Below are 71058 nucleotides of genomic sequence, written 5' to 3'. Positions count from 1 at the left end.
CACATTATTTCTAGGAGTCACAAAAAGTTTAAGATCAAAAGGAGTTGTCTAACCAATTTTAGAAATTGGAAATGCCAATTTTAAATGTTGCTGGATCACTAAATAAATTTCCAGGGGCACCTGGGAATCCAAAAGAGGTTGGTTCTAACATGACAGATAACCAGAGATTATTTGCCACACTTTGAACATTTTAGATTTGACATTTGAAAACTTTAATTGTTTGACTTTATTTTGAATTTGAATTCGGACCGGATTCGAACCAATGCGAGTTTAACAACAGTAATCATGATGATGTGGCATCATTAGCAGGGAATTACTGTAGCTTAATTATCCGGGCGTTACACCCATGTGATAATTAGTCACCTTAATTTACTTATCTTCTGAACCAATTCCACTCTAATTTATTTATCAAATTCCTCATCGAATCTCGACTACTTAAAAAGAACGTATATCTCACTTTTCTTCCATCATCCTTTTGTCCAACCTTTCCTATATGATAATCAATCACCTTAAATTACTTACCATCTGAACCAATTCTACTTTAATTTAGTTACCAAACTTCTCATCAAAATATAAGATAAATAGTAGGCTAGATTTGATAAATATTTAATATGGGAAGATAAATCACAAGCTAATATAGTAGAATATTTATATCCAGTTGGAACACATGGGCATTGTTCTTGTATTAAAAAAAGTTTGTTGTGCATTTTTAAACAAAAAAAATGTTCCCCTTATATTAAAAAGAGATAATTGCACATTAAAGAAATCGCTTTGTATATAGATAATGTGCAGCATAAATTAAATATTTCATTCTACATAAAAAAGTTCAATTTGTATTAATAATATTCAGCGCATATAAAATATGTTCATTGTATTATACTGAAGAAATATTTATAGTATAGAAGCATATAAAATGGTAAAACAGCAAAAGAATCCGTAAGAAAAACCAAACCAGAAGAAAAAAATCCAAAAAAGAAAAAAAAACAAGATGCAGAAGGAAAAGAAAACCAAAAAATCTGAACACAAAACCCACAGCAGATAAAACGAAAAGAAAATATGTGAATGACAGACGCAAGACACGCGCGTGAAGCCCACGAACTGGGCCGGCCTACTGTGCCTCGCTGCGGGGGTCGCGGAGTCTATTTGCCGCCTGGCGGCGGCGAATAGGATCCACCGGATAAAACAGTGAACAAGCCAACAAGGGCATTTCCGATATGCATCTCTATGACGTTCTCTTTTTCATTTTATTTCTTGAAGGGAGTGGGTGCCTCTATGATGCCGACGCGGTTTATTACCCAACTCACTTCGCAACCTCCAATAAGTGTGTTGAGTTCACTGATCAAATTGCAAACTCGAGCTCAGCGAGTTCATCGATCACACAACGTACCTTTTTATTTGTTTGGACCTTCACTTCTTTTATTCAAGAGTGTATTTTCGGGCCATTTGGCCGCTTGTTTGAACATAAAATCGCATGCATCACTGCACCCTCTCTATGATTCTATTGCATCTCCACCGATCTACAAAAGAATCAAAAAGTGTGCTACCCATTCTTTTCCCCTCCCTTAATCAAAGGGTGAACACTCGCAACTAAATTAAGAGCTGACAACAGATCGTGTCCGTCCGGTGCAATGACTCGACCGGCGATCAAGAAGAAACCAGCTGCTTGAAGTTGATGGGCGCGGCGAAGCCGAGCTTCACGGGGGCGGCGAAGATGGCCTTGGCGCCCTTGCTGGAGGTGGCCTGGGTGCCGTGCACCTCGTCCCAGTAGACATTGTCGTTGCGGTCGGCGCAGTAGGTGGCGTTGGGCGCCCCGCACCATGTCTGCGCGCCGAGCCTCCCGCCGCCGCAGCACGCGCTGGCCACGTCCTTGAACCCGGCGGCCTGCGGGTGCACCGTGATGAACGTTATCAGGTTGTAGGAGCTCCCCACGGAGTACCTCATCCCGGGCAGCGCGGCGGCGAGCCTGGCCATCGCCTTCCCCAGCGCGTCGTTGAACCCCCTGGCGAGGGCGTTGGCGGCCTCGACGCACGCGGTCTCGCCGTCCGGGGAGGTGACCCGCACCGCCGGCACGCAGCCGATGGGCGGCACGTCGACGATCCCAAACCGCCGCGCTCCCAGCTGGTACAGCGTCTGCACGTGCTTCGTGTAGTTGGTCAGCATGTCCGCGTAGAAGGACGGCGCGTCGCTGGCCGTCAGGTTCTGCCGGAGGAAGGCGAAAAAGTCGTTGCCGCCGTCGCTGATGAGGAAGAGCGACTTGGACAGCAGCGCGTCGATGCCACGGCTCTTCTCCGTCATCTTTGACTTGGTGGCCGCGAAGTACTCCACCTGCTTAGTCAACGTGAGGGTGTTCCCCTGATCGATCGTTCGATGCCGACATGAAACAAAATTAGTACTAGAAATTACACAGAAAAGATGAACAAATGGGGATAGTTTATTTTTCAGAAAAAGACGGATGAATATGTTGTTTTATGCCGGGTAAAAGACAGATGAATGTGAATATAAAACTCATATGAAAGTAACTCCAACGGATTAAGAATTTAAGATGTCTTTGGAACAAAAAAGAGGCGCACAATCCGAGGCAGCGGCACTCACGGTGGTGTCGAGAATGCCGGATCCACCGGAGGCGTAGTTGACGCCACGGTAGCCTCTGACGATCTGGCGGCTCGTCTCCGGCGTCAGCGACAGGTACGCCGGCGGGCTCCTCTTGAAGCCCAACAGCCTCGCTGCATTTCCAGTTTGCACCATTGCGTACTTGCGTTAGCTTCATCTGACAAATGAAACGGAAACCAAGTGCAAGCCGGCGGGGCGGGCGGACTACGTACAGATGGAGTCGGCGACGTTGAACCCGTTGCTGAACCTCCCGGTGGGCCGCGACTGCGGGAAGTCGATGCCGTAGGGGAGCTGCAGCGCGGCGTTCCCCGGCAGGTACTGGTTGTTGCCCACGTCCACCGTGGAGTCGCCGAACACGTAGACCGCCGGCACCAGGTGGGCCTCCTCGCGCCCGCTCGCCGCCGCCGGCGAGACCACCCCGGCGCAGACGACAAACACCGCAGCCAGCGCCGCCACAGCCTTCCCATTGCACACCATCCTCACCCCCACCATGGCGCCTGCAGCTAGCTAGCTGTATCCGGCTACGCCCGTATCCGTATCTGTATAACAGGATTCCGATCGGGGCTGCTCCACTATTTTGGGTTTGCTGAATGGGGGATGAATTGCGGTGCAAGGTAGGCGGTTAGGTGGCGGGATGCCCGCGGGAATATGTGCTTGGAATGGTAGCGGGGCAAGCGTCTACCTGTGAGTCCAAGCAAGGCCCCGGCCCTCCTGCGTATTTATACGCGGTAGATACGATGCACTGCTGATTGCATCAGCACGCACGCACGCACGAGATGTCAAACGGTTAGGGGCCGGCCTCTCTGTGAGTCTTGACCGTGAAGCGATCGGTCTGTTGAATGAGTAAATGACAGCGAGAAGATCTCACGAAGCTCCTTTTTTTTGGTTCCCAACAATGGAGTGGATGGATGTGTTGGTCACTTGCAATTTCGTGGCGTGCTGTGACCAATACTACCACTTCCTGGGTGGCGCAACACATTGCATGAATCGTGATCCATATGCAAGACCATGACTGTGACTCGTCTCCTTTTCAACAGTTTATCCAACGACCCAACAGCTGGTTTGCAGTTCTTATGAAAACGGCCTGCTTGCAGTTCTTATAGCATCTCCAGCCGCGTCCTCAATAGACCTCCTCATACCATTTTTTCGGCATTGGCGTTAAAAAAACGCCTCAGTCACGTCCCCAGGACGACGGAAAGCGCCGGTTCGGCCCTTTTTTTCGCCCGACGCTCGCAGGCCGAATCCGGCGCACTGAGGGGCGATCGGGGGCTCCGGCGCAAGGAAAAAGCGCGGCTCGCCCTCAACGTCAGGTGAAAAGTCAAGATTTTCTTCCCCGACTCGCCTCCCACCCCCCGCGCCCTCGGCCGCCACTAGCGATATCCCGGCGCCGCCCGCCGTCCTTCACCGCTAGATAGCCATTCCCCGCCGGAAAAATAGCAGAGGTTCGCCGCGGCAGCCCCTCCAACAGCAGCTGGGCGTTTTCGGCCGCGGAGGGGCAGTTTAGCGGCGGGTGCACGCCCATCGGACGCAAGGTGTTCGACGATTTGCCTGCCTTGGCGATGGACTCGTATGACGAGGAAGCGCTCGCCGCACTGCTGGAGGAGGAAGCCGAGGCCGACGTCCAGAAAGAAGAGCATCTCATGGTGCTCGCCGCCCTCGCCCAGCTGCTGGCGAGCAATGAAAAGCCGCGGCGAGGTGGCTCGGCGTCGGGGCGGGTGAAAGCAAAGAACCGGCATCATTTCGGCGCCGATGCTCTACTCCGACTACTTCGCCGATGCTCCACTTCACGACGACAAAACATTTCGGCGCCGTTATCGGATGAGCCGAAAACTCTTCCTCAGGATTATGAATTTCATCCGGAAGTTCGACAACTACTTCAAGTGCAAGATGGATTGCACCGGCAAACTTGGATTCACCTCGATCCAGAAGTGCACGACAGCGATGAGGATGCTTGCATATGGAGCTCCCGGTGATTCACTCGACGACTATGGGCGCATGGCCGAGTCCACCAGCATAAAGTGTTTCTACAAGTTCTGTCGGGCAGTGGTGGCAATGTTTGGACCGCAATACTTGAGAACACCCAATGCGGAAGACACTGCTCGGATCCTAGCATAGAATGCAGCAAGAGGATTTCCTGGGATGCTTGGAAGTATCAATTGCATGCATTGGAAATGAAAGAATTGCACATTTGCTTGGCAGGGGATGTACAAGGGCGCCAAAGGTGGTTGGAGTGTGGTACTTGAGGCGGTGGCCACACAGGACCTCTGGATTTGGCACTCCTTCTTTGGTATGCCAGAAACTCACAATGACATCAACGTGTTGCAGTGCTCTCCTGTCTTTACCAAGCTTGTTGAAGGTCATTCTCCTCCGGTGAACTTCAAGATCAATGGGCGGCACTACAACAAGGGATACTATCTAGCTGATGGCATCTATCCGAGATGGTCGACATTTGTGAAGATCATCTCAAACCCTGTGCCAGGAGGCAAGAACGCCTGGTTTGCGAAGATTCAGGAGGCTTGCAGGAAGGATGTCGAGCGGGCATTTGGTGTGCCCCAATCTCGATTTGCTGTTGTCCGGTACCCCGCTCAGACCTGGTCGAAAGATCAAATGTGGGAGACCATAACTTGCTGTGTCATCTTGCACAACATGATCATCGAGAGCGAGCAAGAAGACCCAGTGTTTGACACTAAACCATACTACGGGCAGGGTCATCTAGCCGAAGTTGATCACCAGCTACCGGCAACCTGGATTGCCTACCTCAATATGCGTCAGGAGATCCGAGACCCACTGCATCATGAGCTACAGCATGATCTGATGGAGCACCTATGAAGGCTCAAGGGCGACGCCGGACGCGACGTGTGATGAAATATGAGTTTTTATTTGTTTAACTATATAATTTGTATTGAACTATTTTGTTGAACTATTTGATTTTTCTGTGATTAAATATGTGATAAAAAATATTTATGTTCATAATTCAACGACGAGCCACGGCGAACCACGCCGAATATGGGTCTATTCTCGTCCATATGGGTCTTTTATTCGCCGAAAGGGGGCTGAAAAGTGGGTCAATATCGGCGCCTGGGGGCGACCTGAAGGCGATGACTAGGCGTAAAACCGCCCCCAACGCCAGTTGTGTCGTCAGCTTGCCCTCAGGGGCCGGTTTTTATGCGTTCTGGGGGGCCAACGGCTGGAGATGCTCTTATAAAAATAGCTGCTCGCACATCAAAATAGTCAAGTCTTGCAAAATAAAAGAAGAAGAAAAATGTAGTTCCTTCATACAGATGTCATGATTGAAAAAGCACGGAAATGTTAGAATAATCTTGAAGGAAATTTACAGACAATAGTGCAACTTTCACGGGATTCCTAAACATATGTGCTTCAAAGGGAGGGACGACCCAACTATCCTCAAAAAAATAAAGGGAGACCCAAAAGTACCGCTTGATCCTTTCTCGGCTTTTTTTTTACTTCACTACTTTTTCCATTCTCGTAAACGTGTGTGTCATAGTTCGGCGTAGTGCACCAATAAAGTGGCCTCTATTTTCTTGAAAAAAGTTGGATGCATCACCTGTTCAGCTGTTCTACTCTCGTATAGCGCGAACCTGAATTGGTCCTTGGTCCAGGGCTCCAGGCATGCGTTATACCTAAGAGCATCTTCAGTCATTGGCATCCCAGAAACATCACCTGAATCAAAAAAGTTGGTGTCCTGGGGGTCATCCGGCAAAATAAAAAAGGCGTCTTCCCAGTCACACCTCATCCGAAGCAAAAGTTTGTGAGGAGAATGATTAAGTGGGCCAAGAAAAAGGACATGTGGTGAGACACGCTTCGCCAAAACTTGTGCCGGCGTCCCCAAGAGACCCCAGCACGCCGGGTTTCGACTGGGTTTACCGGCGCTATTTTGACGTTCTATGGGGCGTTGGGGGCGTGGCTGGGCCGTTTTTCGGCGAAAAGTGCCGCCCGAGTCTAAAACCGAGCCTAAAAAGGTGTTCTGGGAAGGCTAGTGGAGATGCTCTAACCCCATATACCATTGACTCTAATGTAATACATATAGTCTCAGTTTGCTTGGTGTACAAATTCAACCTTACTTAAGAAGATTTGTCTCTACTCTTTAATTATTTAATTATTCAGTGTCAACTCAATCATGGCCTTATAGTATTGGAGTGCACTGTATGCGTACTATGAAAGTCTCAATGGAGTACGTATGTAGAGCCAAACGAATAGAACCGGGTATGCATGCCTAGATAACACCGGAGCAGTGGTCTATTATTGGCTGATTCTGTATGAAAAAAAGCCCAACATATTTATTTAGAGAGGCATCGCCCTGGGGAATGATCTCTCGGGGAGGGACTATATCACGTGTTCTCGTTATCCAACCGGAGAATGATGCGCCTTGTCGGCGCCAGAAAGGTTTTTTTCATCTCCGTTGCCCCTTACTACGACCTCCGTCCGGATTTACTAGTCCTTTTCTTATTTTGTGTCCAACTTTGACCGTAGATCTGATTATCAAATTATATGTTTATGTTACAAATTTTTTGTTGGATTCATATTTGAACGAGGTTTTCGATGATATCATTTTTAGGGTGTATAACTTATTTTCTACTCCAAAGGTACACCGGACTACAATAAAAACTAATAAATCAAAGGTTAAAGTTTGACCCAAAATACAATAAAAACTAATAAACTAGAACAGAGGTAGCATTAGCCATGTGAGAGGGCAGAACTCCGTTTCAGAAAATTCTCACAACAAAGACGAGGCGACATTCATCTAAGATTGCCGAGTTCCCATCAAAGTTAAAGATTTTGAGGGTGTTTGGATACGTTTTAGTCCCATGACTAAAAGTAGTGGGACTAAAACTTGCTAGCCTCACCCATGCTTGGATCCAAATACTAAAAAGACTAAAATCAAGTTATTGAGCATTTATTATCCTCCAAACTCTCCAATCCAGAACTCGCATGTGCTAAGGAGAGGAATTAAATGAGAAGAGAGATGGCTAATACATATTTTAGTAGGTTTTCTATGACTAAAATTTTTTACCCTTAAACTAGTCTTAGCCTCTCTTTAGTCAGGGGTGCTTAGAACTTTAGCCTCTAAAAAAAACTATTTTTAGTCAAACTAAAAATAGTTCCTTGGATCCAAGCACCCTATCACTTGGCTTTGCTTGTGCCCATCGAGGGTTCGCTCCAAAAGGCAGTCCGAGGACGATTTCGCTTCACCCAATTTGGTTCTGCCCGTGAGAAGGAAGAAGGACGGTACATGGGCAGCTGACGTACATATGCAAAAAAAAAAACTCTGCGGTGATCCAACAAACAGTGAGAAGTTAACCTATCCAATATGACGTAACCTTATGTGCATCGCCCATCCTTCATGCATGTAACCAACCAACCGACTAGATCAATGGAGAAAACCCAAAAAGGGTAGGAGCTTTACGCCAAGTGATGGCATGACTCGTCTCGCTCGTAGATGCATGACCAGTCGAGATACCACGGTAGGTTAGTTGGCGATGTAACGCGCCCACAACGAAGGCTAGGGGCCCGGCCGGTGCGCCTGGCGGCAGCGAGCACTAGCGGTCGCACGCATCAAGACAGGAAGGGGGAGGGAATATCTCGTGTATACCACTCCAATAATCCATTGATCGCGTCTAACCTTTTTTTTTTGAATTTTCAACGGGGGGGAGGGGGGGAGGGGGGAGGATTGGGGCACAAGGAGAATAGAGATAAAGCAACAACAACACACACCGACATCACATATGACAGAGAGAAACAAAGAGGGAAAACACAACACAACAAAACCAAAAGCACAACCAGTGTAATCGAACGGCATTGGCCAGCCGAAACCATGCCATGACACTGCACCGTTGACGTAATCAAAAGCTCCACGCATCCGAGACCGCACAGCGCCGCGACACCACCTGTGTCGTGGGGTACAATCGAAAGGTCGCACGAGGCCGAGACAGCGCCATGATGCCTATGTGCCACCGGCGGAGTCGAAGGGCATCGCCAAGCAAACCAAACCAGGACACTGCACCGTCGACGCAATCGAAAGGCGCCGCGCATCCGAGACTGCACACCGCCGCGACACCACCTGTGCCATGGGGTACATTCGAAAGGTCATGCGAGGCCAGACAGCGCCACGGCACCTGTGCGCCACCGGCGAGGACGCTGGGCACCGCCAAGCAGAGACACACGAGGGGGCACTCCAAGAACGAACAACAAGAACACCGACGACGAAGAAGTCCCGCCTGAAAGAGAGAGACAGCCACCCCCACAAGCCACGGCCCTCCCGGGTGGGAGGAAGCCGCATCCATGACCGCCACTGCAAAGCCATGGAGCTCGCCACCCCGACAGACAAGCGCCCACCGAAGCTGAGAGCAGGACAAGGGGATCTCCTCACCACCCACGGCCGCACCCCGCATGGGGAGCAAGCCACATCCATGGATGCCATCTGCACGCCAAAGACCTGCCGACCTGCGCAACCGCAACAGGTCGATAGACGGGAGAAGTAGTGACCAACAGCATCGCCCGGCACCACGCCGGCCAACACCAGAACGGGAAGCTCCAGGGCACCCACGCCGTACACACGCAAGCGAGAGGGGGAGCCGAGCTACAACAGGTGCAGGAAAGGGACGCCCCCAGCGGATCTGAGACGGAACCGCCCAGAACCAGCCGCGCATGCCGCAGCACACCCAGGCGGAGACAGATCGGGGCAAGCCCGGGGGAGCAACACCGCCTGGGACCACCGCCCGCGCCGCACAGAGGCCCCGACGCCGGACCATCCCCGCAGCCGAGGGACGCAGGACGTCCGTGACGCCTCCGACCGCGCCGACGGGGAGCCACCAAAACCTCCGTGCACGCACCACCGAGACGTCCAGGCTGCAGCAGGTCCCGCACGAGGCCAGCACCGCGCCACCGGGGCACAGTCGCTGAGCGGGAAGCACACAGCCCAGCGACTGCCAGATCCGCGCTGGAACGGGCAAGAGAGGCCAGATCCCGCCGCCGCCAGCCGCCGGAGGGCTTTGCCCGGCGGCGAGGAGGGGGTTTGGCGGCGGCAGCTGGGGTTGCCCGCCCGAGTCGCCTCCCTGATACGACGCGGGGGAGGAGGAGCAAGATCTATTGTTTGTTTTCATGATCGCATCTAAGGTGGTGTTTGGTTTTCTAATGACTTTTTCTAGTCCCAACTAAAAAGTCTCTAGTCCCTAAAAAGTCTCTCCATGTTTGTTTTCAGAGACTGAAAAGTCCCTAGTCCCTTCCTAGAGGTTATTAAATGACATGTTGCCCCTAGTATATAGAAAAATAACAATGAAACAAAACCATGGGGTGGCGGGCCAATGGATGCATGAAGGGGCATTGTTGGAAAAGTCCAAAAAAATCACAAAAAGACTCTCCTTGAGAGTCTTCTTCATTTAGTCTCAAATGCCTAGTTCAGTCCCTAAAAAATCCATCCCGTTTGATAAAAAAATCTCTAAGGTCCCTATACAAAAAAGTTCCTAAAACAAACACCCCCTAACCTCGCGCGGCACTAGTACAATGTCACGCAGCGAATGATGGCCCGGGAGCTTTGTGCCTGCCTTTCTTGCTTGGCACGGGGAGAAACGACTTCCCTTCGCCCATTCCTTAGTCTGGATCCATCGATTCCATCCCGTCGTCCATGATACGGGAATGCTGGCTGGCCGGCCGGAACGAGCAGCCGAACGCCGCGATGAGTGTTGGTGCGCCGGAGAAGCGGCCACCGCAGAGCTTCGGTCCCACGCAACCACGTTGCGTGTAGCCAAAATGTCAAGCAACGTGCTGGTGTGCCGGAGAAGCGGCCACCACAGAGCCTGTTGTTTATTGGAGGTACCGGGTCTTACGTAGTACACCGTACCTGCTAAACATGGAGGAGAGATTATCTTGTGACCGAGGAACCTTCCTTCGCATGAAGCCACCATCATGCACAGTTGACAATGGAGTTGTGCATATGGAGCTGCATACATAGTCGTCTGCATGTGCACAAATTTACGTTACCTTCTACCCACGTCGATCTTCTTTATTCTAACGAGGTCTTTCGAGAACTCCCCATGATACGGAAACCAAGAGTCGATTTAATCATGGAGCTCCTTGTCGTGCGGAAGCGAAACATTAGGTTGGTTGTAATGGGAAGTATCATGCATATGATACTAGTGTATTATACTGTATCCTTAATGAGGAGTATATTGGTATCATATAGTATTTTATTTATTGTCATGCATGACACATATAAGCATAACATTTATTATGATATGGTATCATGATATGATACTCAACCCTTTTTTTCTTCATTTAATTTTATGACACCTCATCAAACTTGCCTAGTTGGCATACATGATACTATCTATGATATTAGCATTACAACCAGCCTTAAGCTCCAAACGAATCACCGGCACGTCTTCTAATTCTTCCTCGGACAGGATCGGAACAGTGCATGTCAGATTTATTAAGAAAAGTTCATTTTCTTTTCACTCAACTTATCGAAAACAATCAACAACTGAAAAAAGAAGAAGAAATAGTGTTGTTTTGGTAACTCAACTTTAAAATGAGGTAAGTTGCACCTAAATTTCACAACTGGCTGTATTTAGTCCCTATCTTGACTCGAAGTGGTTTCGTTGACAATGTGGCATGGTTTCCAAGCAGGATTGGCATGTGGCTACCAGAGATTAGACCTGAAGAGCCTTATCCAGTGTCGAGACTATTTTGTTTACTCACTCCATAGGTGAGATAGCTGATATGTCCAATATTGACATAAAAATGTCTAAGGGGATAGATTGGAGTAGCATTTTTGCTCTGCCTCGGCTTAGCCGTCTTTCGCAAAATGATAAATTGAGATGAAAGAGATAAGTTTTCATCAAGTCTAGGAAGGGACTCTCATGCAGGAGTATGATGGAAGGGAATGGATAAGAGGCTTGTGGGAGTGATATGATAGGCTAGGGTTGGCCACGCAAGGAACTTAACAATAAACTTGGTTGTGCAATATTACTAGTGAGTTGAGGGAGCTTTTTGTAAAGCAATAAATATATGTCTCTTTCCCAACCCGAGAACTAGTGTGGGAGTTGAGTTTTTTTTATGTACGCATGATAGTTCTAGGGTAGGGATAGAAGTGAGGCCATTTGATCTATTAATCCATTCAAATTCGAGTGTTAAAATTGGAGATTTGGAGTCTCACCTACTTCTTGGGTTTTACCTTGTACCTGATTCATCTTAGTGAAATATCGCTCACCCTGCTAGTGGTTTTTCTCTGCAAGGGGTTTACACGTGAATTATTGTGCCCCTTAGATTTGGTGTTCTTCTCATCATATTGTTTGCTGATCAAATCCTTGCTTGTCATTGATACATATTGCTCAAGTTTGGCATTGTTTTGATTGTTTTGACATTGGAGACATGACATACATCTATTCTTTGATATGTTGATAATTATAATAGGTCATTCATCTTATAGCAAGTTGTTCTTGCAAGTATCTTGTGATAGTGAATGTCGGATAGCTTGCAAGTATCATATGCTTCAGTTTTCCTACATCACACAGGTGTTTGCTGAAATGCTTGTAAAAACTAGCTCACTGATGGGTCGCTTTGGCTGCCCTTTGTGCTCGAACATGGATAGTTCAATCTTGCCTCGGTATAAACGCCGACGGTATGCTTAACACATGAACACCATTCATGCATATACAAGGTCATAACTATGTGCACTCGATGTCCTTTTCAAGAATTTAGCTATCTATCTAACGACTACTAGCATGTTAAAATACTCGACTCTTTCGTCTGCGAAAAATAGAAAGACCCCTGCAAATAAAACTGATGGATATTTTTTTAGCTCCTCATAAAATACCACAATTGAACAAGCACATAAATTTCACATTACAGGCATTCTGCAGAAATAGTTCAACTTTCACAGGATTCCTAAACACCCCTCAAGTGGAGACCAGAGGGCCATGGACCTTTTCTCTATTTTAGTTCATGCATTTATTCATTTTCGCAGACATGTCACATGTGTAATAGTTCCCTGAAGTATCTAATGCTACACTTTGTTACTTTAATTAAGTCATATCTGTTTTCCTTGGTAAAAATTTTTTTTGCGGTGGACTTGGAGAAAAAAATTGGATGCGTCACTTGAACATGAATTGGTCGTTAGTCCTGGCATGCATCAGCCGCGACGATATACCACATGCAACGCGCTATGTGCTATTCCAAGCCATACCATTGGCTGTAACAATCCATATTTAAGCGGATTTTGTCTTGATTCTCGTAGCCTTTCACAATTATATAGTGGCTTAAATGCTCTCTTGTTTTACGGAAAATGACTTATCTACTCGATCATGACCTCATGCATAAACTATAGTGCTGCTACATATGCGTACTCTGAAAGTCTTAATCGAGTACGTACGTGGAGCCAAACGAATATACCCAAGCTAGAGCAATATATAGGGATATTATTAGATGCCTAGATATCACCGGAGCGATGATGTATGTATATATACTTGGCGGAATCTGTATGGAAGAATCGCAGCTGAATGATTTTTGCAAGCCAAAGCCCCAGGGACAGGGAAGGAATGATCTCTCGCACGCGGAGGGTTTACATTCATCACTTCTCGTCAAATTGACCACTGCAGAATGATGGCGCCCTTTGATTAATTAGCCTTGCGAGAGGACATAGCCTCGTACTCATGCTGTCTGTTCCAGGAAACAATTGACTTGGCCCTTCAAAACGCACGACAAAGACGATGGCGACATATATTCATCCGAACTCCTCGAGTTCCTATCAAAGTTTGGGTATATTTTCTTCTTTCTTTTGGCTTTGCTTGTGCTGGGAGCAGGTGATCTCCAAAGGAGATCCCTTGAAGGAAACGATCGACTTGGCTCCCTGCGCGCCCAATTTGCATGGTTTCGCCGGTGACAAGGACGGCACATGGGCAGGCGAGACGGACAAAACCCGATCGATCATCGTCCGCACCCACTCTGCAGTGAACATGATAGACGCGGTTTACGAATGGATCGGCGTGTTAAACCTTCATTTTTGTCCGTATCGATCCAAACAAACGACGGCAGACGAAATGGATACCTGTTTTAGAGTTGCTTTTACCGAGCGAGTGACCGACCGAGGGTACACCCACAAATGATGAGGGCCAAGTTACTGGTGAGACGTAGGCACATCCTACCTGTAGGCTATAGCTAAACCATATCGTCGCATTGCCCATGCATCCTTTCTGTGACCAATTATCCGTTAGAAAAATACACACCGAGAATGGGCGAAAGCTTTTCGGCAAGTGATCGGGTGATGAGTCGTCGCTCGCGGACGTATGGCCGGTGGAGATACCACGACGATAAGGTGGTTCGCGATGTAACGCGCCGCACCGCGAAAGTTAGGGACCGGCCGGCCGGCCCGGCCGTTGCACCTGGCGAGCACTAGCTTAGCTAGGAGAAGGAATTAATAGCGTGCGTGCGTGCGCCACTGTGCCTGCCGTGAGCTCGGTCTTGGTTAGTTCGGCCATCGGCCGTTTTCCCAGCTAGGGCTAGTGGCCTCGGTTCAATCACGAAGCAAAGTTCAGTTTCGCTATCTGCGGGTAGCAGACGTGTAGTAGGTCGATCCACCCCGGCCGTGTAGGCGAGGCGGGAGTAACCGGCAGCCGAATGCCGCCCGCGCGTCGGTACGTACAACACGTGTAGCGATGTGTGGTTCGTGGAGCCAGCGGCGGTGCACGCGCACCACGGTGGGCAGATTAGCTGTGCGCTCAAGTCCCACGAAAGAAAACACGTTCTATCTATGTACGCCCACGAGGTAAAAGGGCTTCTCCAACGCCCACCCCTAAATCACCCGCATAATCGTCGAGAGACAAACAACGTTTGGATTGCTGCCACGTCTGTATCTAACCGTCTAGGCCCACCAAAAATCCTCTGCCTTCACTGTGCAAGGCGACAGCTACCCGCATTCATGCGCTCCGCATTTTTTTTACGAGAAACTGTCGATCTATCTATAAAGGATGCTAGACGCCAGGCAAAATTGCACCATACTACGCTCCCATCTCGTCCTTGCACACCGTTTTCTTTATAATATTCATGACATCCGGCGAGCAGGAAGACGAGTTCTCCGGTATAAAAACCGGTTGGGTGGTCCATCAAGCCCGCCGGATACGAACCAGACAACTCTCCGCTCCACCACCCTCGACGCTCCAGGCCGTTGCATGCCAGCTCGCGGAGGCAGAAGCTTCGAGGCGGCGTATCGTTCGGCAACTCGCCGCTCCAAGCCAGCTTGATGAGGAGTAGCGAGTTTCTCTAGGCCGACACAAGGGGGAGCACGGCGACACGGACATCGTGGTTGCCGTTGACGACGCCGTGTCAGACTGCTCCTCCCGTGTCTGCGACCGCGTCATCCATTGTCAATGTTGGCGTAACCGCGCCCTACTAGCAGAGAAAGAAGCCGGCTTCGTGGAGATCGACGATGCGGCAGCCTGCACGTCCGCGCCCGCCACCGTCATCGAGGAGAAGTAGAACATGAGACATCAACGCCGCTTGGGTCCCATGAAGGCCACTACCGAGGCGACGCTAGCATACACAACCGATATCTTGCCCAGTGGCAGGCCACCGTCGTCCCCTTCCCCTCACGCTAAAGCACGTCCCAGAGGTTCCACTTTCATAAGCAGCGCCGCCAAACATGGGGAAGCGAGCCACCCTTTGCGCTGAAGCATATACTCTAGGGCTCACGGCAGTCCGACAAGCGGGTTGCCGGACATGGAAAAGACAATGGAGATCCACCGTGACCCGCCGTAGACTAGTCAAGGATATTCATGTCATGGGAACAGGTATTCACATGCGCCAGCCGTAGACTAATTTTACTTTAGTCCTGTATATTTTTTAGTTAAAAAATGTCTAAAATGTAATGAATCTCATTCAGTTTATATGAAATCCGCCATGTTTCCATGAATTTCGTCCGGTTAGTTCCAACTGTGGTTGAAATGTATGCGGGCAGCGTTGGATGGCCGGCTCCCGCATCAGTGTCCGTGGACTGTGTTGGGAACGTAGTAATTTCAAAATTTTCCTACGCACACGCAAGATCATGGTGATGCATAGCAACGAGAGGGGAGAGTGTTGTCTACGTACCCACGCAGACCGACTGCGGAAGCGATCACACAACGTAGAGGAAGTAGTCATACGTCTTCCCGATCCGACCGATCCAAGCACCGTTACTCCGGCACCTCCGAGTTCTTAGCACACGTACAGCTCGATGACGTTCCCCGGGCTCCGATCCAGCAAAGCGTCGGGGAAGAGTTTCGTCAGCACGACGGCGTGGTGACGATCTTGATGTTCTACCATCGCAGGGCTTCGCCTAAGCACCGCTACAATATGATCGAGGTGGAATATAGTGGCAGGGGGCACCGCACACGGCTAAGGAACGATCATGAGGATCAACTTGTGTGTCTATGGGGTGCCCCCTGCCCCAGTATATAAAGGATGGAGGAGGAGGAGGCCGGCCAAGGCTATTGGTGCGGCCAGGATGGGAGTCCTACTAGGATTCCAAGTCCTAGTAGGAGTCCATCAAGAGGGGAGGAAGGGAGAAGGAAGTGGAGGAGTAGGAAAGGTGGCCGGCCCCCTTTTCCCTAGTCCAATTCGGACTAGAGGGGAGGGGGGGCGCAGCAGCCTTTTTCCTCTTCCCACTAAATCCCATCAAGGCCCATTACTTCTCCCGTAACTACCCGGTACTCCGAAAAATACCCGAATCACTCAGAACCTTTCCGATGTCCGAATATAGTCGTCCAATATATCGATCTTTACGTCTCGACCATTTCGAGACTCCTCGTCATGTCTCCGATCTCATCCGGGACTCCGAACTCCTTCGGTACATCAAAGCTCATAAACTCATAATATAACTGTCATCGAAACCTTAAGCGTGCGGACCCTACGGTTCGAGAACAATGTAGACATGACCGAGACACGTCTCCAGTCAATAACCAATAGCGGGACCTGGATGCCCATATTGGCTCCTACATATTCTACGAAGATCTTTATCGGTCAGACCGCATAACAACATACGTTGTTCCCTTTGTCATCGGTATGTTACTTGCCCGAGATTTGATCGTCGGTATCCAATACCTAGTTCAATCTCGTTACCGGCAAGTCTATTTACTCGTTCCTTAATACATCATCTCGCAACTAACTCATTAGTTGCAATGCTTGCAAGGCTTATGTGATGTGCATTACCGAGAGGGCCCAGAGATACCTCTCCGACAATCGGAGTGACAAATCCTAATCTCGAAATACGCCAACCCAACATCTACCTTTGGAGACACCTGTAATGCTCCTTTATAATCACCCAGTTACGTTGTGACGTTTGGTAGCACCCAAAGTGTTCCTCCGGCAAACGGGAGTTGCATAATCTCATAGTCATAGGAACATGTATAAGTCATGAAGAAAGCAATAGCAACATACTAAACGATCGGGTGCTAAGCTAATGGAATGGGTCATGTCAATCAGATCATTCACCTAATGATGTGATCCCGTTAATCAAATAACAACTTTTTGTCCATGGTTAGGAAACATAACCATCTTTGATTAACGAGCTAGTCAAGTAGAGGCATACTAGTGACACTCTGTTTGTCTATGTATTCATACATGTATTATGTTTCCGGTTAATACAATTCTAGCATGAATAATAAACATTTATCATGATATAAGGAAATAAATAATAACTTTATTATTGCCTCTAGGGCATATTTTCTTCAGTTTCCCACTTGCACTAGAGTCAATAATCTAGTTCACATCGCCATGTGATTTAACAACAATAGTTCACATCACCATGTAATTAACACCCATAGTTCACATCGTCATGTGACCAACACTCAAAGGGTTTACTAGAGTCAGTAATCTAGTTCACATCGCTATGTGATTAACACCCAAAAAGTGATCATGTTTTTCTTGTGAGAGAATTTTAGTCAACGGGTCTGCCACATTCAGATCCACATGTATTTTGCAAATTTCTATGTCAACAATGCTCTGCATGGAGCTACTATAGCTAATTGCTCCCACTTTCAATATGTATCTAGATCGAGACTTAGAGTCATCCAGATCAGTGTCAAAACTTGCATCGACGTAACCCTTTACGGCGAACCTTTTTTGTCACCTCCATAATCGAGAAACATATCCTTATTCCACTAAGGATAATTTTGACCGTTGTCCAGTGATCTACTCCTAGATCACTATTGTACTCCCATGCCAATTAGTGTAGGGTATACAATAGATCTGGTATACAACATGGCATACTTTATAGAACCTATGACTGAGGCATAGGGAATGAGTTTCATTCTCTTTCTATCTTCTGCCGTGGTCGGGCTTTGAGTCTTACTCAACTTCACACCTTGTAACACAGGCAAGAAACTTTTTCTTTGACTGTTCCATTTTGAACTACTTCAAAATCTTGTCAAGGTATGTACTCATTGAAAAACTTATCAAGCGTCTTGATCTATCTCTATAGATCTTGAAGCTCAATATGTAAGCAGCTTCACCGAAGTCTTTCTTTGAAAAACTCCTTTCAAACACTCCTTTATGCTTTACAGAATAATTCTACATTATTTCCGATCAACAATATGTCATTCACATATACTTATCAGAAATACTGTAGTGCTCCCACTCACTTTTTTGTAAATACAGGCTTCACCGCAAGTCTGTATAAAACTACATGCTTTGATCATACTATCAAAGCGTTTATTCCAACTCCGAGAGGCTTGCACCATTCCATAAATGGATCGCTGGAGCTTGCACACTTTGTTAGCTCCCTTTGGATCGACAAAACCTTCTGGTTGCATCATATACAACTCTTCTTCCAGAAATCCATTCAGGAATGCAGTTTTGTTTATCCATTTGCCAGATTTCATAAAATGCGGCAATTTGCTAACATGATTCGGACAGACTTAAGCATAGATACGAGAGAGAAACTCTCATCATAGTCAACATCTTGAACTTGTCGAAAAACCCTTTTGCGACAATTCTAGCTTTGTAGATAGTGACACTACTATCAACGTCCGTCTTCCCCTTGAAGATCCATTTAATCTCAATGGCTCGCCGATCTTTGGGCAAGTCAATCAAAGTCCATACTTTGTTCTCATACATGGATCTCATCTCAGATTTCATGGCCTCAAGCCATTTTGCGGAATCTGGGCTCATCATCGCTTCCTCATAGTTCGCAAGTTCATCATGGTCTAGTAACATGACTTCCAAAACAGGATTACCGTACCACTCTGGTGCAGATTTCACTCTGGTTTACCTACGAGATTCAGTAGTAACTTGATCTGAAGTTACATGATCATCATCATTAGCTTCCTCACTAATTGGTGTAGTAGTCACAAGAACAGATTTCTGTGATGAACTACTTTCCAATAAGGGAGAAGGTACAATTACCTTATCAAGTTTTCTACTTTCCTCCCACTCACTTCTTTCGAGAGAAACTCCTTCTCCAGAAAGTTTCCGAATTTAGCAACAAAAGTCTTGCCTTCGGTCTTGTGATAGAAGGTGTATCCAATAGTTTCTTTTGGATATCCTATGAAGACACATTTCTCCGATTTGGGTTTGAGCTTATCAGGTTGAAACTTTTTCACATAAGCATTGCAACCTCAAACTTTAAGAAACGACAGCTTAGGTTTCTTGCCAAACCATAGTTCATACGGTGTCGTCTCAACGGATTTAGATGGTGCCCTATTTAACGTGAATGCAGCTGTCTCTAATGCATAAACCCAAAACGATAGTGGTAGATCGGTAAGAGACATCATAGATCGCACCATATCTAATAAAGTACGGTTATGACGTTCGGACACACCATTACATTGTGGTGTTCCATGTGGCATGAGTAGTGAAACTATTTCACATTGTTTTTTTAACTGAAGGCCAAACTCGTAACTCAAATACTCTTCTCTACGATCAGATCGTAGAAACTTTATTTTCTTGTTACGATGATTTTTCACTTCACTCTGAAATTCTTTGAACTTTTCAAATGTTTTAGACTTATGTTTCATCAAGTAGATATACTCATATCTGCTCAAATCATCTATGAAGATCAGAAAATAATGATACCTGTTGCGAGCCTCAATATTCATCGTACCACATACATCAGTATGTATGATTTCCAACAAATCTATTGCTCGCTCCATTGTTCCTAAGAACAGAGTCTTAGTCATCTTGCCCATGAGGCATGGTTCGCAAGCATCAACTGATTCATAATCAAGTGATTCCAAAAGCCCATCAGCATGGAGTTTCTTCATGCGCTTTACACCAATATGACCTAAACGGCAGTGCTACAAATAAGTTGCACTATCATTATTAACTTTGCATCTTTTAGTTTCAATATTATGATTATGTGTATCACTACGATCGAGATCCAACGAACTATTTTCATTGGGTGTGTAACCATATAAGGTTTTATTCATGTAAACAGAACAACAATTTATTCTCTTACTTAAATGAATAACCGTATTACAATAAACATGATCAAATCATATTCATGCTCAACGCAAACACCAAATAACACTTATTTAGGTTCAACACTAATCCCGAAATTATAGGGAGTGTACGATGATGATCATATCAATCTTAGAACCACTTCCAACACACATCGTCACTTCACCCTTAACTAGTCTCTGTTTATTTTGCAACTCCCGTTTCAAGTTACTAATCTTAGCAACTGAACTAGTATCAAATACTGAGGGTTTGCTATAAACACTAGTAAAGTACACATCAATAACATGTATATCAAATATACTTATGTTCACTTTGCCATCCTTCTTATCCGCCAATCACTTGGGGTAGATCCGCTTCCAGTGACCAGTCCCTTTGCAGTAGAAGCACTTAGTCTCAGGCTTAGGACCAGACTTGGGCTTCTTCACTTGAGCAGCAACTTGCTTGCTGTTCTTCTTGAAGTTCCCCTTCTTCCCTCTGCCCTTTTTTTGAAACTAGTGATCTTGTCAACCATCAACACTTGATGTTTTTCTTGATTTCTACCTTCGTTGATTTCAGCATCACGAAGAGCTTGGGAGTTGTTTCCGTTATCCCTTTGCATATTATAGTTCATCACGAAGTTCTACTAACTTGGTGATGGTGACTAGAGAATTCTGTCAATCACTATCTTATCTGGAAGATTAACTCCCACTTGATTCAAGCGATTGTAGTACCCAGACAATCTGAGCACATGCTCACTAGTTGAGCGATTCTCCTCCATCTTTTAGCTATAGAACTTGTTGGAGATTTCATATCTCTCAACTCGGGTATTTGCTTGAAATATTAACTTCAACTCCTGGAACATCTCATATGGTCCATGACGTTCAAAGCGTCTTTGAAGTCCCGATTCTAAGCCGTTAAGCATGGTGCACTTAAACTATCAAGTAGTCATCATATTGAGCTAGCCAAACGTTCATAACGTCTGCATCTGCTCCTGCAATAGGTCTGTCGCCTAGCGGTGCATCAAGGACATAATTCTTCTGTGCAGCAATGAGGATAAACCTCAGATCACGGATCCAATCCGCATCATTGCTACTAACATCTTTCAACACAATTTTCTCTAGGAACATATCAAAATAAGCATATGAAAGCAACAACGCGAGCTATTGATCTACAACATAGATATGCTAATACTACCAGGACTAAGTTCATGATAAATTAAAGTTCAATTAATCATATTACTTAAGAACTCCCACTTAGATAGACATCCCTCTAATCATCTAAGTGATCACGTGATCCAAATCAACTAAACCATGTCCGATCATCACGTGAGATGGAGCAGTTTCATTGGTGAACATCACTATGTTGATCATATCTACTATATGATTCACGCTCGACCTTTCGGTCTCCGTGTTCCGAGGCCATATCTGTATATGCTTGGCTCGTCAAGTATAACCTGAGTATTCCGCGTGTGCAACTGTTTTGCACCCGTTGTATTTGAACATAGAGCCTATCACACCCGATCATCACGTGGTGTCTCAGCACGAAGAACTTTCGCAACGGTGCATACTCAGGGAGAACACTTCTTGATAATTAGTGAGAGATCATCTTATAATGCTACCGTCAATCAAAGCAAGATAAGATGCATAAAAAGCTAAACATCACATGCAATCAAAATATGTGACATGATATGGCCATCATCATCTTGTGCCTTTGATCTCCATCTCCAAAGCATCATCATGATTTCCATCGTCACCGGCATGACACCATGATCTCCATCATCTTGATCTATATCAATATGTCGTCACATGGTCGTCTCGCCAACTATTGCTCTTGCAACTATTGCTATCGCATAGCGATAAAGTAAAGCAATTATTTGGCGCTTGCATCTTATGCAATAAAGAGACAACCATAAGGCTTTTGCCAGTTGCCGATAACTTCAACAAAATATGATCATCTCATACAACAACTTATATCTCATCACGTTTTGACCATATCACATCACAACATGCCCTGCAAAAACAAGTTAGACGTCCTCTACTTTGTTGTTGCAAGTTTTACGTGGCTGCTACGGGCTTAAGCAAGAACCAATCTCACCTACGCATCAAAACCACAACGATAGTTTGTCAAATAGACTCCGTTTTAACCTTCGCAAGGACTGGGCGTAGCCACACTCGGTTCAACTAAAGTTGGAGAAACAGTCACCCGCAAGTCACCTTTGTGCAAAGCACGTCGGGGAAACCGGTCTCGCGTAAGCGTACGCGTAATGTCGGTCCGGGCCGCTTCATCCAACAATACCGCCGAACCAAAGTATGACATGCTGGTAGGCAGTATGACTTATATCGCCCACAACTCACTTGTGTTCTACTCGTGCATATAACATCAAACCATAAAACCTAGGCTCGGATGCCACTGTTGGGGAACGTAGTAATTTCAAAAATTTTCTACGCACACGCAAGATCATGGTGATGCATAGCAACGAGAGGGGAGAGTGTTGTCTACGTACCCACGCAGACCGACCGCGGAAGCGATCACACAACGTAGAGGAAGTAGTCGTACGTCTTCCCGATCCGACCGATCCAAGCACCGTTACTCCGGCACCTCCGAGTTCTTAGCACACGTACAGCTCGATGACGTTCCCTGGGCTCCGATCCAGCAAAGCGTCGGGGAAGAGTTTCGTCAGCACGACGGCATGGTGACGATCTTGATGTTCTACCGTCGCAGGGCTTCGCCTAAGTACCGCTACAATATGATCGAGGTGGAATATAGTGGCAGGGGGCACCGCACACAGCTAAGGAACGATCACGAGGATCAACTTGTGTGTCTATGGGGTGCCCCCTGCCCCAGTATATAAAGGATGGAGGAGGAGGAGGCCGGCCAAGGCTATTGGTGCGGCCAGGATGGGAGTCCTGCTAGGATTTCAAGTCCTAGTAGGAGTCCATCAAGAGGGAAGGAAGGGAGAAGGAAGTGGAGGAGTAGGAAAGGTGGCCGGCCCCCTTTTCCCTAGTCCAATTCGGACTAGAGGGGAGGGGGGGCGCAGCAGCCTTTTTCCTCTTCCCACTAAATCCCATCAAGGCACATTACTTCTCCCGTAACTACCCGGTACTCCGAAAAATACCCGAATCACTCAGAACCTTTCCGATGTCCGAATATAGTCGTCCAATATATCGATCTTTACGTCTCGACCATTTCGAGACTCCTCGTCATGTCCCCGATCTCATCCGGGACTCCGAACTCCTTCGGTACATCAAAGCTCATAAACTCATAATATAACTGTCATCGAAACCTTAAGCGTGCGGACCCTACGGTTCGAGAACAATGTAGACATGACCGAGACACGTCTCCGATCAATAACCAATAGCGGGACCTGGATGCCCATATTGGCTCCTACATATTCTACGAAGATCTTTATCGGTCAGACCGCATAACAACATACGTTGTTCCCTTTGTCATCGGTATGTTACTTGCCCGAGATTCGATCGTCGGTATCCAATACCTAGTTCAATCTCGTTACCGGCAAGTCTATTTACTCGTTCCGTAATACATCATCTCGCAACTAACTCATTAGTTGCAATGCTTGCAAGGCTTATGTGATGTGCATTACTGAGAGGGCCCAGAGATACCTCTCCGACAATCGGAGTGACAAATCCTAATCTCGAAATACGCCAACCCAACATCTACCTTTGGAGACACCTGTAATGCTCCTTTATAATCACCCAGTTATGTTGTGACGTTTGGTAGCACCCAAAGTGTTCCTCCGGCAAATGGGAGTTGCATAATCTCATAGTCATAGGAACATGTATAAGTCATGAAGAAAGCAATAGCAACATACTAAACGATCGGGTGCTAAGCTAATGGAATGGGTCATGTCAATCAGATCATTCACCTAATGATGTGATCCCGTTAATCAAATAACAACTTTTTGTCCATGGTTAGGAAACATAACCATCTTTGATTAACGAGCTAGTCAAGTAGAGGCATACTAGTGACACTCTGTTTGTCTATGTATTCATACATGTATTATGTTTCCGGTTAATACAATTCTAGCATGAATAATAAACATTTATCATGATATAAGGAAATAAATAATAACTTTATTATTGCCTCTAGGGCATATTTCCTTCAGACTAGTCCCCCTATATGTGGATGATGGTTGATATTTTTACACTCATTTACCCTTTGTTTAAACCGAGATATTTCAATTAACTGAAATATTCGTTTAGATATTGCTACTAATGACTAATGAATGCAAATGTTTTCACAAATCCTTTTTTTGATGTGTTTTCATAGAGAATGGGCTAAATATGAACGAGATCAAGTGAGAACACGGAAAAGAAGTGAAAGAGGAGATATAAGAAATCAGGAGGAGACGCACCAGAGATCAAGTGAAAATAGTTCACAGAATCGACAAAAGAGTTCATCAATTTTGAAAAAAATTCATCGATTTTGATAATTTGAAAAAAAGTTCATCTAATTTGAAAAAAGTTTATCGAAGTTGAAAAAAATCATCAATTTTGAAAAAGTTTATTAAAAATTGAAAAAATGTTCATGGATTTTCCGAAAAAGTACATAAAAATCGAAAAAGTTCATCGATTTGAATAAAAAGTTAACACATTTGCAAGCAATTCATCGATCCAGGAAGAAATAAAAGGAAAAATGTAAAAAGTAAGAATAAAGAAGGAAAATGTTTTTTAGGGATAAAAGAAAGAAAAGGTTGAAACTTAGCAGATCCTGCTAGGTGTCGCTGGTTCGAATCGCAGGGAGCGCGAGCTTTTTCGGCCGATTATAAGAACACGAAAAAAAACCTATATGGGCCGGCCCAGCGCGGGACGCTTCAGGCGCCCGTTTGTAAAAAACACGGTAACAGGCGCCGAGCAAGAAGGCCTACGGGAGGTTCTCAGCAAAATCAGGCCTACAGGCTGCCGGGCCGCAGATTCCCCGCATCAAGTCAGCCTGATGTTTTTCTCAAAAAAAAAAGTCAGCCTGATGTTCCGGAAAACCCTAGCTCACTCCGTCTCTTACCATCGCGAACTCCTGGCTGTCCTCGGGCGACTACCTTCCACAACTTCCCAGTTTGTTTCATCACATTCAGCATAATCATGACGGAATTGGACCACGGTAATGCATTAATTTGTGGTTTCTCTCTGCACGAGTAGTTCTTTTCTTTGTTCGTTTCATATAGGAGTCTGTATATTGTTGCGTCTCGCTTTCTTGGAAAGGATCTGTGAATCAGGGCACCTATTTCTATGGTGAGCAGCTATCTATTGCTACTTTAAAGTCGGGGTCAATAGCTGTTAGTCACAGCCCTCAGATCTGGAGGTGTTCCTCAATGTCAAAATCTCAAATTTTGAATGAAACCGAGCTTAATTTGTTGCGCCCCGTTTTGTTGTCGCAGTCTTTTTCTTGACTGTTTCATTTAAAATATAAGGTCCCATTTTCCCTTCATAGTATTGGGTTCACTATTTAACCATTGTTTGTTCTACAGCATACTACCTACAGTGTAAATTTGTAATCCTTTATGGAGTGTAAATTTGAGATTAAACATCCTTGTTTCAGACGAAGGAACGATGGAAGTGAAATCCAGGGCCAGTTTAAAGGACCCATCTGTTAACATTCCTGTTAAATTTGATTTCAATAAGTTTCAGGAGGTATTGTAACTAGGCATCTCTATGATCTTCCTTGCCCTTCTATTTTCTTTCTTTATTGCTGGCTTTGACATTATCTCTTTCAGGTTATTTTTCAACAGTATGCTTTGTTTGCCAAGTCCACCAAATGATATAATCTGTCGCTGACATTATCTCTTTCAGGATATTTTTCAAGAATATGCTTTGATCGCCCGGTCCATGCCAAATGATATAATCACCCAAGATCCTACTCCTAAGGTTTTTCCCGCCTTATACAAAATTCAGTTTTGCCATATTGGTTAATTGTTTAGTGTCTATCCTTTATTATTATTATGGCTACTCAAGTTGTCTACTGAAAAACATGTTTTTTGTTGTCAAAATACACGTCAACAGGATTTTGCTTATTCTGTTGTGTTTTGTTAATGGGATAACTGATCCCTTTTCACCTTTTGTTAACTGTGCATGATTTAGTCGCTACACGCGGTCTTCTATGAGCTATCTCCCCAATTGTGGCCCATCTTAGAGAAGGACAGCATCCGGTGCTTACTCAACTTTTTGGTGAGCAAGCGGGGTATGACATGGAAACATACCATCACCTCACAAACCTTAACTTACATGATCAGTTATGATGCCCTACGATGTGCAAAAGTTATATTGGAGGGCAAGGCACCAAGGCTCAATGGACACCATGCCAATCCCAACTGCATTAACCCATATGGATACTTCCCGCTCCATGAAGCTGCCGAAAGGTTTTCTGTTGACATGATCAAGTTACTCTTTCGTCATGGTGCATCAGCCAGTGTACGCACAGTCAGGGATAACATCATTGAGAACCTACTCCCACTCCATGTTGCGGTCGAAAATACTTGCCTGCATAAGTATTTGGAGGATAATTTATTTCCATACCAGAACCATCGGGATTATATCTACAAGATTATCCATCTGCTATGCATGCCTGAAATGGTTTGTTTCACTTCCCTCTCTAGACAATGTGGTTTTGCAGCATTATAAATAAAAGGAAAGCTTCGGTATTGTCATAGATCATGAATTGCTGTTAATAAGTTAATAATGATACCAAAGGGCTAGAATATTACATCTTCAGTTGCCAGATACTGAATTGTTCTTATATTTTGTATGTATCCATCTGTTGTTGAATATTCTTCTTTAGAGGCTTGCAGTCAGCAATTCTATTCCGTTCAGCTTTTTTTTTGCCCTGAAGATTATCCCCATTCCAGTAGTTACTTTGATGGGAGGAATTGAGGTGATAAATAGGAAATTGTTCTTTACCACTTATTTGCATACATATGCTTAAAGGCACTAAGATTATTTTTATGTGGTGATTGCTTTACAGAAAATCTTTTTGGATACGGTTAGACTGCTAGCAGAAAGAACAGATAATCTAGTTGATGAGATATGGAATTACGTGAAGGATGGAAAACTTGTCCAGTCTGCAGTTTTACTTCTGTCAGCTCAAGCGCAAATCCGTGGGGGCTGTTCCTCCAAACGCAACGGCAATAATAAGCGTGATGGGTTTGATATTATCATGTGCCATATAGTGAGACATTTGGTTACCCTAAGATCGGAGAACAAAAATACAAATACACGGAAGCTGCGTGAGGAAGAGAGAATATTTATGGAGTTTACGGGCCTGCTTGTTGATATTGTTTCGCAAGCTGGTGAAGCCCTTTCTGCATACATTCAGGCACATTCAAAGGTACCACCTTTCTTGTCTATTGTAGTTGCAGTTCTTAAACCTTAATATCTAAATTAAATTATAGAAGATGTCTTTGAAAGATCATGAACTAACTGTGGCAAGAAGAATGCTAGTACTTATCATGTCTATTGAGAGAAAAGCAACAATACTTGTTTGTTTAACAGACTTCTATGTTATGATTTTGTTTCGGAAAAGTATCTCCATGTACTTTGCAAAAATCTCTTTAATTTATGAAGTTGAGATTTGAGTAAAGGAAGAATTGTTTAATCGTTAGAGATATCTATACCCCATTTAGTATACCAGTTTTTGAATCTGATTTTACCCTGCATCTACAGTGTTCATGCTAAATTCTGAGCAGTTCTACCCATCGATTGAATGAATCAGACGGTGAAAACATGAGCGAATCCCTGCAACATCAGCCGTATTTATTTCATCCCACGGATTGCATTCGTGCAGAGCAATGTACCCTGTCATACTAGACTGACAAGCCTACACCATAAGTGAACTAAGACCTGCCGTGCTTACTGCCTTACTGGCCCATGCGGAGTAGCTAATAGCTAAATAAATAAAGGCGTCAATGCCACGGTCAGCTCCAATATGCACTGGAGCACAATACCCTGTGTACATACGTATAGCAGCAGCATTTCACTATGCTTGGGTTGGTATTCACTAGAGAGAGACACGCGCTTCGCCGTGACAGGAAGCTGGCGGTTTGGCATGCGCTTATAAGTTATAAGCAGGCTGTACATCGGCTGAGTCATTTGATTGGCAGGTTCAGTTTGGCTGAATGAAGCGGAGATGGTTAAGTGCCCTTCCCCGCACCGGAAATACATGTAGGTGATTGCACATGTACTTTTAAAGCAATCAAGCTGCGGTCGTCCTTGAAGCAATTTTTCATAAAATTATATATACCATACATATCTTGCTGCTTGATCCATTTTAAAAAAGAAACATATATTGTTGCTTTGTAGGGTAATGGTTTTACTTCTTTGGATTGCAAAACCCATCATCACTTATTTTTTCAAGCACCGGTCATTTGATATCCTGCATTAGCACCACTCGGCAAAATAAATAAAGCATTAATCAGACCAATTAGCATCGTGCTATCTTCCTGAAAAGACAGTTTTATAGGCGTGAATAAGTGGCTTTTCATGGATAAATGATAGATCATGTCAAGTTCAGATGAGATACACTGGGAGAAAAGAGAGGAAGATTCTAATACAGTTTGTTGAGACACTACTTAATTCACTATGGCTTGCTGGCATTGATCTACACAGGAAATGATTTTTTTATAGAAGGGTTTCCCTTGATTATTTCCATTAAAAGAAACCAACAACTGCAAAGTTCACAGCCTCACATCCCAGCCAGTATCCCCAGCAAATCAGTTTACTGTTTTCAAATTCTTCTTTCATGTAAATAAAACTAGTAACTACATCATCCGTCCGCAGATGGCCTCAGAACCCTCCGTATCCCTTGTCCTTAAGGCTTTAGAGAGATGGCAGCAGTATGGATCATGTCTGCCGTACTACTCCCTCCGTTCCTTTATATAAGGTGTATTAGTTTTGGCATGGTGACCAAGGCACACAATTATAGAAAAGGTAGGACAAAATTACCCTTGGCAAATCTTTGTTTAGTGGAAAGTAAATCAGTTAGTCCAGGAAAATCAGATATACATGCAATCGCCAGAGAGATACTTTCCTTCTTTTGCTACAAGAAGAGATACACACAATCAGGAAAGAGATGCTTCCCTTTTTCTGGATGGCTAATAAGGGAATTATGTGAAATTAGAAGAAATGCACCTTACATTATGAAATTTTATCAAAAAACAAATACACCTAATATAAAGGAATGGAGGGAGTAGAACATAACACTAATCTATTTCTTATGGAAGGCAAATTAAACAGGTATTCATGCCAAACTGGTATGCTGATTTGTTTTTTGAAAACTTTCCGAGAAAACACTTGGTAGCACGTACCACTTACTAGTACAAGTAAGATGCAGTTCATGACTCCCACTTTGTGAAGTGTCTAGATTGCGAGATTACAATACATGTGGAAGCTAATAATTTTTTCTTAAGGAATTCATGATGAGTCAATGGAGTAAATTTTAATATGTTGTTATGTACTTTATTGGACCAAGTACATTTATTCTTAGTGTCATATATGTTTATAACAGTGTTGGCATACTGTTCTATTGCCTTCCAGCTCATATGGCATAATTGCAAGTTTATCCTCCAAACCATTATTTCCATCATCTCGCTGCTACAATTGATCACATGATTGCCACATTATATGTGCTACCTATGCGTTGTCTTTAACTTTTTCTTCCTATTATATCTTGTAACAGCAGCTTGTATGTCATGCAGGCGCCCCACGTGGAGGTTCTGGAGCGGGTTTCTTCTATCCTCAAGGAGTATGGGTTTTGCCCGACTGGAGAAATCGTTGATGTTAAGAACCTGTACTATTGTGTTGCTTCCTATAATAATTTTCTATGCAAATACTTTATTTAGCTTGTTGATTATCTAATTATTTCTTCCACTTGTTCTTGAAGCTGCCCTTACAACTGCGTAATGTCTGATGAAGAGTTATACCACCAAGGTGTGTTGGGCTTAAGTGATTATTTTCAGATTTAATAACATGGACCCTAACTATTGTTTCATGGCAAGCAGGGCTTATGAATTCAACCAAGGGTGGTGCAGCGGAAGAAGTACATGTACTGGAGCATTCTATCTTCACTTGTTCTTTTGGCAAATGCCTTGTGAGCATTGATTGTTATTTTTTATCTCTAAGTTGGATAAAACACTCTCAGTTAACTATCGGTACATGATGTTACAATAGAAGCCAAAAATTTATCTCTTGATTAGAAAGGAAAAACTGGTCTCATCTCTAATCTCTGTCCCTTGGTTGGATCAAATCACTCTTTAGTTAACTATTGGTACAGGATGTTACATAGAAGCCAATATATTATCTCTTGATTAGAAAAGCAAAACTGGTCCCATCTCTAATCTCTGTCTTCGCCCAAGGAATTCATCACCACCTGTCCCCCCAGCGGTGTTTACACTGCAGTTATCTACATGCCTCAGTTTCTGTATGCTTCATCTTTTAGTTTATCCTTTGAATGGGGCAACGCATTTATATAGCAGCCCTACAATTCAATACCCTGTGAATGGAGTAGTTAGTGGAATGTATGCCTTTCTTATACCGGAGTTGATTCCTCTTGTGCTAAAATCTATTCTTCCAGGTCTTTTTACCATCCTTTTGTGTTTGTGGTATTGTGGTGACCTTTTTAGAAATTATCTTGCTTGGTTTTGGTCATGAATTTGGTGAAGTGGTCAGAATCATAATATTCAGTACGAGTTCATATTGTGGTGAACAAAGAAATCTTTAGGATTTTTTTCTGTTTGGGGACATGTGTTATTTCATAATTATTAACCGAGGAATATTCACTGAAATTTACTATTCCAATTGCTTTAAATTGCCTCTATATGCAAATTGCCTATTTACGATCCCATGGCATTTGAACTATGATTAGTCTGTCATGCTAATGTGACGGGGACTAGTGGTATCTGTTTCCCATAAACCTGTTGACGTAGGTAGAAGCGGAATGTGATGATAGATACTCCATGAAATATGCCTTGACAGTGCATTTTTCTATAGGCTTGATCAAAATGAGACAAGTTTGAGTAAGTACAAAGATAAAACAACTTAGAATTTGAAATGGAGAGTAATCTTTAGAGACAACGGCAACGCATGTTTCAGTTGCTATATCTGTCCCATGTATCAAGCTGGTTCGACAGCTTTTCATGTTCATTAAGCTTGCTACAAACATAATTTGTAGCAACAAAATGATGCTGTATAGCTTAAGAACAAACTTGTTCAATAATAATGCAAATAACGTATACCATATCAAATAGCGAGTGTTGTTGGCTGATGATGCTGAATATGGATGTTTTTTTGGTTTTCTGATGCTTGTGCTTTATGTCATTGTGGGACAGGCTGCGGAAAAGTATCTGCCTAAAGGATGGGATAACACATTCACAAGGAGAAAGTTCTTCCCATATTGGAGATCGGTGCTACAGGCCCGGGCTTTTCTGCGGGTGTATCCAGCCTATGCAACAGCAGATGCCAGTCGACCTACTGTGCCTACTCCAGTTCCAGGCCATAAGCTTCCCTCGCTGGGAAAAGCTCCACAACTGTTAAGCAATCGTCAATCCAGAAGACTTTTTGGTACCGACGCATCCGCAGCTAGGTCTGCACTTGGTTATGAAGAACTTCGTTGCCCTCGGGGAAGCTCAATGGACAGGACTCCAAGTCAAAATCACAACCTTTCACTGCTGGGAAGAGTTACACAAGCAACAAATAATCATGGTCAATCTAGAAGACTCTTTGGTACTGCTACGTCCATCCTCCTGAAGGTGGCAAGGAAAGCGTGAGCAGTTGGCCATGAAGGTTGTGGTGAGTTGTGTCCTTCCATTTGAAGTTTTTGAATGTGACCAACATAAGCTTATGCAAATAAGTGAGTTGTTTGATAGGCTTAGTTGCATCTTAGTTTTCTTGTGTTTTAGTCTGTATGGCCTCTTTCTTTCACCTATCACTTATTTTTATTTATGGAGAAAAATCTTCATGTGAATCTGCAGACTTTAATCTGAATCTCGTTATCTTGTTTTTGTTTGAGCAGGTTGCTGGGGGCACTCGGTGCATTTTTCTCCTAGATGGGAAGATGAGGCTGCTGATTCACGGCTGTGCGCGTGCATTTTTCTGCAGCTTGTAAGAGCATGGGAAGATGAGAGTGACGGGCTGTTCGGGGAGCTTGCACGGCAACCAGAAATAGGTTGGGCAGAGAGCTCGGTCAGGCGTCTCTTTAACGCGCGAGCTGAGGCTGGGCATCGTTTGTAAAATATGATGGTATCAGATACCTCTCATTTGCTGTTATCAGGCCGGTGGAGGGTCACTGGTCTTCATTAGGCTAGTCATAGTGGGAGTAATTTAGGTAGTAACATAGCGCACTTCAAGAAAATTTTACTTATGTGGCATATAGTTAATGAAGAGAGAGATGTTTAGAGTAACATACTCCCTCCATTCCTTTTTAGTTTGCATATAAGATTTGGTCAAAGTCAAACTTTGTAAAAATTTGACCAACTTTATAGAAAAAACTATCAACATCTACAATACTAAAGCTATATGGTACGAAAATTAGTTTCATGATGCATCTAACGATATTGATTTCATATTGTGAATCTTGATAGTTTTTTCTATAAACTTAGTCAAAGTTAACAAAGTTTGACTTTGACCAAATCTTATATACAGACTAAAAAGAAACGGATGCAGGAAATGAAGGGGCATAGGACACATGCTTGCACTTGTTGTTTGTGACCAAGCTCTCTTTCGCAACACAAGCTATGGCTTAGCTAATCGGGCGGCATTCGGTAGAAACAAATTTGGTTTATGTCATTTGGTTTTTCTTCACATTCGGTTAGTAAAACTAAAAGCCAAACATAGTACTACCTCCATCCTGCCCAATAAACCAGGATGAAGGTAGTAATGTATAACTAAAAGCCAGTTTCAACATTTCCCTGGTTGTACAGTACTGGGCCGGCCTGTTATTAGGGTTTGTTTCTCTGCGCTCGCTTGGTCAGGGGTTCGTTGCCTTCTTTTGATTTTTATCATTTTTGTTTTCTTTTCTTTTTTTCCGTTTCTTCTCTGGTTTTCTTTTTGCTGGTTTCTTTGTTTTTTCACTGGTTTTTTCCATTTCTTTCACGATGTTCACTAGCTTTTCTTTTCATTGTTTCTTCCTTGGTTTTCTCTATTTTTGTGCCTTTCTTTCTTTCTTTTTCTTTCTTAATTTCATGGTTTTCTTTGATTATTTTTCATTGTTTCTTTCTCGGTTTTCACTGTTTCCAGTCTTTTGCATTGGTTTTCTTTTCTGGTTTTTATTCGATGCCTTTATTTTTCTTTCTTTTTTGGTTGGTTTTTATCGCGTTTTCATGTCAACTTTTCTGGGTACAAATTCAAATTTTTTCATATACATCAAATACATATTTTATGTCTACTTTTGAAAATGCATTTGTTTAATGCAGGTTTAACATTTTTCAAATACGTAGCAAACATTTTTCATTGCATGATGAACATTTTTTAACGACAATAAACATTTCTTCACACATGATGCATATTTTTCTGTATACATGAAGAACATTTTCATATACATGTTTAACATTTTTTTAGTAAAAGTTAACGTTTTTAATTATTATGTTTTCTATGTGTTATTTAATGTATGTTGTACATTTTTTGTATACACTAATTTTTTTATACATGTTTAACATTTTTTTAACATCAGTACAGACACAAGCGCTCATATACACGCGCATACACTCACCCTAAAAATGCACACACACACACACACACTCTACCCCTGTGAGCATCTTCGAAAGACTGAGCCGGCATATCACAGTCTCTATGATCATCCATCCACAGGTTGGTTCGCATACATGTTTAACATTTTTTAGATACACAATCAATATTTTTCCGTACACATTGTATTTTTATATATTCTCATATACATGTACACATTTAATATTCTTTCAAATGCTTGATTAACACTTCTCAATTAGTTGATTAATTTTTTTACATGTTTGATAACATTTTTTAAATACATGATCAATTTCTTTTTACGCATTGTATATTTTTTATATACATGAGAACATTTTCTCTCTATATATTTAACATTTTTTAAATGATTGGTTAACATTTTATGAATATCTTCTGCAAAGTTTTTTTGGTAACATATGTATTTAGAATATTTGAAAGTATACAAAAGAAAAAAAGCAATAAACAAAAAGAAAAAAAGAAAAAAAAAGAAAAAGCAAGGTTGTGGCCAGCGGCCTCGTGCGTGCCTAGGCCGGTCTATCTCGCGCTCGTATTTCAGAAACAAAGAAGAAAAATGAATCAATTTGGGCTCCGTTCGGAGTGCAGGTACAGAAAACATCGGAAAGAAAAACTGTGTAGGAATCGGACTGCATGAACAGTTGAAAACTTTGGAACAGGAAAAGAAGGGAAAGTAGAGCGGAACTTGCGTTCGGATGGCCTAGAGAGAACGCATGAAGACCAAGTAATGAACAGTAGCTAATACAATATTTTATTTGCACCGTACCTGTCGATCTCTTCTTGCACCTCATGACCAGCCACATGATTGAATACTTCATTATTCTACCAACAGGTGCAGTTCCTCTGCTCTTCCTCGGGACTCCGCCAAAAAATGAGGCCAGGGTGGATTTGTTCAATCTTGTAAAATCTGCGTGCCTGAGGATCCTTTCCGATGGAATGTTGAGTACCTTTCCTTTAAACCGAACAGCTAAGAGCATCTCTAGTGGCTTGTCTAAATTTAATAGTCTATATCTACATATACACAATGGTGTAAAAAGATTTTTTTTTAGACAACCTAAGTTTTCCAGCGGATTGTCTATATACATGATGTCTATATTCTCTTTCATATATTTTAATAGTATCTTATAGCAGCTATATTTTCTAAAAATCTTATGTTAGTCATTCTGAGTTGTTCTTATTTATTTTTTTTATTCGCAAGACATATAAAGGAGAAAATAAACCAGCCGTGAAATTATTTTAGGTTCAACACTAGCAACACCCTATATAATTTACGAGAAATAAACAATAGCAACAGGTTCAACCCTGATGAGGCGACGGTCCAGGCGCAACGACCTCCGTGTCCAGCGCCGGCGCGGCCGCCTCCCTGCCGACGTCCTCCAATTGCTTCGAATTGGTGAATGGCTGAGCTCATGAGCCAACATTTTTGGTTTAGACATTGTGGCTTGGTTGTCCAAATGTGGACGACGGGTAGCTAGTTTGGACATTGTCTAAATTTTAGATGACGCAATAGACGAGCCACTGAAAACGTTTTTTGGCATGTGGTAGTCTAAATTTGGTATAGACCACCATTTGCACAAGCCACTAGAGATGCTCTAAAAGGAAAGAAAACCTACGAAAGCAAACTTTCCTTTGAAATGCCAGCAAATCCCATGAACCGAACATGGCCTTAATAGAAAAGTGCTCTACCAGATTTAAATCAAAGACTTCCGCCCTAGCGGGTTTTGCTAAGCCTGAATTGTCGCGTATTCATGCTTAGATATCTTGAATCATACTATGAACCTGAATAAAGCGGTATTGCCAGCTAATAATCGCTAAAAAAAATTATAATGTAATGACTCGATCGCAGTGAAGATGCATGACAAACGACACATCACGACCTCATTCATCCTTGTCTTCTTCGTCCCTCTTCCTCATGAGTGAATCTTTAATGAGGGTTCTCTATTTATTCATGCTACTCATAATTTACTCAGCGAACCTTTAACGAGGGTTCTTTGTTTATTCATGCTACTCATAATTTCCTTAAGTTCCTGGCTAGTCTCAAATAGTTTGTTGAACTTCCAGCTGAATCTGATCTCTGCGCTAATGACACAACATGTGATCTAGTATCTATAAGGCTTTGGTGAAGTCAGGGGCAAAAGCCTCTTCGCATCCGTACCTGGCCATGGTCTAGTCTTCCCACACAAAAAGAAAACATGGGTATTTCGTCTAGTAGTGTTATGAAAAGAACCGCTCTATCGGCCACGTGAGATACTCACTCAGTTTTTTTAGTCTTCGTATAAAATTTGATCAAAGTCAAACTTTGTAAAATTTGACTAACTTTATATTAAAAAATATCAACAGTCATAATATGAAATAAATATTATTAGATGCATCATGAAATTATTTTTCATACTATATAGTTTTATTATTGTAGATCTTGATTTTTTAATATATAATTTCTCAAATTTTGTGTAGTTTGACTTCAAACAAATTTTATATGTGGAGTAAAAGAAACGGAGGGAGTATGTGATAAATCCACCCAATAAAAAAACCGCTCTGTCTGGCTAGGGTACGGCCGGACATCCATTACCACAGTCCACCTACCCGCCGGCGACGGCGCCCTGAAAAACAACCGCCCCTGTAACAAATTAACAATCCTCCCGGCCGTCAATTCCGAATCACAGCGCCGCGAAAATTCCTGGCCATGGTTCTCAAGCGTCGCCGGAGCGAGCGTGCCCACGCCGATCGCCTCTACAGATGCGACAGCTCGAAGCGCATCGCCCGCAACAAATCGGCGGCGCTGGAGACCATCAACGGGTTCTACGCGGCGGCGCTGGACAGGCTGCCGCTGGACGAGATGCCGGCGCTGGCCCCGCGCCTCCTCAAGGCTGGTCTCTGCGTCGGCTTCGCCGACCCCGTCTCCAACATCATCGTCAACACCGTCTCCTCCTACGGCCGCCGCAAGCCCGCGGTCGCGGCGACGTCGTCCACGCCCGACGACGGCGAGAAGGAGAAGAAGAAGGCGAGAAAGCGGCGACGGAAGGCGCTCTCCCGGGCGGTCTCCGGCACCGGGAAGGCCAAGCGCTGGCCGCCGCCCCGCCGCCTCCTCCGCGACATGCCCATCGCCGAGCGGTCGCTCAGGGCGCTCGTCGCGTTCCTCACCTGCTACTTCCCCCGCCTCCCCGCCTGCGAGGCGCTCGAGTATCTCTGCCTGGCCAACGCCGACCTTCTCTCTGCCGTGCGGCTCGTCGAGGAGGACCGCAACTCCAGCGGCAGCTTCAGCTTCGCGTCCCGGACCACCAAGACGGCCCTCAAATGCGCCGCCTTGGCTGCCTGCCACCCCATGCCCAGGGCCCTCGTCAACAGGTCCTACTCGCTCGCCTCTCGGATGGAGCAACTGTCCCAGCTCCTGGCGACCGAAGGCGGCTGCCTCTCCTGCAACGCCATTGACAGCATCCACGCATTGCTGAACAAGCCCCGGCAGAAGCTTGAAGACCTCGCCGGAGTAACACCGACACAGTTCCATCTGGAGCTGAACAGGCCGCCGCCGTTCGTTCCTACAAAAGCTCTGCGGAGCACCCTGCTCCGCAAGATCTACGGATTCTACCTCAAGGCACTCGCGTTGCTGCCGACGGACGGCCTGCGCACGCACCACCACCGGGGCCTCCTCAAGGCTGGCCACTGCTACGGGCCATTGACGGATCCCGTCTCCAACATTGTGCTCAACACTCTCTGGTACAGCACGACGTTCCCGCCGGCAGGAGGGCCCTCTCAGGCCACCATGATCTGCTCACGCAGCCTTGTTCTTGTCGCATACCGCTCCCTTCGTGGCCTTGTTGCTTACATCCGCGCTTACTTTCGCACGATGTCTGAACACCAAGCCATGCATTGTCTGCTCTTCACAGAGGTCAATCTCTGGGGAGCAATGGAAATGGCAAGGCAACAGGGACACACCGAGGGAACTATGTTGAGTCAGTACAGCGCCTACAAGGCTGCAGCCACCGCAGCGCAGCACCCAGAACCTGATGCCGTTGCAGAGTTTTTCATGTCATCCTTTCCCATGATGCCTCTACCCATGGAGGATGGAGAGACATTCGTATTGGATGTGGATCGCATCCAGCAGCTGCTGTCTGAATACTGTACCGCTCTCGATGATTCAGTCCGGAGTACAGTTCCTGTGCTTTCAGAGGGGGGATCCAAGTTCCTCTCGTGCATTCTGAGAGATTTCCACGAAGAGGAACGCTTTGTCTGTACGAAGGTCAATGCCATGCTGAAGAAATACACGCAGCGAACTGGGGTATGTTTATTTGGTGCCTCTTCCTCCATTACGGCCCCTTGCTTTCTTGGCGCCCAAAGAAAACTCAGCATTCTCACATCAACTTCTTGGCAAGGCCGAGAGATTTGCATTCTTCTGACACGGTTCCTATACTTTTCTTTGCTGAGTGCTCCAATGATGAAGATGCCGTTGATGAGCCGTCATGTTGGCCGGTCACAGGACATCCTGGTATATATGATTTCTCTCCATTTGAATAATCTACACCGTATGTTCATCAAAACATGTGTTATTAGCTTGTTACATATGTTCCTTTAATCCTTTTGACAATGTCTTCTGCTAACCAGATGTTACCTTTTACTAAAAATATATGACGTCAAGGAAAAAAGGGATGTCTGAACCAGATGGTTTTCTTTAATGAAAATCGGAGGGGGAGGCCCTTTTTATGATCAAAAAAAGAAGGGAAAAAGGGATATAATAAGGCATCTGACCTGGATAGAACTTCTGTTAACACTTTATGCACATCTATTTAAATGGTGTCACAGTAATAATGTGAGAAAAAAGACCTCGCCATAAAAATACTACTGATCTACTCCCTCTGTTTCCAAATATAAGTCTTTCTAGAGATTCCAACAAGTGACTACATACGAAACAAAATGAGTGAATCTACACTCTAAAATATGTCTACATACGTCCGTATGTTGTAGTCCATTTGAAATGTCTAAAAAGACTTATATTTAGGAACGGAGAGAGTAATAAGTAATAACATTCTGGCACTAACACCACCAGCAGTCCAAACACCCGTGGCAGTGTTTCACTCAAGTCCGTAGAATTCATAACCTATACAAACTCATCCAAATTGCCACTGTCCTTGAATTTATCGTCACATGTAACATGGCACAGATAACTGATGGTATCTGAGAACAACATATGATTAAATTTGTCTTTTAGAGCTTCATCATTACAAGAAACATTCTGAGCATGCTCCGAATTGCTAGGCTTGAACACATTTTATACATGCCACTGACCAGTGTTCTTGTGTACATGTGGTTGTCTGCACTTTAGCTATATGGTGCTGTTAGGGATTTACCTCTTCTTATCTTAGTGCAGGCTATGAAGTGATGATAATCTTTTATTCACACAGATATTTTCTTGTTGCTTGAACTGATGATTGCTTTTCTTCTTTTTGTGGAAAAAGGCCGTTGTTATTACTGTGAGAGAGAAGGTGCAAAGATTGTACATCCAGATCTAGAGAAGTATATTGGGCGTGACACCGACTTTGAGCGTATGGCTCGCGGTGACCGCAGTAGCACGACCACTGAAGATTCTATCAGTGATGGCGAGTTTATAATTGATTCTGCTGTAGACATATGTGAGGAGGATTGCATCTATTTTGATGCCGGTAGGGACGCCAAGTTTGCAGAGTTCTTGAATTCCCGTGGTAGGACTATGCAGGGTCCCAGACTCATTTAGTATACTTTCAGCTTCAAGCCTACTTTGTTACCTTCGCTTGAACTCTGCCCGGGATGTTGCACAGATCTTAGGTTCATCAAGGATGCTCACATTTTCTATGCGAGGGTATACATCGATCATCCGTTCAGTACTGTTGGCGATGTTGGCAAGGTCAATGATTTCCTGTGTCCTCTGTATTTCTTCAGTGTTATACATTGCTAATAGGGAAGCGTTTTCATACTTCGATAGCATGTCTGCATGTGTTATACGTATGTGAATCAAAGTTTCCGTTGGGAGTATGAAGAAATCGCTGTTAACAAAGCTAGCTAATAGACGTGTACGCTTCTGACTAGATTAAATGTTTGACTGTCACCCAAATTAACATCACTCGACTGATCATCAGACACTTCCTAATTCCCCTGTAAAAATTAGGCGCTCCCTAATTAATTAATTAATTAATCAATGTGCTAGCAAGCTTTACCAAACTATACTACTATCAAAGCATAAGGTCAGAATGTGAATGTTGTCGTGGGCGCCTTGGCGGGTGCCCCATGGAGGTCGCCGGCATGATGGCCTCTGGCGCCGGCAAGACGGCCTCGCCAACAGCAAATTCAGAAGACGTCGACGCCGCCGCCGCCGCCGCCGCCCTCCCGTAGGACTGCACCACCAGCACGGACGCCTTGGTCTGGAAGTCCTTGGACACAAGCAGGTCCCCGATCGGCCCCAGCTCCGGGCACTCGCTCCAGTCCGACATCCCCGCCGTCAGCCCCGTCGCCCCCGGCGTCCTGCTCACCAAGAAAAGGTCCTTCCCGGCCGCCTCCACGTTCCGTATCTCCGCCACCATCTCGCTCGCGTTGAACACCCCCCTCTCGCAGTACTCCACGCCCCCGCCGCCGGCGTTGGCCCGGTCCAAGAACTCCCGCATGCACCCATCGTCGGCCTTGCGCTCCTTGAGGGCGTCGAACTCGCTCGACGTCATGCTGCCGGCCCTGCCCTTCTGGACGAAGCGGATCACGGTGAGGCCGACGGCCGGGTTGCGCGCCATGCGGGTGGCCAGGGCCACCACCTCGCGGTCGTCGCGCCCGCCGAAGAAGAGCGCCGCCACGCGGTACGCGCCGGCTCCACCCGGCGCGGTGCCGCCGCTGCCGAGGCTTCGGTCGACGAGGATGGCCACCGTGCACGGCGAGCAGGACTGCACGCTGGCGTTCAGCGACTGGATGGCCGGGTGGGACACCTCCATGCCGCCGTCCACCGACCGGTGCTTGTGGAACGGGAGCACGATGAGCGCCGAGTGCTGGTCCTCGGCGGCGGCGGTGATGTCCTCGTGCATGGACGTGTACGGCGACACGGCGGCCATGGTGCGCGCCATGACGCCGCCTGGCGCGTGGTTCTCCACGTAAGCCATGAAGGCGTGGGCGATGTGCTTGAACTGCATCTCCACGTGGCTCCGGCCCTGGTCCGAGAACTCGGAGGAAGAGGCGGCCGGGGCAGCGGCGTTGATCAAGAGGAGGGCCGAGGCGCGACCGGCAAACTCGATGAGGTGAAGGGCGTGCACGGCGATGGGTGAGCGCCGCGAGGGCCACATGACGTCGACGAGCGTGATGGCCGCGGGGGCGTCGCGGGGCACGTGCACGCAGGCCAGCACGCGGAGCTCGGCGTCCGGCTGCGGCCACGCCACGGTGCGCCGCTTGTAGAAGACGAGGCGGCGTGCCGGCTTGACAACCATGGTCAGCAACGGGCTCACCAGCGCCGTGATCAGCGCCGACATGAACACCAGCACCGTGAACGACTGGTCGCTCATGATCTGCAAGCAGCAGAGAAAGACATGCACGCACGAATGAGCAACAAATTGATGATTGTCCAACAATACACTATGGTAGAATTAATCGACTTAATTGAAACCTTTTTGTTTCTTGCAATGTTGAGGATGACGAGCTCAATGACCCCCTTGGTGTTGAGCAACAGCCCAATGGACGTGCCGTCGTGCAGCGGCATGCCGAACCCCGCGGCCACACCGATGCAAGCGACCACCTTCAACACCGCCGCGGCAAAGGTGGCAACCATCAGCAGCACGGCGGCCTCCATGCTGGTAACTTTGGAGGTGTCCGTGCGGAGGCCGGACATGGCGAAGAAGAGCGGGAGTAGCGTCCCCACCACGTAGTCCTCCACCTTCTCCACCAGCTCCACGCCGACGGGCCCGTTGGGCACGGCGAGCCCAAACACGAAGGCCCCGAAGATGACGTGTGTGCCCCCGGCGTCCGCCACGAGAGCTGCCACCATGACGCCGACAAGCACGGCGCACTCGCGCTCCTCACCGATGACCTCCCCCTCGGTGGTTGCGCGTTGCGCCAGCCGCACGAGCGCGGGCCGGACCAGGAGGACACTCGCGCCGAAGATGACAAGCCCCGATAGGAGCGTCCACACGGACGAGAGCAACCCACTGTCCTCCGCGTACAAGAGCGCCGTGGCGACGGTGAGCCCAGTCCACGCGATAGTGTCGTTGATGAGGGCGGTGGAGAGCGTGATCTGGCCGACGTCGGTGCCGGCGAGCTTGAGCTCGGCGATGTTGCGGGCCAGCACGGAGAAGGCGGTGGAGGCGAAGGTGGACCCGAGGAAGATGGGAAAGGAGAGTCTGTCGACGAAGCCAGCATTCTGACGGGAATCGTCAGTGCCGAGGGCGACGTAGCCGGTGGTGGCGCCGATAAGGAAAGTCAGGAGCGCCGACGCGCCGGCGAACCAGAAGCTGCGGAAGCCGGCGCGGGTGATGGTGGGGACCTCGATCTCGACGCCGATGGTGAAGCTGTAGTAGACGAGGCCGAGGAGGGCCATGGAGTCGAGGATGAAGATGCTGCGCGGGGGGAAGACGATGTCGGTATAGTGCGGGAGCCGGCCGAGCACCGAGGGCCCGAGAACGAAGCCGCCCTGCACGCATTGATGCATGGCAAACAGTCAGCCGTCGTCGTCGCCATGGATGATGGACGCGTGCATGCACGCGGTGATCATGGAGACGGGCCGGCGTACGAGTATCTCCGAGATGTAGCGGGGGAGGCCGAGCGGGGAGAGGAGGAGGGTGGCGGCGCGGGTGGTGGAGGTGATGAGGAGCATCTGGAAGAGGATGAGCGGGAGGGAGAAGTCGAGAGGGTTGTCGCCGGTCCAGATGCCGCTCATGGTGATCTTGCTCGGGTCGAAGCAGGAGAGGTGCGTCCTGTTCGGCGACATCAGGTGCTCCCATAGGTCCAACAGGGGGTCGCCCACCGCCGGCTGCGTCGTCATCGATCGTTTCCCGTCCTCGGCCGGCCGTTCTGCCAACTCCAACCCCGGCGACGGCCCGACGGCGGCGGCTTCACGGTCGACGGTGACGTAGCGATCGTTCGATGTACTGCATGCCGGGGGACGGAGAACCTGCGGTGAGGAGTGATTGTTGGGCCGTAATTTTGATAGCTCCTTGTTTCAGCCGGATGCATGCAACGCCATGTTGTGCATAATAACGACATGCCGATGCCCTCGGAAGCGGGCCGTGAATGGGTTCCCACACCACATGCGTATACATGGAGCTGCAGCATGAATGTTTTCTTTTCTTTTCTTTTTCCGTATAGCGTGAATCGAAATTTTGATCCAATCTCCACCGTCCTCTTTCTTTTAAAACTGTGATGATACAACATCTTAATTTTTTTGCGAGTGAAATAATGTATTACTCAACTTAAGCAGTTCATACAATCAATCATAGCTAGCTCCATAGCATCCGAAGGACCCGAACCAATCCAAGTCATGGTTCTGCCTCCTACACGAGCAAATTTGGCTATGCTATCACTAACTTTATTTTGGCTACGATCAACATGAGTAATACAAGAATCACGAAGAGACATAAGGTGTCTAATCTCCATAATAAGCGACGGGTAGACCGATCTATCAACTTGAAAGCAACGATTGAATTCATTTCTATCTCCACTAGAAGGTCACTTCTCTGTACTGCGAACGACAGTCCTTCCATACAAGCACTCAACTCCGCTTCGAGAGAATCTCGACATGAAAATAGTTGCCTTCATGAAGAAAATATGATCACACCTTTGTCATCTCGAAGTACCATACCAGAACCTGCTGAGCCGTCATCACCATATGACCCATCCGTGGATAGCTTGACCCATCCAGATTTGGGAGCACTCCACTTAGGACCATTTTCTTTTATTATCGCATGTGGCTTGGCAGCAAAATTATCACATGATACAACTGATTTTCCCTTACTTGTTTCAGAGGAAAGGTCCACCTTAATGCCAATGATTGAATCAAGATAGCTCACCAAGAAACGCTTTGAGGCCTCCATGGGCGGCGGCGGTTGATGATGAACCACCTCGTTACGGATGTGCTACGCCTGCCAAAGCACCATAATGCTCTGTTTGGATGTTTGCATTGGGAGCCTTGGCATTGCATTGGGTTGAATACCAATATCAGAGTATATTCATATTGAGATTGAATGCCAATATTTTTGTTTGGATGGTTAGGTATTCAGAAGACATACTTGATATTGAGGTTGAATGCCAAATGTTGTTTGGATGATCAAAGTGAGAAATTGAGTGGAGACATGCTGGCCGCCGGAGATCGGGATGGAGGCGGGGCTGGGGGGTAGCGCCGGCTGCTGGAGCTTTGGGGTGGAGGTGGGCGAGATGGGCTACCTGCGCCTGGCTGCTGAAGCTCGGGGTGGATGCACGCTGGTCGCCGAATCTCGGTGTGGAAGCGGGGCGGGAGGGTGGCATCGGCCGCTGGTGCTCGGCGTGGAGGCACGCCGGCCGCCGGAACTCGGGGTGGAGGCGAGGCAGGAGGGTGGCACCGGCCGCAGGAGCTCGGGGTGGAGGTGGTCGGCTAGGCTACCTGCGCCTGGCCGCTGGAGCTCGCGGTGGAGGCAGGCCGGCCATCGGATCTCGGGGTGGAGGTGGGCGGGATGGGGTGCATGCGCCGCCGCCGTTCCTGGGCACTCACGGGCGAGACCTGTCTCGAGTGGGGATGGGAGGAACGATCCTGGCTGGTTTCTAATACCTACCGATGTCGAGCACTTACCCGTTGAATTGGGCTGGGCGTTTTTTGCGTTAGCAAAGCCTTGCTCGATATCGAGCCCGAATGCCACACACGAATGCCAAGGCCAACCAAACGGTGGCATTCGGGATATTCGGCCCACACGAATGCCAATACCCAATACCAGGCCTGAATGCTAACATCCAAACGGAGCATAAGCAACATTGAACGCTCAATATCAGGAAGAGGCTGTAAAGCATGTAGCAACCATTCTTTCCCATTATTTTGCATGCTGCTTATACAAGGCAATGACCAAGCTTCTGCCATTACGTCCCAAAGAACCCTTGACAACGTACAGCGACAGAGTGCATGAAAACTATCCTCGGATTCAGTTCCACATACCGGGCATAGATTATTTATTTCAAGGCCCCGAATATGTTTGTTTCTCCAAGTCGGAAGAGAGTCTATAGCCACACGCCAAGTAAAGTTCCGAACACTTGGGGGTATATCAGTGGACCAATGAATTGCTAGCAAGATCGCCAACCATCTAGGCGCAAACTTGAGCCAGTAGACGAGCTTCTATGTGCCTTCAAAACCGAACTGATAAGAGCTCCTAACAGAAAACACGCCATACTTTCCTGGACCCCAAGCCAATGTGTCATCTCCTAGCCGTGGCGACGCACGAATTTTCAAAATCTCTACAACATCCGCCGGAAGGAAATATTGTTGTAACAACGCAAGATTCCAGGAGCCATTCTCATTGAGCAAGTCCGAGACAAATCTGATTCTACGCATTCCTTGAATTGTTATTGATTTATAAGAGAAGGGTCATGGGATCCAATTATCATGCCACACTTGTATACTCCTTCTGTTTCCCACCCTCCAGATTAAACCCTTTTTCAGAAGGTCAAGACCATATGCAATAGCTTGCCACGAAGAAGATGCATTCCCAAGAAACACAATATCTTCAAGTTTACCATCCGGATAATACCTGGCCTTCAAAACTGGTGCACATAAACTATTGGGTTTAGAAATCAGTCTCCATGCTTGCCGAGCTAATAGTGCTTGGTCGAAGATACGAAACCAGCCCCACCTTTGCATTTTGGTTGCATAAGTTCATCCCAAGCACGCTAATGAACTTTCCTTTTGCCCATCTCAGCTCCCCAATAAAAACCTCTTACCATCCTAGTAAGTTCATCGCAAACCGAAAAAGGTATCTTAAAAACTCCCATTGTATAAGTAGGTAAAGCCTGAGCGACATACTTAATGAGAGTCTCCCTCCCAGGCTGGGCGAGGAGACCATCTCCCCACTAAATCAACCGTTTTGTTAAACTCATCTGGATATTTTGAAAGCGCCCTTTTGACATGCGTCCATCAGGGGTAGGGAGACCAAGGTACTTCTCTTCAAAGACCAGACTAGTAACTTTAAGTACCTCTCTTACTTCCATTTGAGAATCAATAGGACAAGCAACACCAAAGAGAATAGAACACTTATCATAATTCAAACTTTGTCCTGTTGCATTACTATAAAGATCCAATGCCATCTTCACTTTTTCGGACTGAACACGTGACGCCTCAAAAAATAACATAGTGTCATCAGCAAATAGCATATGTGAAATCCCAGTAGCTCTTCTACACACCTTAACCAGAGTAATATCACCCAAAGACACATAATGCTTAAGAATTGCAGACAAGCCGTCAGCCACAAAAAGGAACAGAAATGGAGAAAGAGGATCGCCTTGCTGAAGCCCACGCGTCGGTGCAAATGAATCCAAGAGGGCCCCATTAAGTTTGACAGAATATCTCACTGATGTGACACAAGGCATTATCCAGTCCACCCACCGGTGAGAGAAATCCAACTTTTGCATCACCTGCTTCAAGAACTTTCAGTCCACACTATCATAAGCCTTTGAGAGATCAAGCTTATACAACATCTTACTTCACGCCACCGAACAATCACCGACGGACGATCCAATTTTCTACTCCTAAAGGAGTCTGTAGGTCGTTTAGTTTATTCGCATGCAGTCATTAATGCCTAAACATCGTCTTAGTTATTGATACGTCTCCAACGTATCTATAATTTTTGATTGCTCCATGCTATATTATCTACTGTTTTGGGCAATATTGGGCTTTATTATCCACTTTTATATTATTTTTGGGACTAACCTATTAATCGGAGGCCCAGCCCAGATTTGCTGTTTTATGCCTATTTCGGTGTTTTGAAGAAAAGGAATATCAGACGGAGTCGAAATGGAACGAAATCAACTGGAGAAGTTATTTTTGGAAGGAAACACACCTGATGGACTTGGACCCCACGTCAGAAGATACGGGAGCTGCCCACGAGGGTGGGGGGCGCGCCCACCCCCCTAGGGCGCGCCCCCCGTCTCGTGGGGCCCCCGTGGCTCCCCTGACGTGCTTCTTCTGCCTATATAACTCCATATACCCTAAAACTTCCAGAACGCAAGATAGATTGGGAGTTCCGCCGCCAGAAGCCTCCGTAGCCACCAAAAGTCAATCGGGACCCTGTTCCGGCACCCTGTCGAAGGGGGCAATCCCTCTCCGGTGGCCATCTTCATCATCCCGGCGCTCTCCATGACGAGGAGGGAGTAGTTCTCCCTCGGGGCTGAGGGTATGTACCAATAGCTATGTGTTTGATCTCTCTCTCTCTCATGTTCTTGATTTGGCACGATCTTGATGCATCGCGAGATTTGCTATTATAGTTGGATCTTATGTTTCTCCTCCCCCTCTACTCTCTTGTAATGAATTGAGTTTCCCCTTTGAAGTTATCTTATCGGATTGAGTCTTTAAAGATTTGAGAACACTTGATGTATGTCTTGCCGTGGATATCTGTGGTGACAATGGGATATCATGTGATTCACTTGATGTATGTTTTGGTGACCAACTTGCGGGTTCCGCCCATGAACCTATGCATAGGGGTTGGCACACGTTTTTGTCGTGATTCTCCGGTAGAACTTTGGGGCACTCTTTGAGGTCCTTTGTGTTGGTTGAATAGATGAATCTGAGATTGTGTGATGCATATCGTATAATCATGCCCACGGATACTTGAGGTGACATTGGAGTATCTAGGTGACATTAGGGTTTTGGTTGATTTGTGTTTTAAGGTGTTATTCTAGTACGAACTCTAGGGCTGTTTGTGACACTTATAGGAATAGCCCAACGGATTGATTGGAAAGAATAACTTTGAGGTGGTTTTGTACCCTACCATAATCTCTTCGTTCGTTCTCCGCTATTAGTGACTTTGGAGTGACTCTTTGTTGCATGTTGAGGGATAGTTATGTGATCCAATTATGCTATTATTGTTGAGGCAACTTACACTAGCGAAAGTATGAACCCTAGGCCTTATTTCCTATCATTGCAATATCGTTTACGCTCACTTTTATCACTTGCTACCTTGCTGTTTTTATTATTTCAGATTACAAAAACTATTATCTACTATCCATATTGCACTTGTATCACCATCTCTTCGCCGAACTAGTGCACCTATACAATTTATCATTGTATTGGGTGTGTTGGGGACACAAGAGACTCTTTGTTATTTGGTTGCAGGGTTGCTTGAGAGAGACCATCTTCATCCTACGCCTCCTACGGATTGATAAACCTTAGGTCATCCACTTGAGGGAAATTTGCTACTATCCTACAAACCTCTGCACTTGGAGGCCCAACAACGTCTACAAGAAGAAGGTTGTGTAGTAGACACCAAGCTCTTTTCTGGCGCTGTTGCCGGGGAGGTTAGCGCTTGAAGGTATATCTTTAGATCTTGCAATCGAGTCTTTTAGTTTCTTGTTTTATCACTAGTTTAGTTTATAAAAGAAAACTATATAAAAAATGGAATTAAGTTTGTCTCATACGCTTCACCTTTTTAATATCTTTCGTAAGTATGATGGAAAGGATAATTGTGCTCAAGTGCTAGAAGAAGAAATCTATAAAATGTTTGGCACTAAATATTTGAATGATGAGCATGATTACAATGTTGTTAGTATGAATTCCTTGAATATCCATGATGCTAATGACACTACAGGAATCCAGTACTTTGCCGTCTGCCATGGCGGACGACAAAGGCAGGGACGGCTGACGGCAAAGCACTTTGCCGTCCGCGGCGGACGGCAAACAGTGACGGCAAAGATAGGGTCGGCAAATAGGTCCTTTGTCATCGGCTTTTTATGGCGGACGACAAAGAGCCCTTTGCCTACAGCGGCTGACGGCAAAGAGGGGGACGGCAAAATGTTGCACGTCCGCCAGCGTCACTCCGTTAGGCGGCTAACGGCGGCCTTTGCCGTCCGCCGGCAGACGGTAAATTTGAGCGCCTCTTTGCCGTACGCCAGACGACGTCAGCTATACGTCAGCGCCCGCTCTTTTTTGCCGTCCGCCCGGCAGACGGCAAAGGCAAAGTCTTTGCCATCAGCTTGGCTTTGCCGTCCGCCACGGTAGGCAAATTGGCCAAATGATCCATCCCCAGGAAGCACAGGTGGGCGCCACATGCCCCCTTTGCCGTCTGCCACCAACGGCAAAGGGGTCTTTGCCGTCTGCCGCGGACGGCAAAGAGCCTGCACTGCCTCTTTTTTGTTCTGTTTTTCTTATATCCAACAATTATCACAACAAATATTTCACAGCACATATATATCCATCCATCCATACATACTAGGTTGCACATAGTTCCATCGATCCATACATATTACAATATGCAAAGTTTCATCATAGCAAGCGAGCAGAATACAAGAAGTGCATCAAAGGAAAAAATAGGAAAAAGCAAGCAATCCATCATAGGAAGCTGGCTTCCGTGAAGTGAATGAAACCTGCAAAATGACAAATAAGAAAGTTAGAAAAAGAAGAGTAGAAGAAAAATTAGACTAGAAGAAAAAGAATAGAAGAAGAAGACTAGAAGAAGAAGTATATGCCATATATTAGCTAACTTAGGTGAAATGTATCGTTTATGAGCTAACCTAGGTGAAATGGGTAGTTTATGAGCTATCCTAGGTGAAATGGATCATTTTGGAGCTAAGTTAGGTGAAATGGGTCGTTTATGAGCAAACCTAGGTGAAATGGGTCGTTTATGAGCAAACCTAGGTGAAATGAGTCGTTTATGAGCAAACCTAGGTGAAATGGGTCGTTTATGAGCTAAGTTAGGTGAAATGAGTCATTTATGAGCAAACCTAGGTGAAATGGGTCGTTTATGAGCTAACCTAGGTGAAATAGGTTGTTTATGAGCTAACCTAGGTGAAATGGGTCATTTATGAGCTAACCTAGGTCAAATGGGTCGTTTATGAGGTAACCTAGGTGAAATGGGTCGTTTATGAGCTAACCTAGGTGAAATTGATCATTTTGGAGCTAACTTAGTTGAAATGGGTCTTTTATGAGCTAACTAAGGTGAAATGCCACGTTTTTGAGCTAACTAAGGTAAAATGGATCGTTTTTGAGCTAACTTAGGTGAAATGGGTCATTTTGGAGCTAACTTAGGTGAAATGGGTCATTTTGGAGCTAACCTAGGTGAAATGAGTCATTTTAAAGCTAACGTAGGTAAAATGGATCATTTAGGAGCTAATCTACGTAAAATAGGTCATTTTAGAGCTAACTTGGATAAATTGGACACTTGTAAGCTAACTAAGGTAAAATGAGTCATTTTAGAGCTAACTTAGGTAGAATGGATGGTTTATGAGGTCAGTAAGCTTATTAAGTCATTTTGGAGGAAAAGAAGCTAACTCTAGGTCATTATGGTAAGCATATTGGAGGAAATAAAGCTAAGTCTAGGTCTTTATGCATTTGTTAAGCAAAACACTAGAGAAACTTACCGTGATCACGGAGGTGTAGGAGCGGGCTGGCTCGCGCCGGTAGCTGGAGAAGTAGCGGGCTGGCTCGCGCCGGTAGCTGGAGAAGGATCATGCGATGCGTTTCTGGAGTTAAGCTGCACCAAAGATCATTTCCAATGTCTCGTTAGCATCATGACACTCAAATGTTAAGACTAGCAAGTAATGTCCATTCAAATTAAACTCACCGTGCTCCCAGGAGCAATCACTGGCATTGGCGGAGCAGTCTGACCGGACTTCTCGCACACAGACTGCACATTTGGTTTTCACAACAGAGTCATACTAGTTAGTAATGAGACTCAAATGTTAAGACTAGCAAGTAATCTGCAGAAGAAACTTACCACAAGGAGCTCGTACATGGCCCTTGCCTGCATGTCATTCCATGCCCTCTCCTCCTCCAACATCTTTGTCGTCCTCTCCTCCAACTCCCGCTGCCTCTCCGCCGCCTCCGCCAGAAGTTTCTCCGTTCTATCTCTCTCGCTTTGTATAGCAGCCTGCAACACCACTCACATGACCATTTGTAATCATTGATGGAAGCGCACACAATGTAATGGAGAAAGATAGCTGAGTACGTATAACTAACCTTGAAGGCGAGTTGGACTAGCCGTTCACGAGGCCTTATCTCAGGAGCGGAGCTCGACTGGCGCGCCTTGATCTCCGGGAGAGTGCTAGGACAACGGATAAGTCCATCTCCTATGGCTATGGAGCCATGGGACCTCCCGCCACCAGATATCATCAGCAGCTCTGTATCAATGGGACCCTGGCTCGGGTTAAAGTCCTCCCCTTTCCTCGCCTTCCCCTGATCTCTATATTGCACGAGCTTGTCGTGGGCGGAGATGTTGGTGAAGTTCTTTGGATCATCGAGGTCAGACGCAGAGAATGCCTTGACTTTCTTGTAAGGGCCAGTGTGGGCCATGGCATACAGGTCGTACACCTCTGGCACCTTATCCGCCTTATTGTAGCGTGCCTGAAAGAGAGAAACAAAGTAAATTCGTAATTAAAGGGCTAAAGCTAGCATGATGAATGAATTGCATGAATCATGAAGCAAACCACATACCCAGTTCCGCCCGTACTGAAATAAGTTGGAGCTGCCTTGGTGGTGTGGCACACCTTCCATTTGGGCACGTTTGTCCTTGGCCTCTTTGTGGGTGGCCAGCCATTCTTTTGAGCACCACGCATTGACCAACACCTCCCAACAATCCATCCGATCCGCACACCATCTCGGAGGGGCCTAAGTTAGCAAATAGAAACTTGAGCGCTACGGCTATGAATTACTAAATGAAGGAAGTAAGTACAAGGCCTTAAGAATTACCTTCATGTACTTCTCCTTACTCAAGAACTTATCGCGGCACTCCTGCTTGGGCTTCTTGATACCATGCCCGGCGTAGTAGTCTCGAACAGCCTGCACCCGAACCTCATGCCGTAAGTTCTGAAGTAGGCGCTTGCACTCCTTGTGGATAAAATGATCCGCCTCCTCCTCGTATCCCTCCTCACACCTGTAGAATGTCTGCAATCAAATGAGACAATATTGATTAGTACAATTAATAACTAGCTAGTTGAAGATTTTTAATTGTGTAAAGGAGCAATTACCCAGAACTTTCTGATCACGACGTCTGCCCTCGTCTTGCACAAGACACCGTCGATAATCTCACCCAGCGGGGCCGGGGCAGCCAAGTAGTGCTCCCAAGTCAATCCAACTTCTGGAAGCCGACCCTCACCAGGCAACGTGACAAACCCCGGGAAGTTTTGCCGAATCAGAACTCCAAGGACGGAGTTGGGCCGGCGGACACTTTCATGGTGGTCCCAACCCCTGCAGCATGACAAGGCCAACACATCAGTTATTTGAAGAAATGTGAATGCAGAAGGTACAAAAAGATTAAATGCACTTACCTCTCCCCATCAGGGAAAATCAACCACCTCTGCTCGCGGGTCGCCGGCACGGACGGGAGCCGTGTAGCACCACGCTGGTAGACGTTGCCCCCTCCTCCCCCTCCTCATCAGTCGGCTCCCTGCCATCATCAGCATGGCCACTTGGCTCCCCGCCATCATCAGCATGGCCACTCGGCTCCTCAGGCTGACCCGACCAGGTACCCCATCCAGATGTGTGCTCCTCCGGGGTCTTGTGGGCCCAAGTCTCATGGGTCGAAGGCCCGTCGACCCGAGGCTCGTGGGCCGAAGACCCGTGGACCGGAGGCTCGTGGACCGGAGTCCGTGCAGCCTCCTCCTCAGACGAGTCCACCCTAGCAGTCACGTGCTCGGGTGAAACAGCTGGGGGCGGCGGCGAGGAAGGCACCGTAAGAGTCACCCTACCTCCTCTCCCGCGACCACGTGCTCCACCTCGTCTCTTCTTCTTACCTCGTCCCCTGCTGGGCACCGCGGTCGACGAAGAAGGGCCCGGCGGTGTCGCCATACTGTCCAGCAACGCTCGGCGGAGAGGTGCGTGTGGAATGGAAGACCTCGCACCACGCGCCGATGAAGAAGGGGCCTCGGCGCGCTCCCGACCAGCGCCCACCATCTTTCAACACCTGCCATGACAAAGAATAAACGAAATTAGTACAACATAAAAAAGTACCGACATGAATAATAATATGTATATCACTTAAGTGTATCATCATCAAGTACAACATAAAAAAATTGAATACCTGACACTACTAATAATCTCGATCAGTATCATCAATAAATGCATAATCATCATCATCACTATAATCAATGATGGGCTCATAGGGTTCATTGGCATCAACATGTGCAAGGCCACCTTGACGTAATCGGTCAAGCATTGACAGGTCATCCGCAACAGTAACCTCTTCTTGTTCCAGCTCTTCTTGTTCCTCCTCTACGGTGATGTCGGATTCATTGCCGCTATCTACTTCAATGTTTTGGGGTGAAGTATAGCGGTTCTTGAAACGCTTTTTGGAAAGACGTGTCTCTTGGAAGAATTCTCCTTCATATGTGTCTGGGTTAATGTGAGGTTCATAATCCTCTTCCTTTGGGGGAGAAAGTCTAGCACGTGGCGGCACTTCATAAACGACATCCCAACCTTTCAGATTTGGATTAGTTTGGCAGGCCCACGGTAGATAGAATACTTGGGTCGCCTGTTGAGCCGTAATATAGACATCAGGAACATCTAAATGGGTGCTTTGGTTGATTTCAACTAGCCCTATATGTTCATGAGTCCTTCTAGTCTCCTTCGGCTGAAACCAATAACATTTGAAGACTACGACATTCGGTGGGTTTTCACCATAGAACAGAAGTTCATAAATTGCTTCAACTCTCCCATAATACTCGGTACCTCCTTCGCCGATAGCAGATACACAACAATTTGTAGACTTTCGGTCGGCCATAGATAGCTCTTTGCCATAGGTACGAAAGCGATACCCGTTGATGTCGTACTTGTCAAATGAACGGACCTTATAGTCAAATCCATTAGCGACTTGTCTCAATTCGGCGTCCATAGACTCTGAATTAGCCTACAAGTTTAATATGAAAGGATTGTTGCATTATGCACAAATTAGCGAATGAAATGAAATTGTCTAATAGAAATTACCGTTTGTTTGAACCAAGAGATGAAACCGGGATAGCCGCCTCCTTGCTTTGCGAGAAGCTCATACTCTTCGACGGAATCCTTTTGGATCTCCGCTCCATACGAGAATATGGCGACGTATCGACTGTATGACATATCCAGGAATAAGAGCAGTTCAAAGGAAATAGAAGTTGCAAAACAATGTACTGAGAACATACTCGATGTACGACCGCACTTCTATCAGGTTGTTGAAGATATACAACGAAATGGTCCACCATTCTTCGTTATCCAAAGATACTGGATGTGAAACACTAGCTGGTGCGAGATTACCTTTGAATAGGCTGAGGTTGGATCCACCTTTTTTAGGCTCGTCAGCATTGTACCGAGGCTTCGGATTATGCAAATGACGATTTTTGGCTTCGTAGTGCGCTGTTATGAAGTTTGCCGCCTCCTCTGTGATGAATGCCTCAGCCATCGATGCCTCAATTCTACGTTTATTTTTACATTTTTCTCGAAGCGTCTTCTGCATCCTCTCAGTTGGGTAGCACCAACGATTTTGCACGGGCCCCCCCAATCTTGCCTTGGTCGGGAGATGCAAAATCAAATGCTGCATTGGATTAAAGAAGCCCGGTGGAAAGATCTTCTCTAACTTGTAGATCAACTCCGGCGCCAACTCTTCCATTTCTTCTAGCACGCCAGGCGATAGTTCTTTCGCACAAAGAACACGGAAGAAATAGCTGAGTTCTGCCAGTACTAGCCATTCATCCTCAGGGATGAAGCCACACAACATCACCGGCATTACCCGCTCAATCCATATGTGCCAATCATGACTCTTGAGACCAAATATCTTTAGTTTATCAAGATTCGCTCCCCTCTTTAGATTCGCTGCATACCCATCGGGGAACATCAACTGCTGTTGCACCCACAAGAGAATTTCCCTCATAGCCGGCCTTCCAAGATTGAACCATGCCTTTGGCTTCGTCCAGTTCTGCTTTCCTTTCGGTTCTTTCATGTTTTGTAACGGCCTATCACATAGCGCCTCCAGATCGACTCTAGCCTTAGTATTATCCTTTGACTTCCCATCTATGCCGAACAATGTACCAAAAAGTGCCTCGGCGATATTCTTCTCAGTGTGCATCACGTCGATGTTGTGTGGGCAAAGGAGGTCTTTGAAGTAAGGCAGATCCCATAAGCATGTTTTGTGAGTCCACGCGTGCTTAGTATTATACCCCTTGAAGTCCCCTGGACGTTGTGGATCTGGCTCGAGAGCGTTTAACTGATCTAGGGTCTGTTGGCCTGTCAATGCAGGTGGTGCAGAGTTTTTGATAACTCTACCCCTGATGAAGTTCTTCTTGTCTTTCCTGAACTTATGGCGAGGATCCAGGAACTGTCTATGCATGTCGAAGCAAGAAAACTTGCAACCGGCCTGAAGCCAACGAAACTCAAGAGCTCCCTTGCATGTGGGGCACGGGAACCTTCCATGCACACACCAGCCAACGAATAGCGCATACGCCGGCAAGTCATGCGTCGAGTACATGTACCAGACACGCATTATGAAGTTCTGTTTGCTAAAGGCGTCGTATGTCTTGAACCCATTATCCCAGGCTTCTTGCAATTCGTCCTTAAGCGGCTGCATGTACACATTCATATTTTTCCCTGGATAGTTGGGTCCTGGAATTATCAACGTCAGGAAAATGTTCTTTCTTTGCATAATCTGTCCGGGGGGGAGATTGCGTGGAAAGACAAATACGGGCCAACAACTGTATTGGGCTGCCGTCATACCAAACACACTGAACCCATCCGTGTTGATGCCGACTCGAGGATGCCTCGGATCTGCCGCTTTGTTAGCATGTAATTCATCAAACTTTTTCCACGCAACACCATCCGATGTGTGTACCATCATCAGATTCCCATCTGCATCTAGTTCGGTTCTTTTGCCTGTTTTGTGCCATGCCATCTGTCTGGCCGTCTCTTCGACCATGAAAAGACATTGAAGTCTTGGTACGATTGGCATATACCGAAGAACACTAATGGGGATTTTGGTCTGTGTCTTCTCACCCATACCGTTGTCTACCACAATATACCTGGAAGACTTGCAAATGGGATAATAGTTCAAGTTCGCATAGTCAAGCCTAAATAAGGCACATCCTTTCTCACAGGCATGCATCTTCTCATAGGGCATCTTCAGTGCACGGAGGATTTTGTCCGACTGGTACAGGTTTGCAGGCATTACATGGCCTTTGGGTAGAAAGCGTCCAAATACTGTCATAATTGCGTCATAGCATTCTCTGCCCAAGTTGAACCGAGCCTTCAGAGCCATTACTTGTGAGATGGCATCCAACTAACAAAGCTCAGTGTGCTCGTGGAGCGGACGTTTTGAAGACTCCAACATTTCATTGAAGGCCTTTGCAGATTCCTCCATCTCCTCGTCCGAATCCCGAGCATCATCATAGTCTTGCACCATGTTTTCCATCCCGGTACCATGCTCGTCGGTGTGACGACGATCCACCTCAGCTCGGTCACGTTGGGCAGACTCACCATGAAATGTCCACACCGTATAATCGGGCGTAAAACCACTCTTCTGCAGGTGTTTGCCCATTTCAGCCTCTGTCTTCTTTTCCCAATTGCCGCACCGGAAACAGGGGCACCAGGTTTTCTTTTGGCCATTTGCAAATGCGGCTTGCACAAACCCCTTGGTTTTTGTGAACCATTCAGCGCTCCATTTGTTCTGACCAGTGTGACCGGTATACATCCACGCACGGTCACTCATCTTGACTTTCAGAGCTACTGGACACACAACAATTATATATGTAATTCACCATGTATATATTCATCAGTTGATCTACTTTGTCAATTTTATTACGTCCATGCAACCTACACTCTAATAGGTAATGATAGGTCCTAATCCCACCCATGTATGTGTAGATTGGGTTCATTTTCCCATGCTATGCTCCAGATCCGACGCAAAATTTCGGCAGCACCTCCCCGTTGTTCTTCTGATACACGTCTCTGCAATAAACAGAGAGGATGTGTACCCGGAGAACAACAGGGGAGGAACTGACGAAATTTATGCGTCGGATCCGGAGCAAAGCATATGGGAAAACGAACCCAATCTACACATACTCGGGCTGTCCATGGATAGCGTTGGACAATTCGAAAGAATCAAGGTTATAAATATGCAAATGCATGCATATTTATAACTATGACGCTTTCGAACGGGAGACACATATTGGTTACACATACTGATGATTCAAGACACATATATAGCTAGCTATCAAGTTTCATCGGAATAGATCAAATAATTAATGGGGGAGGAGGACTTGTCATTTGTGCTCACCCACGAACGAATGGGCAGAGCTCGTCAAACGCACGGCGAGGTTGTCGAACACCAAACCTCACAGTGATGAAACAACTGCACATTTAAAACTACACGATCAACACAATTATATATGATGTTTTTCATAACAAAATCGAAAAATATATGACCTAACTAATAATTCACAAATATATGACCCCGTCGGCCTCTGGAAGGCCAAAGAACACCTTTTCGGGAGGTGTCGGGGGTCGGGGTGTCCTGTCGGTATCGGGGTGCCGTGTCGGGGTCGGGGTGCTGTTTCGGGGTCGGGGGGTCGGGGTGTCGTGTCGATGTCAGGGTAGTGCCGTGTCGGTGTCGGGGTGTTGTTTCGGGGTCGGGGTGTGGTGTCGGGGTCAGGATGTCGGGTCAGGCTCGGGGTCAGGGTGTCGGGTCAGGCTCGGGGGGTCGGGGTGTCGGGGTCGGGGTCGGGGTCGGGGTGTCGGGGTCGGGGTCTCGGGGTCGGGGTGTCGTGTCGGGGTGCCGGGTCGGGGTCTGGGTACCGTGTTGGGTCGGGTTTTTTTTCCTTTTTTTCCTTTTCTTCTTCTTCCTCTTCTTCCTTTTCTTCCTTTTTTTCCTTCTTCTTCTTCTTCTTCTTCTTCTTCTTCCTCCTCCTTTCCTTTTTCCTCTTCTTCTTCTCCTCCTCTCCTCTTTTTTCTTCTTCTTCTTCTTCCTCTTCTTCTTTTTTCTTCTCCTGCTCCTCTTCTTCTTCTTCTCCTCTCCTCTTTTTCTCTTCTTCTTCTTTCCTAAAACTAAACTAAACCTAAACCTAAAACTAAAAAAACAGAAAAAGGAAAAAACTAAATCTAAACTAAAACTAAACCTATAAACCTAAAACTAATCCTAAAACTAAAACTAAAACTAAATCTAAACTAAACATAAACCTAAAACTAAAAAAACAGAAAAAAGGAAAAAAAGGAGGCAGAGAGCTCACCTGGGTGGAGGAGGGGGCGGGGGCGGCCTGGGGCGGCGGAGGAGGGGGGCGGGGCGGCCTAGGGCGGTGGCAGTGGCGACGGGGCCGGGCCCGGCGGGGGCGGCGGGGCGCGGGGGTGCCGGGGCGCTGGGGCGTGGCGGCGCCCAGACGGCAGGACGGTGGGGGCGATGGGGGCGACGGGGCGGGGGGGGGGGGGGGGCGCCGGGGCGGCGGCGGGGTGGTGGGGCGATGGGGCGGGGGGGCGCTGGGGCGGCGGTAGGGTGGTGGGGCAACGGGGCGGCGGCGAGGGGAGAGAAAGAGAGAGAGGGGCGGGGTGGGGCGGCCGTTAACGTTAGTGGGGCCCTCCCTCTTTGCCGTCCGCCCTCCTTTGCCGTCCGCCTTTTTGCTCTTTGCCGTCCGCTAGCGGACGGCAAAGAGGGGGGGGCGTTAGGTTTTTTTTAGCAGCTCATCAGTGGGGCCCCTCCCTCTTTGCTGTCCGCTAGCCGACGGCAAAGAACTGGCTGATGGCAAATTAGGTCTTTGCCATCAGCCAGTTCTTTGCCGTCTGCTTTTTGGTAGCTGATGGCAAATAGCTTCTTTGCCGCCTGCTAGCTGACGACAAAGAGCTGGCAGATGGCAAAGTAGCTGATTCCAGTAGTGTGATATGCAAAGCCACAAGCTTGGGAAGCTATGTTTGATGAAGATGATATTTTTTGTCCCCCAAGTTTTGATGAGCAAATTTATTATGATGAAAGCATGCCTCCTATTTATGATGATTATATTGATGAAAGTGGATTTGGAGAGGTCATGACTTTATTTTGTGATGAATCCACTATTTCGGAAAAGGTTCCAATTGATTATGAGAACAAAGTTGCTATCTATGATGATTATTGTGATGCCTTGTATGCTATAAAGAATAATGATATCCATGAAACTTGTCGTCATGATTTTAGTTTTCAATTGGATTATGCCTCACATGATAATTATTTTGTTGAGTTTGCTCCCACTATTATTCATGAGAAGAATTTTGCTTATGTGGAGAGTAATTAAATTTCTATGCTTATAGATCATGAAAAGAATGCTTTAGGTGCTGGTTATATATTTGAATTCATTCATGATGCTACTGAAAATTATTATGAGGGAGGAACATATGCTTGTAGGAGTTGCAATAATATCAAGTTTCCTCTCTATGTGCTTAAAATTTTGAAGTTATGCTTGTTTTGCTCTCCTATGCTAGTTGATTATTGTTCCCATAAATTGTTTTCTCACAAAATCCCTATGCATAGGAAGAGGGTTAGACTTAAATGTGCTAGTCATATTCTTCATGATGCTCTCTTTATGTTTCAATTCTTATCCTTTCTGTGAGCATCATTGAAATCATCATGCCTAGCTAGGGGCATTAAACGATAACGCTTGTTGGGAGGCAACACAATTTTATTTTAGCTCCTTGATTTTTGTTCCTGTTTAATAATAAATAATTCATCTAGCCTCTGTTTAGATGTGGTTTTATGTGTTTAATTAGTGTTTGTGCTAAGTAGAACCTTTGGGAAGACTTGGGGAAAGTCTTTGCGATCATGCTGTAAAAAGCAGAAACTTTAGCGCTCACGAGAACTGCTGCCATTTTTATTTGGACAGTTCTATTTAGTTAATTATTTCTGAAGATGATTAATAGATAAATTCCTCAGGTCCAGAAATTTATTTGAGAATTTTATGAGTTCCAGAAGTATACGTTTGATCCATATTACTACAGACTGTTCTGTTTTTGACAGATTCTGTTTTTCATGTGTTGTTTACTTATTTTGATGAATCTAGGGCTAGTAAAAGAGTTTATAAACCATAGATAAGTTGGAATACAGTAGGTTTAATACCAATATAAATAAATAATGAGTTCATTACAGTACCTTGCAGTGGTGATTTATTTTCTTATAGTAACGGAGCTTATGAGTTTTCTGTTAAGTTTTGTGTTGTGAAGTTTTCAAGTTTTGGGTAAGGATTCGATGGACTATGGAATAAGGAGTGGCAAGAGTCTAAGCTTGGGGATGCCCAAGGCACCCCAAGGTAATATTCAACGATAGCCAAGAGCCTAAGCTTGGGGATGCCCCGGAAGGCATCCCCTCTTTCGTCTTTGTTCATCGGTAACTTTACTTGGAGCTATATTTTTATTCGCCACATGATATGTGTTTTGCTTGGAGCATCAATTTATTTTGTTAGTATTTGCTTGCTGTTATTTAGAACAATGTTTTTCATCTTTTATTTCAATAAAAGTGGTATTGATTGTTGGAAATATGCCCTAGAGGCAATAATAAATTGGTTATTATTATATTTTCTTGTTCATGATAATCGTTTATTATCCATGCTAGAATTGTATTGATAGGAAACTCAGATACATGTGTGGATACATAGACAACACCATGTCCCTAGTAATCCTCTAGTTGACTAGCTCGTTGATCAATAGATGGTTACGGTTTCCTGACCATGGACATTGGATGTTGTTGATAACGGGATCACATCATTAGAAGAATGATGTGATGGACAAGACCCAATCCTAAGCCTAGCACAAGATCATGTAGTTCGTATGCTAAAGCTTTTCTAATGTCAAGTATCATTTCCTTAGACCATGAGATTGTGCAACTCCCGGATACCGTAGGAATGCTTTGGGTGTGCCAAACGTCACAAGTAACTGGGTGGCTATAAAGGTACACTACAGGTATCTCCGAAAGTGTCTGTTGGGTTGGCACGAATCGAGACTGGGATTTGTCACTCCGTGTAAACGGAGAGGTATCTCTGGGCCCACTCGGTAGGACATCATCATAATGTGCACAATGTGATCAAGGAGTTGATCACGGGATGATGTGTTACGAAACGAGTAAAGAGACTTGCCGGTAACGAGATTGAACAAGGTATCGGGATACCGACGATCGAATCTCGGGCAAGTATCGTACCGATAGACAAAGGGAATTGTATACGGGATTGATTAAGTCCTTGACATCGTGGTTCATCTGATGAGATCATCGTGGAACATGTGGGAGCCAACATGGGTATCCAGATCTCGCTGTTGGTTATTGACCGGAGAGTCATCTCGGTCATGTCTGCATGTCTCCCGAACCCGTAGGGTCTACACACTTAAGGTTCGGTGACGCTAGGGTTATAGAGATATTAGTATGCGGTAACCCGAAAGTTGTTCGGAGTCTCAGATGAGATCCCGGACATCACGAGGAGTTCCGGAATGGTCCGGAGGTAAAGATTTATATATAGGAAGTGCTATTTCGGCCATCGGGACAAGTTTCGGGGTCACCGGTATTGTACCGGGACCACCGGAAGGGTCCCAGGGGTCCACCGGGTGGGGCCACCTGCCCCGGGGGGCCACATGGGCTGTAGGGGGTGCGCCTTGGCCTTTATGGGCCAAGGGCACCAGCCCCAAGAGGCCCATGCGCCAAGAGAAGAGGGAAAGGAAGAGTCCTAAAGGGGGAAGGCACCTCCTAGGTGCCTTGGGGAGGAGGGACTCCTCCCTGGCCGCACCCTTCCTTGGAGGAAGGGCCAAAGGCTGCGCCCCCCCTCTCCCTTGGCCCTATATATAGTGGGGGGAAGGGAGGGCAACCAAACCTAAGCCCTGGCGCCTCCCTCTCCCTCCCATGACACATCTCCCTCCTCCCGCAGCGCTTGGCGAAGCCCTGTTGGAATCCCGCTACTTCCACCACCACGCCGTTGTGCTGCTGGATCTCCATCAACCTCTCCTCCCCCTTGCTGGATCAAGAAGGAGGAGACGTCGCTGCTCCGTACGTGTGTTGAACGCGGAGGTGCCGTCCATTCGGCGCTAGGATCATCGGTGATTTGGATCACGACGAGTACGACTCCATCAACCCCGTTCTCTTGAACGCTTCCGCGCGCGTTCTACAAGGGTATGTAGATCCACTCCTCCCTCGTTGCTAGATGACTCCATAGATAGATCTTGGTGACACGTAGGAAAATTTTGAATTTATGCTACGTTACCCAACAGTGGCATCATGAGCTAGGTCTATGCGTAGTTTCTATGCACGAGTAGAACACAAAGTAGTTGTGGGTGTTGATTTTGTTCAATATGCTTACCGTTACTAGTCCAATCTTGATTCGGTGGCATTGTGGGATGAAGCGGCCCGGACCGACCTTACACGTACTCTTACGTGAGACTGGTTCCACCGACTGACATGCACTAGATGCATAAGGTGGCTAGCGGGTGTCTGTCTTTCCCACTTTAGTCGGATCGGATTCAATGAAAAGGGTCCTTATGAAGGGTAAATAGCAATTGGCATATCACATTGTAGTTTTTGCGTAGGTAAGAAATGTTCTTGCTAGAAACCCATAGCAGCCACGTAAAACATGCAAACAACAATTAGAGGACGTCTAACTTGTTTTTGCAGGGTATGCTATGTGATGTGATATGGCCAAAGGATGTGATGAATGATATATGTGATGTATGAGATGATCATGTTCTTGTAATAGGAATCACGACTTGCATGTCGATGAGTATGACAACTGGCAGGAGCCATAGGAGTTGTCTTAATTTATTTATGACCTGCGTGTCAACATAAACGTCATGTAATTACTTTACTTTATTGCTAACCGTTAGCTGTAGTAGTAGAAGTAATAGTTGGCGAGGCAACTTCATGGAGACACGATGATGGAGATCATGATGATGGAGATCATGGTGTCATGCCGGTGACGATGATGATCATGGAGCCCCGAAGATGAAGATCAAAAGGAGCAATATGATATTGGCCATATCATGTCACTATTTGATTGCATGTGATGTTTATCATGTTTATGCATCTTGTTTACTTAGAACGACGATAGTAAATAAGATGATCCCTCATTAAAATTTCAAGAAAGTGTTCCCCCTAACTGTGCACCGTTGCGAAAGTTCGTCGTTTCGAAGCACCACGTGATGATCGGGTGTGATAGATTCTTATGTTCGAATACAACGGGTGTTGACGAGCCTAGCATGTACAGACATGGCCTCGGAACACATGCGAAACACTTAGGTTAACTTGACGAGCCTAGCATGTACAGAAATGGCCTCAGAACACAAGAGACCGAAAGGTCGAGCATGAGTCGTATAGAAGATATGATCAACATGAAGATGTTCACCGATGATGACTAGTCCGTCTCACGTGATGATCGGACACGGCCTAGTTGACTCGGATCATGTAATCACTTAGATGACTAGAGGGATGTCTATCTGAGTGGGAGTTCATAAGATGAACTTAATTATCCTGAACATAGTCAAAAGATCTTCGCAAATTATGTCGTAGCTCGCGCTTCAGTTCTACTGTTTAGTTACGTTCCTAGAGAAAATTTAGTTGAAAGTTGATAGTAGCAATTATGCGGACTAGGTCCGTAAACTGAGGATTGTCCTCATTGCTTCATAGAAGGCTTATGTCCTTAATGCACCGCTCAGTGTGCTGAACCTCGAACGTTGTCTGTGGATGTTGCGAACATCTGACATACACATTTTGATAACTACGTGATAGTTCAGTTAAACGGTTTAGAGTTGAGGCACCGAAGACGTTTTGAAACGTCGCAAAACATATGAGATATTTCGAGGGCTGAAATTGGGATTTCAGGCTCGTGCCCATGTCAAGAGGTATAAGACCTCTGACGATTTTCTTAGCCTGCAAAGTAAGGGAGAAAAGCTCAATTGTTGAGCTTGTGCTCAGATTGTCTAAGTACAACAATCATTTGAATCGAGTGGGAGTTGATCTTCCAGATGAGATAGTGATGTTTCTCCGAACTCATTACCACCAAGCTGCTAGAGCTTCATGATGAACTATAATATATCTGGGACATATATGATGATCCTTGAGATATTCGCGATGTTTGACACCACAAAAGTAGAAATCAAGAAGGAGCATCAATTGTTGATGGTTGGTGAAACCACTAGTTTCAAGAAGGGCAAGGGCAAAAAGGGATGCTTCATGAAACGGCAAATCAGCTGCTGCTCTAGTGAAGAAACCCAAGGTTGAACCCAAACCCGAGACTAAGTGCTTCTGTAATAAGGGGAACAGCCACTGGAGCAGAATTACCCTAGATACTTGGTAGATGAGAAGGCTGTCGATAGAAGTATATTGGATATACATTATGTTAATGTGTACTTTACTAGTACTCCTAGTAGCACCAGGGTATTAGATACCGGTTCGGTTACTAAGTGTTAGTAACTCGAAACAAAAGCTACGGAATAAACGAAGACTAGCTAAAAGGTGAGATGACGATATGTGTTGGAAGTATTTCCAAGGTTGATCAAATATCGTATGCTCCCCCTACCATCAAGATTGGTGTTTGCGTTGAGCATAGACATGATTGGATTATGTCTATCACAATACGGTTATTCATTTAAGGAGAATAATGGTTACTCTGTTTATTTGAATAATACCTTCAATGGTCTTACACCTAAAATGAATGGTTTATTGAATCTCGATCGTAGTGATACACATGTTCATGCCAAAAGATAGTAATGATAGTACCACCTACTTGTGGCACTGCCACGTAATTCATATCGGTATAAAACGTATGAAGAAGCTCCATGTTGATGGATCTTTGGGCTCACTCGTTTTGAAAAGTTTGAGACATGCGAACCATGTCTATTGGTGTATATGCATGAAGAAACTCCATGCAAATGGACCGTTTGGACTCACTTGATTTTGAATCACTTGAGACATGCAAATCATACCACATGGGCAAGATGACTGAAAGCCTCATTTTCAGTAAAATGGAACTAGAAAGCAACTTGTTGGAAGAAATACATTTTGATGTGTGCAGTCCAATGAGTGCTGAGGCGTGTAGTGGATATTGTTATGTTCTTACTTCACAGATGATTTGAGTAGATGTTGAGTACATTTACTTGATAAATCACGAGTCTGAATTATTGAAAGGTTCAAGTAATTTCAGGGTGAAGTTGAAAGATCGTCGTGACAAGAGGATAAAATATCTATGATATGATCATAGAGATGAATATCTGAATTACGAGTTTGGCACAGAATTACGACATTGTGGAAATTGTTTCACAACTAATACAGCCTGGAACACCATAGTGTGATGATGTGTCCGAACATCATAACTGCACCCTATTGGATATGATGCATACCATGATGTCTCTTATCGAATTACCACGATAGTTTATGGGTTAGGAATTAGAGACAACCACATTCACTTTAAAAGGGGCACCACGTAATTCCGATGAGATGACACCGTATGAACTATGGTTTAGAGAAACCTAAGCTGTCATTTCTTAAAAGTTTGGGGCTGCGACACTTATGCGAAAAAGTTTCAGGCTAATAAGCTCGAACCCAAAGCGGATAAATGCATCTTCATAGGACACCCAAAACAGTTTGGTATACCTCCTGTCTCAGAACCGAAAGCAATAAGGGATTGTTTCTAGAATCGGGTCCTTTCTCGAGGAAAAGTTTCTCTCGAAAGAATTGAGTGGGAGGATGGTGGAGACTTGATGAGGTTATTGAACCGTCTCTTCAACTAGTGTATAGCAGGGCACAAAGAGTTGTTGCTGTGGCACCTACACCAATTGAAGTGGAAGCTTATGATATTGATCATGAGACTTCGGATCAACTCACTCCCAAACCTCGTAGGATGACAAGGATGCGTACTACTTCAGAGTGGTACGTAATCCTGTCTTGGAAGTCATGTTGCTAGACAAAAATGAACCTACGAGCTATGGAGAAGCGATGGTGGGCCTGGATTCCGATAAATGGCTCGAGGCCATAAAATCCGAGAGAGGATCCATGTATGAAAACAAAGTGTAGACTTTGGCAAAACAGCTCGATGGTCGTGAGGCTGTTGAGTACAGATGGATTTTAAAAGGAAGACGGACAATGATGGTAAATGTCACCATTAAGAAAGCTCGACTTGTCGTTGAGATGTTTTTCGACAAGTTCAAGGAGTTGACTACGATGAGACTTTCTCACTCGTAGCGATGCTAAGAGTCTGTTGGAATTATATTAGCGATTACTGCATTATTTATGAAATCTTGCAGATAGGATGTCAAAACATTGTTTCCTCGACGTTTTTTTGAGGAAAGGTTGTATGTGATACAAACCGGAAGGTTTTGTCAATCCTGAAAGATGCTAATAAGTATGCAAAGCTCCAGCAATCCTTCTAGGGACTGGAGTAAGCATCTCGGAGTTGGAATGTATGCTTTGATGATGATAAAAGATTTTGGGTTTATACAAAGTTTATGAGAAACTTGTATTTCCAAAGAAGTGAGTGGGAGCACTATAGAATTTCTGATGAATATATGTTGTTGACATATTGTTGATCAGAAATGACGTAGAATTTCTGGAAAGCATATAGGGTTATTTGGAAAGTGTTTTTCAATGGAAAGCCTGGATTAAGCTACTTGAACATTGAGCATCAAGATCTATAAGGATAGATCAAAACGCTTAATGGTACTTTCAAATGAGCACATACCTTAACATGATCTTGAACGTGTTCAAGATGGATCAGTCAAAGAAGGAGTTCTTGCCTGAGTTGTAAGGCATGAAGTTAAGACTTAAAGCTCGACCACGGCAGAATAGAGAGAAATGACGAAGGTCGTCCCCTATGCTTAAAACATAGGCCCTACAATATGCTATGCTGTGTACCGCACCTGATGTGTGCCTTGCCACATATCTGGCAAGAGGGTACAAAGGTAATCTAGGAGTAGATCACCAGATAGCGGTCTAAATTATCCTTAGTAACTAGTGGACTAAGGAATTTTCTCGATTATGGAGGTGGCAAAAGAGTTCGTCGTAAAGGGTTACGCCGATGCAAACTTTGACACTAATCCAGATTATTCTGAGTAGTAAACTGGATTCGTATAGTAGAACAGTTATTTGGAATAGCTCCAAATGTAGCGTAGTAGTTGCATCTACAAGATGACATAAGAAATTTGCGAAGTACATACGGATCTGAAAGATTCAGACCCGTTGACTATAACATCTCTCACAAGCATAACATGATCAAACCCAGAACTCATCGAGTGTTAATCACATGGTAATGTGAACTAGATTATTGACTCTAGTAAACTCTTTGGGTGTTAGTCACATGGGGATGTGACCTTGAGTGTTAGTCACATAGCGATGTGAACTGGATTATTGACTCTAGTGCAAGTGGGAGACTGTTGGAAATATGCCCTAGAGGCAATAATAAATTGGTTATTATTATATTTCCTTGTTCATGATAATCGTTTATTATCCATGCTAGAATTGTATTGATAGGAAACTCAGATACATGTGTGGATACATAGACAACACCATGTCCCTAGTAAGCCTCTAGTTGACTAGCTCGTTGATCAATAGATGGTTACGGTTTCCTGACCATGGACATTGGATGTCGTTGATAACAGGATCACATCATTAGAAGAATGATGTGATGGACAAGACCCAATCCTAAGCCTAGCACAAGATCATGTAGTTCGTATGCTAAAGCTTTTCTAATGTCAAGTATCATTTCCTTAGACCATGAGATTGTGCAACTCCCAGATACCGTAGGAATGCTTTGGGTGTGCCAAACGTCACAACGTAACTGGGTGGCTATAAAGGTACACTACAGGTATCTCCGAAAGTGTCTGTTGGGTTGGCATGAATCGAGACTGGGATTTGTCACTCCGTGTAAACGGAGAGGTATCTCTGGGCCCACTCGGTAGGACATCATCATAATGTGCACAATGTGATCAATGAGTTGATCACGGGATGATGTGTTACGAAACGAGTAAAGAGACTTGCCGGTAACGAGATTGAACAAGGTATCGGGATACCGACGATCGAATCTCGGGCAAGTATCGTACCGATAGACAAAGGGAATTGTATACGGGATTGATTAAGTCCTTGACATCGTGGTTCATCCGATGATATCATCGTGGAACATGTGGGAGCCAACATGGGTATCCAGATCCCGCTGTTGGTTATTGACCGGAGAGTCATCTCGTTCATGTCTGCATGTCTCCCGAACCCGTAGGGTCTACACACTTAAGGTTCGGTGACGCTAGGGTTATAGAGATATTAGTATGCGGTAACCCGAAAGTTGTTCGGAGTCCCGGATGAGATCCCGGACGTCACGAGGAGTTCCGGAATGGTCCGGAGGTAAAGATTTATATATAGGAAGTGCTATTTCGGCCATCGGGACAAGTTTCGGGGTCATCGGTATTGTACCGGGACCACCGGAAGGGTCCCAGGGGTCCACCGGGTGGGGCCACCTGCCCCGGGGGGCCACATGGGCTGTAGGGGGTGCGCCTTGGCCTTTATGGGCCAAGGGCACCAGCCCCAAGAGGCCCATGCGCCAAGAGAAGAGGGAAAGGAAGAGTCCTAAAGGGGGAAGGCACCTCCTAGGTGCCTTGGGGAGGAGGGACTCCTCCCTGGCCGCACCCTTCCTTGGAGGAAGGGCCAAAGGCTGCGCCCCCCCTCTCCCTTGGCCCTATATATAGTGGGGGGAAGGGAGGGAAACCAAACCTAAGCCCTGGCGCCTCCCTCTCCCTCCCATGACACATCTCCCTCCTCCCGCAGCGCTTGGCGAAGCCCTGTTGGAATCCCGCTACTTCCACCACCACGCCATCGTGCTGCTGGATCTCCATCAACCTCTCCTCCCCCCTTGCTGGATCAAGAAGGAGGAGACGTCGCTGCTCCGTACGTGTGTTGAATGCGGAGGTGCCGTCCGTTCGGCGCTAGGATCATCGGTGATTTGGATCACGACGAGTACGACTCCATCAACCCCGTTCTCTTGAACGCTTCCGCGTGCAATCTACAAGGGTATGTAGATCCACTCCTCCCTCGTTGCTAGATGACTCCATAGATAGATCTTGGTGACACGTAGGAAAATTTTGAATTTATGCTACGTTACCCAACATTGATAGCCTTTACTATGCCTATGTTACAAGTATACATGTTGCTGTTTGAAAACAAAAAGTTTACCTCTGTTGCAATAATTCCCTAGAAAAGTCTGAATGTGATAAAATGTTGAAACCTTTTGCATATTAAGCTCTAATAAATTTACTACAGTGGGAATTTTCTTTCATAATTTTTGGATCTAGGTATGGATGTTGCTGCATTCTTTACAGACTATCCTGTTTAGGCAGATTGCTGTTATGTTTGCATTGTTTGCATATGTTTGCTTCTTTAATGATTCTATTTGAGGATAGTACTATTAAATATGCAGAGGCATTTAGTATGCAATGTTGAATAATAATTTTAGTGATTTGCTAGAGTATAGTACAATAAGGTTTTGGCAATGGTTTATACTAACTTATCTCACGAGTCCTTGTTGAGTTTTGTGTGGATGAAGCTTTTGAGATTTAGGGAGACCGTGATATGAGAGGAATTAAGGAGACACAAAAGCTCAAGCTTGGGGATGCCAAAGGCACCCCAAGATAATATTTCAAGAAGTCTCAAGCATCTAAGCTTGGGGATGCCCCGGTTGGCATCCCACCTATCTTCTTCAACAATTATCGGTTAGTTTCAGTTGATCCTAAGTTTTTGCTTCTTCACATGATGTTTGCTATTCTTAGATGTCATTTTATTTTGCTTTGCTTGCTGTTTGAATAGAATTCCAAGATCTTAAATTATTAAATGTTAGAGAGTCTTCACATAGTTGCATAATTATTCGACTACTCATTGATCTTCACTTATATCTTTCGGAGTAGTTTGTCATTTGCTCTAGTGCTTCACTTATATGTTTTAGAGCATGGTGGTAATTTTATTTTGAAGAAATAGATGAACTCTCATGCTTCACTTATATTATTTTGAGAGTCTTAAATAGCATGGTAATTTGCTTAAAATCCTAATATTCTAGGTATTCAAGAATAATAAAAATTCTCTTATGAGTGTGTTGAATACTAAGAGAAGTTTGATGCTTGATGATTGTTTTGAGATATGGAGATGGTGATATTAGAGTCATGCTAGTTGAGTGGTTATGAATTTGAGAGATACTTGTGTTGAAGTTTGTGATTCCCGTAGCATGCACATATGGTGAACCGTTATGTAACGAAGTCGGAGCATGAGGTGTTTATTGATTGTCCTCCTTATGAGTGGCGGTCGGGGACGAGCGATGGTCTTTTCCTACCAATCTATCCCCCTAGGAGCATGCGTGTAGTACTTTGTTTCGATAACTAATAGATTTTTGCAATAAGTATGTGAGTTCTTTATGACTAATGTTGAGTCCATGGATTATACGCACTCTCACCCTTCCACCTTTGCTAGCCTCTCTAGTACCGCGCAACTTTCGCCGGTACCATAAACCCACCATATACCTTCCTCAAAACAGCCACCATACCTACCTATTATGGCATTTCCATAGCCATTCCGAGATATATTGCCATGCAACTTTCCACCGTTCTGTTTATTATGACACGCTTCATCATTGTCATATTGCTTAGCATGATCATGTAGTTGACATCGTATTTGTGGCAAAGCCACCGTTCATAATTCTTTCATACATGTCACTCATGCATCATTGCACATCCCGGTACACCACCGGAGGCATCCATATAGAGTCATACTTTGTTCTAGTATTGAGTTGTAATCATTGAGTTGTAAATAAATAGAAGTGTGATGATCATCATTCAATAGAGCATTGTCCCAAAAAAAAGGAAGGCCAAAAAAAGAGAAAGGCCATAAAAAAGAAAGGCCAAATAAAAATAATAATAATAATAAGGGGCAATGCTACTATCCTTTTTCCACACTTGTGCTCCAAAGTAGCACCATGTTCTTCATATAACGAGTCTCATATATTGTGCTTCAAAGTAGCACCATGTTCTTCATATAGAGAGTCTCTTGTTTTGTCATTTTCATATACTAGTGGGAATCTTTCATTATAGAACTTGGCTTGTATATTCCAATAATGGGCCTCCTCAAGTGCCCTAGGTCTTCATGAGCAAGCAAGTTGGATGCACACTCACTAGTTTCTTTTGTTGAGCTTTCATACATTTATAGCTCTAGTGCATCCGTTGCATGGCAATCCCTACTCACTCACATTGATA

At 45.5% G+C, this 71058-nt stretch overlaps 4 protein-coding genes and 1 long non-coding RNA gene across 11 annotated transcripts; 2 read left to right on the top strand and 3 right to left on the bottom strand.

Annotated features, from left to right (window-relative positions):
• Positions 1-1366: 1366 nt before the first annotated feature.
• LOC147966077 (GDSL esterase/lipase At3g53100-like) lies at positions 1367-3310 on the bottom strand. Its single transcript, XM_087528624.1, has 3 exons — positions 2823-3310; positions 2593-2723; positions 1367-2352 (listed from the first exon to the last, which is right to left on the bottom strand). Exons 1-3 carry the CDS (start codon positions 3100-3102, stop codon positions 1645-1647), a joined length of 1119 nt encoding a protein of 372 aa, XP_087384750.1. The 5' UTR covers positions 3103-3310; the 3' UTR covers positions 1367-1644.
• A 16815-nt stretch (positions 3311-20125) lies between these two features.
• LOC147966076 (meiotic drive suppressor JIEYAO-like) lies at positions 20126-32650 on the top strand. 4 transcript variants are annotated; one of them, XM_087528621.1, is made up of 10 exons: positions 20126-25146; positions 25585-25676; positions 25836-25910; positions 26124-26615; positions 27004-27366; positions 29732-29823; positions 29917-29963; positions 30035-30123; positions 31361-31814; positions 32044-32650. In XM_087528621.1, the coding sequence occupies exons 1-9, from the start codon at positions 25128-25130 to the stop codon at positions 31796-31798; spliced, it is 1707 nt and encodes a 568-aa protein (XP_087384747.1). In that variant the 5' UTR covers positions 20126-25127; the 3' UTR covers positions 31799-31814; positions 32044-32650. The 4 variants fall into 4 exon arrangements, with proteins under 4 accessions (XP_087384747.1, XP_087384746.1, XP_087384749.1 ...); XM_087528620.1 differs by having other exon boundaries at positions 20127-25146; positions 31361-31820; XM_087528622.1 differs by having other exon boundaries at positions 20128-25146; positions 30035-30078; positions 31361-31820.
• Positions 27427-35252, bottom strand: LOC147966075 (uncharacterized). The gene is made up of 3 exons (XR_015608723.1): positions 34513-35252; positions 28980-29073; positions 27427-28906 (listed from the first exon to the last, which is right to left on the bottom strand). It is a non-coding gene; the product is annotated as an uncharacterized LOC147966075 (long non-coding RNA).
• Positions 35253-36312: 1060 nt separating this feature from the next.
• Positions 36313-39690, top strand: LOC147966074 (uncharacterized). Of its 4 annotated transcripts, none has more exons than XM_087528617.1 (3): positions 36313-38022; positions 38185-38266; positions 39197-39690. In XM_087528617.1, exons 1-3 carry the CDS (start codon positions 36430-36432, stop codon positions 39469-39471), a joined length of 1950 nt encoding a protein of 649 aa, XP_087384743.1. In that variant the 5' UTR covers positions 36313-36429; the 3' UTR covers positions 39472-39690. The 4 variants fall into 4 exon arrangements, with proteins under 4 accessions (XP_087384743.1, XP_087384745.1, XP_087384742.1 ...); XM_087528619.1 differs by having other exon boundaries at positions 38185-38229; positions 39197-39383; XM_087528616.1 differs by having other exon boundaries at positions 36313-38266.
• A 118-nt stretch (positions 39691-39808) lies between these two features.
• Positions 39809-42921, bottom strand: LOC147966073 (cation/H(+) antiporter 15-like). Its single transcript, XM_087528615.1, has 3 exons — positions 42472-42921; positions 41353-42372; positions 39809-41254 (listed from the first exon to the last, which is right to left on the bottom strand). Exons 1-3 carry the CDS (start codon positions 42721-42723, stop codon positions 39947-39949), a joined length of 2580 nt encoding a protein of 859 aa, XP_087384741.1. The 5' UTR covers positions 42724-42921; the 3' UTR covers positions 39809-39946.
• Positions 42922-71058: the final 28137 nt, after the last annotated feature.

The sequence above is a fragment of the Triticum urartu genome, chromosome 6A (assembly GCF_056163025.1).
Source record: "Triticum urartu cultivar PI428250 chromosome 6A, HENAU_Tu73, whole genome shotgun sequence".
In the NCBI taxonomy this organism is placed as follows: Eukaryota; Viridiplantae; Streptophyta; class Magnoliopsida; order Poales; family Poaceae; genus Triticum; species Triticum urartu.
This window is presented reverse-complemented; position numbering and strand designations above follow the sequence as displayed.

Bases quoted from the DNA above. Each gene is read 5' to 3' on its own strand.
- LOC147966077 (XM_087528624.1), bottom strand. From the start codon at position 3,102: ATGGTGGGGGTGAGGATGGTGTGCAATGGGAAGGCTGTGGCGGCGCTG. The intron at 2,724-2,822 runs GTACGTAGTCCG...CTGGAAATGCAG, and splicing joins CAACGTCGCCGACTCCATCT to CGAGGCTGTTGGGCTTCAAG. The intron at 2,353-2,592 runs GTGAGTGCCGCT...ACGATCGATCAG, and splicing joins CCGGCATTCTCGACACCACC to GGGAACACCCTCACGTTGAC.
- LOC147966076 (XM_087528621.1), top strand. The intron at 25,911-26,123 runs GTTTTTCCCGCC...TGCATGATTTAG, and splicing joins CCCAAGATCCTACTCCTAAG to TCGCTACACGCGGTCTTCTA. The intron at 29,964-30,034 runs GTGTGTTGGGCT...CATGGCAAGCAG, and splicing joins TGAAGAGTTATACCACCAAG to GGCTTATGAATTCAACCAAG.
- LOC147966074 (XM_087528616.1), top strand. From the start codon at position 36,430: ATGGTTCTCAAGCGTCGCCGGAGCGAGCGTGCCCACGCCGATCGCCTC. The intron at 38,267-39,196 runs GTATGTTCATCA...TTGTGGAAAAAG, and splicing joins CCATTTGAATAATCTACACC to GCCGTTGTTATTACTGTGAG.
- LOC147966073 (XM_087528615.1), bottom strand. From the start codon at position 42,723: ATGACGACGCAGCCGGCGGTGGGCGACCCCCTGTTGGACCTATGGGAG. The intron at 42,373-42,471 runs GTACGCCGGCCC...CAATGCGTGCAG, and splicing joins GCTACATCTCGGAGATACTC to GGCGGCTTCGTTCTCGGGCC. The intron at 41,255-41,352 runs GTTTCAATTAAG...TGCTGCTTGCAG, and splicing joins ACATTGCAAGAAACAAAAAG to ATCATGAGCGACCAGTCGTT.